We start from the raw sequence: 72,089 nt of genomic DNA on the forward strand, positions 1-72,089 counted from the left end.
GAAAGGTACTGCGGGATCTCGAAGGTGATAATAAAGTCACACTCCGCACCCTAACTGATGTACATGTAATGTACCAGTTATTAGGACCTACACGAAGACAAAGAGGTGTTAACTTCTATTTAGATAAAGGTTGTGGACACAGTGTGGAGAATAAATTATGAAACACTTACCGTGGTTGAATAAAAATACACCAAGGAACTGTTAAATTGACTTTGGTAAATACGTAATAAGACTTGCACTGCAGCTCGAGAGATGTTGATTGAAAAAGGCTTCGGACAAAGTGACTTGTCCTTTTATTCGAATAGTTTTACGGTTCTCGAATGTTCCGCCTATAGTGCTGTGCCAATCTCACCCTCGAATCACAGACAAGATAGCTCAATCACGCCATGCTGTGTCGAGTAAGAGCACTAAGCAGTGTTTCATAATTATATTATTTCCCCACACTGCGCCAAGCATACGCTAGATGGAGTTAATTAAAAAAAAAAAAAAATTAAATTTTCTAGCGTTACAAGTTAAAAGGTAAATTTTGAAGCGCTATCATTCCGCCAATGAGTTTGTTAATATTTTTTGTATTAAGATTGTTCGTATCCCACTTCTTTTCTTTTTGTAATATTTCCTGTGACGAAAGCTGTTTTTTGCTTGTTGCAACGGAGTCACAATTGTACCTGTAAAAAAATAGAATATAATATACACAAACCAATTTAATTAATTATCTAACTGTAACTATGTTTGTAAAATATGATTTTAAATCTGATATCCGATATTTTCGATACATTACAAACCAATTTTTTTTCGGGCCCGGGGGCCGTAACCATTTCTCCGTGCCTAGGCGCCGCCCGGGGTATGTGAGACTGGTCCGCGACTGTAAGACCGCGGGCCCAAGGATGTTTTTAGGGCCCTACCCACTAAACGACTCCCTTGCTCTCATCGCCCAAGCGTCCGATCCCCTCAGAGATCAGAACCCGGATGAAGTAAGGGGGTTGCCGCGGTCAACACTACAACAGACGGCGCAGCTCACCCCAAGGACGGCCAGCCGACGGAGTCATCTATAGGCGAATCTAAAGCTGAAACGTCGGCGGTCTCGGTACGGCAGCCCATCAGGCCGCCCAAACGGTGCTGCCGGTGTCCCGGAATACCCCGCTGGACCAGAACCAGCCTGTCCGGTCTGGACGCGATACACCGCCAACCGGTTGCTCTTTTATAATCTCGAAGATTTTTTTCCTTGGCAGCGCGCTAGAGTGCCGCGCGGCCTCGACCCCCTTAAGTCGCCCCGTGATCTTCACCGGAGGGAGGAAGCCGGCACCTACTGAAGGCGGGACGTACCTCTATGCGGGTTTCCCGGTTAAGTTTTTAAAAAAGGATTTTTGAATGAGATTTTGCTTTTATTAGTTCTATTTCTCAAACAATTGAATTTTAGAAATTGGCAGATAGGAGATATTGTTTTAGACCGCTCCCGATGGGTGACTGAATACGACTGACCTACTGTCGGTTGATAACTATTACCAAGAGATTTCTTACTCTGCTTATTCAGCCTCAGTGGTGATTATTAAAAGGGATGTATCATCAATTTAACTAACTTGGGGAGTTGTAACAGGCTCCCGATTTAGAGTAAACTAACTACACGATTGAATAAATGAGTTTAAGTTATGTTAACCTTAGAATCCAATCCTAAGGGATGGTGGTGGTGTAGCTTTACCCCCCTCTAGCTTAGGGTCTGAATTCTTAATATTTCTTATTAATTTCTGAATCTTATACAAAAATACTTTATTTTCAAAAACGAGTTAAAATAATACAATGATTTGAGTCTCCTTTTAAGCATGCAATAATGCGGAGTCTCCTTGTACAGGCGTACAAGGAGACTCCGCTCTTCCATAAAATCACGTTATATACTTTATATACCTCAATATTACAAGTTATATACCACAATATTACTAATTATATATAACAAACGTGTGCGTGCGATAATACAATGATTTGAGTCTCCTTTTAAGCGTGCAAGCCTGTACAAGGAGACTCTGCTCTTCCATAAAATCACGTTATTATACTTTATATACCACAATATTACAAGTTATATTCTACAATATTACTAATTATATATAAAAAACGTGTGCGTGCGTGCGTGTGTGCGCGCGCGTTTTTTTGTGTGTTTTACTTTAATATATTTAGAATAACCTCTTTTTCGTCATAATTTTTAGATCTGAGCTATTTAGAGATACTTCTTTTACACTCAGTGTATAATTTATGATGTATGTTAAGTTCTTTGTTTATTTTATTATACAGATCTTACTACCTCCCACGTGGAACCAGTAAAAACAATGGCGGTATCCGAAATAATTTTAGCATTTTTATATTCATGTTACAGAGTCATTGATGTGAGTTAGATATAAGGTTGTCCCAAAACGCTGCCCTGGGGCACACCATATGTAACTTCCTCGCAACCACTAATATAATTGTCAATTTTTACCATTTGCTGTCTATTACTCAGATAGTCCTTGAATAAGTCTAATGCTACAACTCTAATTCCCAACCGCTCAAGTTTCCGAGTAAGAATGACTTATGACGTTTCTCTTTTTGCCAATTTTACAGAATATATAGATTATAAAAAAACTAAGACTACAAATAAGGTAAACATAACAAAACTAAGATAATAATTTGGATTCAATACGAAATGTGGCTTCTCTATAATTTCATCGAGGCCTCTTAATATCTCAGGATTGTCATAGGCATAATTATATCTAAGTTTACGTTATTTAAATTCACAATAGGCAATTTAGGTACAATATTAATATAAGCGTTAGAATTATATCGAGAATCATTTAAGAAATATAGTTTAGGAACGACATGGAGTTGATAATATCTTCAATCTTTAAAGGTAATGTTAAGAGATTACTTTCTATCGTCGAAGTTAATTCAAGTATGCGAGATCTTAGGTTCAGTTCTATAGAAATATCAAATATTGGGCTATTTCTTTAATAGCGTTATCAGAACGAGCAGCGTCTTCCTCGTTCATTGTTCCAAATAGTTTCTTTGATGAGGTTCCCACAAAACCAAAAGTGTAGTGCTGAACGTTATTTATGAACGGTTTTGTGAGACATAATATGTGAAATGGATTCGTAATCATGAACTAAATGATTACAGCGAGTAAACAAAGCTTGATATTTTAGATTTTTACATTAATATACTGTGACATTCTATAACGTTAATGATTACACTTTTCTTGCACAATAGCATTGTACGGTTCTAGAACAATTGAATATTATTATTATGAGGATTTAAAAATGATATATCATATGGGATAATATAATAGTTATAGGTAAGACTTAAGGAACCTAAGTGATCGAAGTAAACACCAGGATTGTTTTTCAGAGACTGGATAAATTCTTGTCCCATAATTCCGGACGTGATAAGACTGTAATAAAGAATATTTCTAGAGTAAATCTAAGTATGCTAATCATGAAATTCAAGCTAAGTAGCGATTATATCTTCTTATCAGCTAATGGACGTCCACTGCTGGACATAGGCCTCCCCCAAGCCTCGCCACAAAGACCGGTCCTGCGCTGCCTGCATCCAGCTGATCCCCGCGAACCTCAATAGATCGTCGGCCCATCTTGTGGGAGGCCTACCCACGCTACGTCTTCCAGTACGCGGTTGCCACTCAAGAACTTTCTGGCCCCAACGGCCATCCGTTGTGCGAGCAAATTATAAAAAAATATATATACTATTATATAATAGGACTTGCTAATGAGTTAGTTATCGCTAGATCTAGAAGCTAATTTCACTTCATCAAAGTGATGAGTAACGTGACTTCTATTTGTTAGTAAAGTCGTATTAAAGACGTATTACGTCCATTGATTTTAATCACCTTATTATGGTCCTTTGCATATAGGAAAGAGCTTTGCGAAGACGGACGTGATTCTTCAAATAGACATAGTTACAAACTTGTTACTTCACTAACTGGGAATGAGTGTCATAGTATAATTTGGACCTTTCCTTGGAATTTTTGATGTTTTTAAGAACTTTATCTCTCGAAAGCTTCATTCGGTAACTCAGTGCTCTGATGTATTTTGGGTACGTGTATTCGGATCTTAATTCGTAAGCAGAATCGGGTATATAAGGCTTGTGCCCGAAAAGAAGTTCGTAGGGTTTGAAATTAGTGGTGCAATGTACTGAGCTGCCAACATTGCCGTATATACATGCCTGTGCCTATCGGTATGGTTACTATTTACGTATGATTTGAGATATTCTTTAAGTGACTCCGTTCCAGTGCCCCTTGTGTTTGGAGATGGTATGGCGATAACCCAGTTTGCTTATTTTTAAGAAACTCGCAAGTCTTCTGAAATTGCTCAGCGGTAAAGTTGGTTCCCTGATCTGTTAAAATCGACTTCGGTATCCCGAAGATGGATATGAAGTGCACCAGGCACTCACAAGTTTCGTCAGCCGTCGCGTTAGAGACCGGATAAGCAAATGAAAATTTAATGAGATCGTCTTGTAAGGTTACTTACTATAAATTTGAGTTTAGTTATTCCTGCTTCGGGCAAAGGATCTACAATATCTGTGCTAAGTCGTTCAGAAGGCTTAGTTGATGTAGTGGCTATCTGCATCGGGGATTTATTTGTTTGTCTGAGAGCTTTGTTAGTCTGGCATTCTTTTTATGTAATCTTCGACGTCAAAACGTATTCGTTTCCAAAAATATCTCTCTCTTGTTTTATTTAGCATACGTGCTGTACCAAAATGTGGATGTCGTAGTTTAAGTATTTTAGGGATTTCCGAAGGTGTAGGGTAAATGCTATTATTGTGAATTAGTAGTAATTTGCGTGTCATTGAAAACATAACTCAGCATGTTGTATAGTTTCATACTTGTGTTTTCTGAAAGGATTCCGGAAATCAGCGATGGTAATGCTGACATTAGGTTCTTTTAGGGTTTGTAACAATTCAGATTTTAGGTATTACAATACCTTTCAAAAATATTTTCGTATGAGCAGTCATCAAAATGATAGATTTTGTAAACAAGAAATATATATTTTTTCCTTTAAGATCGTGGGAAAGAGTTTTGTATAAGGTTCTTTCTTGATTTAGTAAAGACTTTTTCTAACTCGCTTAATATATCTTCGACGAATGGATTCGAGTCGTCGATTTGAGTCGTAGGTATGACGATATTTTTACAATTACTTTTGAGGATGCTATCGTTGTGTTCTATTATGACAGTGTTACTTTGGAATTATGTATTAGACGATATTTTTAAGAATTGACTGTAATTTTGATTTAAAGAACAAGATGGGGCCGATGTAGGAAAAGATTGGATAGGCGAGGTAGGAGGATTTGATAGAGTCAGTGGGTCCGGCGGGATCCTGAGCATATTTGATGTCATTATATGTTTCCCCTCCGCGAAGAGGACTGGGGGTTTGTAGCAAAGAATCGTTTCCTCCTAGCAAGTCTACGAAAAGCAGTTCATTGGAATGTAAAAAGAGAATGTGTACATCAAGATCTTCTAAGCTAATCGGGCTAAGCCCGGTAGATTAAATTAGGATTCGAGGTCGAAGGAATAGGCTCGTCGACAGGTTGAATTAGGTTTACGGGGAATCGAGATAGAGCATCGGCGTCTTCGAGTTTCAATCTCCATCGAACTAAACGCGATCCTGGGTCTTTACAGTTGAATAACCATTTCAATTGTTTGTGGCCTGTTACTATATATAGTAAATTTGTGACCATAGAGGTATGGAGAAAAGGTGTTTGTATCGAATATAATAGCTAGGCATTCTTTTTCTGTCGTAGAGTAGTTTGTTTCAGCTTTATTTAAAGTTCTAGATACATAAGCTATTGAACGATCTTTCCCGATATCGCCCTGGGATAGGATTGCGTAAATTGCGTATTGGAAGCGTCACAGGTAAGTATGAAAAGTTCGGAAAAGTCGGGGTAAATAAAGGTAGCTTCGTTCTCTTTCGGTCGAAATTCTCCCTTTTTAGGCTTCCTGTCGTAACGTCCTTAGGCCAATTTCTTTTGTTTATGCGCAACGTACCAACGAGGTGACTATGTTTTTCTAGGAGATTTTTGCCTAAATCTGCACAGGCGTACCGGTTGTCGGTATAGTGTGTGACCTCGTTTAAGATAGCTGGTCATAAGAGACATAAATCTTGTTTACCAGAGTAAACTTTAACCTTTGATGTATATCCTGGATTGGTACATATTTTAAACATTTTAATACCGTATTTGTGCCTTTTTAATCTAATATAATGTCGAACAATTACTCGCCTTTGCAAATGGCACTAAAGACTCATCAATGCAGAGATTTTCCTGAGGGTAGTAATGTGCAGCAAAGTTGAGATTTAAAGTATCAAGCAAACTACGAATTTTAAACAAACTGTCGCCAGGAGGTTGATCTTCGTTATTAGAAAAGTGCACCATTCGTAACATAATCTCAAACTGTTACGAGCCATAATTGTACGTGGGAAAGATTGAAAAATCAGGGGATTAGTTGACTAATAATCAGCTAGCTTTGATAACTTGACGATTCCCATCCACAAAATGAGAGCAAAGTCTTTTGATTTCGTCCGTATTTGTCCAGCCAAGTAATCGTCCTTCGTCGATTCATTTTTTATTTGTTTTTTTGAATTCAGCTTTATAATCGTTTCTTCGGCATAGCGATTAGTTTCTATAGCTATATTTTCAAAAAAGTGTCCGGGACTAACAAAGTATAAAATGATTCTAGTTTTGAATAAGTCAAGCCAAAAAGAAAACTTGTTCCTTGAGAACAAATTTGAGAGTGATGAATCAAATACACCAGCAACAAAAGGATCAACTGTTGACTATGAGTTATCTTCCTATATATTATCATCCACTCCATTAAAGATTTGCACTTCAGACTATAGCTCCCAGACTAAAAAAGTTGAATAAATGAATCTGTTAACAGCTTTATCTAAAGTGAAAAATAAACCACGTTTATATATTGGACTTCCACACGAATTATATTTCATAATAGGCTTGATTGAGAAACATACAAATGTTTCTTCACAAAATATATTATGTTTGATGAGGATAAAATTAAACAGCATTGTTGATGTTTAATTTTATCATTATCAAACATAATATATTTTGTTATTCCGGCATTCTCTCAGTTGGCTGATGATTTTGATTTATCTGTAAGTCAAGCAAGCAATATATTTTTCAATAAGCTCCCAGAAATTGGAAATGTAATATCACTCGTTGTTAGACAATTTTCAGCCAAAACTACCAAGATAAGCCTTCCTATGCCTTTTAGATATAAGCATAACCAATGACATGTACCATTGATTGTTTGGAAACCTGGTCAGAGTATAAAAAAAACCAATACAATAAAATATCTTGTTGCATGCACTCTAGATGGTCTGGTCAGTTTTATTTTCAATGAATATGCAGAAAACATAAGTGATGTCAACTTGGTGGATAATAGCAAGTTTTTAGACAGTTTGCCACCTAACCTAACGTTGTGTTTTAGCAGACAGAGGGTTTTAACACCTTAAGCATTATTTATCCTTCAAAGGATTTAGTTTGATGATGCCTCCTATTGCTTCCAGTGATTGTAAATTAAGTAAAGCTAAAGTTCGGCAAACTAAACAAATAGTCAGTCTTCGAATTCGTGTTGAAAGGGTCATTCGAAGACTTAGAGAGTTTGGCATGTTGAAGATGCATTCAGTTGTAAACTCTGTGGGGCAACTGTACGCCCTTTTTAGTAAATTGCTTTCAGTATAAAAGTTTTATTTGTATGAAAAACGTTTATTCTAACGTAATAAACGTGTGTCAGGGATAACAAAACATATTTTTAAAATTCGAATAATAATTGTTATTTTTATTGAAACTTTTAATAAATAATAATAATAATAATAAGCCCATTTTATTTCCAAAACACAAATAGAAAAAAAGAAAAAAAGAAAAAAAAACACCTTATCAAATAAAAATTACAAAATTAAATATAAACTTGTGCTTGGAACCCCATTCGGGTATAGGCCTCCTCCAGCTTTCTCCACTCTTCCCTATCCTTGGCTTTGTTTCTCCATTCTTTTCCAGTTGCTGCTATTATTTCGTCGATCCATCTGCTTCTTGGTCGTCCTCTTCTTCTTTTGCCCGCTGGTCCTTCCCATGTTGTAATTTCTAATGTCCATCTTTTATCCGTATATCTCGCAAGATGTCCTGCCCAGCGCCACTTTTGTGTCAGAGCGTACCTGAGAGCATCTATCAGCTTTGTTTTTTCTCTAATGTATTCGCTTCTTATCCTTTGTATTTTTCTTATATTCAATATGCTTCTTTCCATCGCTTTCTGACAGGTCGCTAATTTTGTTTTTATTTTTGTGTTGTAAGTCCATGTTTGGCACCCATATAAGAGAGTCGGAAGAATACAGGTATCCATCACAGTCTTTTTCAGGTGAAGAGGGAAGGACCCTTTTAGAATTTCCTTTAAGCTCCAGAATTTTCTCCAAGTTATATTGATTCGGCGTTCGACTTCTTCTTCATCGTTGTTGTCTTTAAATGAAATTAATTTTCCGAGATATATATAGCTGTTTACGTACTCTAACGGTTTTCCATACAAGCTGATTCTATCAGTACTACTGTTTGTCATTACTTTGGTTTTGTCTTGGTTCATTTTGAGACCGACTTTTTCGCTTTCCTCGCTTAAAATATTTATCATTTTTTCGAGTTTTTCGTTTGTTTCAGCGAAGAGAACGATATCATCAGCAAATCTCAAATGTGTAAGTCGCTTCCCATTTACTTTGATTCCGTTCGATGGCCAGTGTACATTTTCAAAGATAAGCTGTAGTACTGCTATAAACAGCTTAGGTGACAAAGGAGGAAAATTGAATTGAAATTGAAACTTTTAATAATCAAGGGAAATGGGACAATGGAAATTGGACAAAACATATCTGTAACTGAACATGTTGCAAAGTCTGTTCTGGGTATGGTTCTACAGGTCGCTTTTGAAGGGATATACATATTCCCGTGACCCTGAAAGCTGAAGCTACGTTACCTACAGTGGCAATATTTATAAAGGCTCTGTTGAAAATCGATATTACTTATAGATCTACCAGGATGCTGTGTCTTCCATTCATCAGCTTCAATTGCGTACTGGCTTTTAAGAGGACTGTAAACATCCCTATCCAAGGGTTGTAATTTGTGACTGCTGTGAGGTGGCAAAGTAAGTACTATCATGTTATGCTGTCTGCAATACAAGGTAGCTTGCAAGCTAATATGGTTTGAATGATTGTCGATAATCAGTAGCTCAGGATTATCGGCAGTTGGTGAAATATAGTCCTTGAAATGATGAAGCCATTGCAAATATAAATCCGTGTTGATGAATTCCGAATCAGATTTCATACCAATACTGCCAGTTGGAGCTCCATCCATCAGTTCACTCTTCATCTTTTTTCGAGGAAAAATAAATGCAGGCGGCACATAATTTCCAGTCGTACTGGCACAGCAAACAGTGGTTATAGTTTGACCACGTTCTCCAGAAACAATTTTATTAACATTTTTTTTTTCCTTTCAGTGATATAACTTTATGAGTCTGTTTTGGAACGGTGACGATGCCAGTCTCGTCCATATTATATATTCGACCTGAAGGGAAGTTATATTTTTCTTGACACTTTTTCAAGTTTGTATAAAATCTATTTACTTGCACTTGATTAAAACCAATGGCTCTTGCAATGCTCGTAGGTGTAGCTTGCTTTAAAGCTAAATCAGAATGTCGTTTTATAAACTCGTAGACCCAATCTTTTCCAGCCATTTTTGTTGTTTTATTAAATCTATTCTCTATTTCATTCGCTTCTGCAAATTCGTAAACCACTTTTCTCAGTGTTTGCAATGGTTGTAATTTTTTTCCTAAAAACAAAAAAAAAAGACAATTTTAATATTTTCAGATGGCCATCATAAATAATAAATAATAACATACCTAGCTTACCATACGATGACTTTCTACGCTGCCTAGCTCCCAATAAGAATTGAATATTTGTGTACAGGCCAGTGCTTTCAATTCTTTTGTAGCAATGTCAAAGATGCCTTCTAAGGCGCTAAACATCACAGTATAGTACATATACATATTGTATTTCGCTATCATTTCAATCATTCATTGCCCGCTGTTCAAGCACGTTGTACATCTCTCAATTTAAATTCTATAAGAATAATATCAAATGCTAGAGTTTTATTACATAAAATAGTGGCCCATGAAGAGAACGAACCCGGGACAAATTAAGGAAGATCACGGGACTCCCCTTGGTTGTCAAGAACATAGGAATTTTGAAGATTTTCGTTAGAGACTCAGAGGAGACTGAAAGAGCCAACTTATCAGGACTTCAGTGGTCAGTGGATCAGCTAAAGCTTCACACCGGGAGCTGCGGTCTGCGAAAAGATAAGTGCTCTTTCCTTGCCAACCTACCCTCAATAATATTATTAAATCCCCGATTAAAAGGCTTTCATTGCGTTTAGCAAGTATTCTTTTCATTATTTTGCCTTAAATTAACATATATTTTATCGAATTAACTTGATAAGTGCATATTTTTTATAATTTTACATAAAAAAAACACGTGGATAACTGGGTTTGTAGCTAATAGTAACTGTTTAACTAAACGGCTCAAGTTTTGTTTTTTGTATAAATCCGCGTTCTTTATTGTCAATTCGCTTTGTTCACGCCACTCACTGCCTGTGCGTTACACGTGCGATAAGATTGCGGCTTGAGCCTAGCGAGCTAGGTCTTATGTCATGCTATTTTGGCGCGGTCGGCGCGCGACAATACACCGTTTTGAGGAGCGTGAGATTTTATAACTCATTAATTAGTTTAACATTATTTCCATGATGACTTCCATAAAGGGTGTCGATGTCTCAACGTTGATTTATACCGCAGACGTAGCTTTGTAAAGGGCCAAGCAACCAAATTTAAAAACTATAGTAAATCAAATCCAAACACCTCAGTTGATTTCTATGGAGTTAACAGAGTTGAATTTAAAGCTACAAAGGTTTGAGACCTTATCGGCACACTTTGACGGCTTGCAGGAAGAGACTGAGGTTCTGAATCACATTAATTTATCTGGAAAACTAGAAGAGCGAGAGAATATTGAGCATGAGTTTATTTTCAATATTGCCACAGGTACAAATATTATTGACAAATATAATAAAGCTGAAGATGATCAGAGACGGGAATCCATCATTTACGTGCCTCAGTGTTCTCACGATCATAAGGATGTAGGTATTAAGTTGCCTCAAATAAACATCGCAAAGTTTGATGGTGCGTATTTCCTCTGGCTTGAATTTCACGACACGTTTAAGAGTCTAATCCATGATAATAATAAAATATCTCCTATTCAAAAATATCACTACTTAGTATTCTATTTAGAAGGGGCTGCTGCTAGAATTATTTCCAATTTAGAAATATCATGTGACACATATGAAGAGGCCTGGAAGTTGATTTGCGACCATTACAGCAACAAAAATTTGTTGACGAATTACGATTTGAGCGCTTTGTTTAATGTCGAGCCTGCTACAAGTGAAACTGAGAAGTCACTTCGGTTTCTAGTGGATACGGTAACTAAAAACTTACGCGCCTTACGGAGTCTCGGTGAGCCGACCGACAGACAAGTGGGACGCACTAACAATTTTTATGATGTCGTCAAAATTACACTTAAACGCTAGCCTAGTGGGAAGCTTACCTAAACACGGTTGAATGCCAGCCTACTCTAAACTTTTAACTTTTTCAAAACATTCACAGATCGTGCAGATGTTTTAGAATCTCTGAATCGTAACAATAACGGCAAAAATGCATCATCTACATCACGCAGTTCTGATGATTAACATTTATAAATATAACAACAATCGAAATAATATATATTATAATTCACACGGATGTTCCGTTATAAGTACTGAACCATGCATCCGATTGACTTGAAACTTGGTATCCATGTAGAAAATAAATGTACTTAATAGATAGGATAATGTTTATTAGTGTTGTTAGTGTAGTTTAGTAGTATTATTAGTGTTGGACTCCTTAATAATAATGAAAATAAATAATAATTTTAATAATAATGCGCCACCCAGCTTGAGATATTAGTTCTAAGGTCTCAGTATAGTTACAACTCAGTAAAGACTCATTTTCTCTTCATAATATTAATTGCAAGTCACGGTCTTCAGGAGCTACTTCAACTTGGCGATACATTTTTTCGATGTCACCGCATAAAATGTATTTGTACTGACGGACTCTGAAAAGGATAGAGAAAAGGGAGTCGTGCATATTAGGCCCAATCATTTGAATATCATTAAGAGAGAAGCCAAAAGTAGTGGGAGCAGAACCATCAAACACTATTCGGATCTTTGTTGATTCATTATCATTTTTAAATACTGCATGATGACAGAGAAAATATGATAAATTAGGAATCATCTGAGGTGACTTTGATAAATGGCCTAATTCCTTATACTCATTTATGAACTCAACATATTGTTTTTTTAGATCAAAATTTCGTCTAAATCTTTATTCTAGATTTAAGAAACGGTGCTTTGCCCACATATAGAAGTCTTTTAAACAATCAGAAGATTCAATTAGGGGTAGTTTTATACGAAACCTTCCTGTACTCAGACAAAAGGTGTGACATTTTAAATGCTGTTCGCATACCTTTTCTCTTGCACTTAAATTGTTATGTTGGGGAACACTCTCCAGTTCCCAGAATTAGGATACAGCTGTATCAAGGTCCGTGTAATCAGATGCACTCATATGAGCATTGTGACAGTAAATATTCTTGTATATTTTGCAGTTTAATAGGACCAGCTATAAGCCAGCCAAACTTAGAATTTCTTAGTTTAGGATGATATTGACAAAGAGATTTTGTCAGCTAATTGTACATTTGAAGAAATAGAAATGTTTTTTAAATTAACAGGAGATTGAGGAAGTTTTCCTGTTAACGCATTTAAAACATAGCAAAAAGTAATGATGTTGTAAGAATATTATTTGATTTTATTTGTGTAATACAAATCTCAACAACATTCTTTGATAATTGATTGCCCAATACCTATGACATTAAGTGAATCAATAGATTTAGAAGCTAAAGATAACTTTTCGTTGAGTGTATTTGAAATTGACTTCCACAATCTAAGAGTGCTCTAACATTCAATGATTCATGTGTAACAGGGCTGCAAACTCTAACAAGTGCAGTACATAGACGAACTTGGTTTGATGATTGTGTTGTAAAATTAACCACTGACTGTAATTGATTAGAAGTGAGATCAGTGACTAAATTGACTGAACTTTTAGGATCATGTTTTTTTTTTTTTTTTTGTCTGGAGGAAATCGCCGGACTCCCACCCTCCACTGGGGATGGAGGGTGGGGCATGTCGGAGTCGAACCGACTAAAACCTCCTGTCGCTCAACAACCAACGTCCAACCCTCGCATGAGACAGAACTCATGAAAAGGCAAGGGGAGGAGAGTGAAGCGTTTAGTGCGGAGCACATCTCTCCCATCACCCTCCCCCTCGGGACGCCGGGCCAGCGATCGTCGGCGCCACGACCACCAGCCCTCTCGGTCGGCAGGCTGTCCAAAGCCCGCCTAGATGGCGCCAGTTTGAATTGATTATCCTACGAAATACCCCGCTGGGTCAGAACCAGCGTGGGTCGAGGATAGCCGGCCTTCCATCACCCGGATGCTCTTGCGTAAAACGCGTGCAGAGCAGCTTGCACGTCGTCTTCTTAGGCCCCCTTCGCCGGACCCAGACCGACATATGAGGGGGACCCGAAACACTTAGAGGGCCAGGGCTAGGGCGAAATCCGCCTCCCTGGCCCCCGCTCGACGGCGGCAGGCTTGTGCGTCTCTCACGCGCTCCGCCGCCTCCTTCTGCGAGATGGTACACTCGCAGAAGTCGAGCATCGCCTTCCACGACTCGTCGCTGCCGAGCATCGATGCCACAATACTCGGCAACGACAAGTCCTTTCCTATTTTTGCGACGAGGACACGGCGCCACCCCTCCCATGCGGGGCAGGCAACGAGCGTGTGCTCCGCCGTGTTCAAGTCGCAACCACAATGGTAACACTCTGCCGTCGGCTCGGCTCCGATCCGGTGCAGGAACTCACCGAAGCAACCATGCCCAGTGAGCACCTGCGTGAGCCGGAAAGTGAGGCGTCCTCTGTCACGATTCACCCAATCCACAAGAATCGGGCGAATCGCCTCGACGGTCCTACAACCAGCCGAAGGATCGGCCAGCCGCCTGGACCATGACTCCAGCAGGATCATGTACTAGAGTTTTATGACGTTTCTTGCATTCACGACAAGGTCCTAAGCGACAGTTTGATGTCGTGTGTCCTTGTCTCAGATAGTTAGAGCAAAGTTCATGAATCTTTACTTCCTTGAAACGATCCTCAAAACCTTTAAATTTTAATATGGGACAATTATTATTTTTTATTACTATTAAATTCTTTATTTCAGACAGTAATCCATATAAATGTTAGTAATAGTTATTTCTTAAAAATAAGTTAGTAAGGACACAGTAATACATGGCAGAATAGAGGACAAGAGGGAGAATACCACACTATCTACAAAGAATTTCTGGATGATGAGACTCAATTTTGTCAGTATTTTCGAATGCCAAAAGAATGTTTTGCTTTATTGGAAAATAAGCTAAGCTCTTATTTAATTAAGAAAGACACTGTTATGAAAAGAGCTATCATACCTAGAGAACGTTTGGCTGTATGTATAAGGTAATCAGAGACATTTTTATATAGTAGTTATTTATTTTAAAATTGTAAATGGACTTGACCGCGGCTAGCGTTGTACCATCTTGCAGATCTATCGACCCACGTGGCCGCCACTTAGTTTATTTTTGATATATTAGTCATTAGCAGTATCATACTGCGAGAAATAAAGTTGTATTGACTCCGACGACCCTGGTTGTTCAGAAAGTTGTATTGAATCCGACGTCCCTGAATGTTCAGAAACTGGCAATGACGATGAAATATCCGGCACTGATGGCGATGAAGGCAAAGGAGAAGACAAAATAATGGGCGTAGATTGCGAATATCTGAGATTTTCAATTAATTGCTGAAGCTCCAAATTGTGTATTACTTGAAAAATTTGCCCTTTTGCCAAATGATGCAAATATAGAGAAAATGATTTTAAAGTAGGTGCAAGTCCCTGTAAAAATGCGTCGATAGGATGTCCTTCCTTTTTTTCAAGGTGTTCAGTATTTTTGTTTCTATTCATGAGCACATATTTCATTAGAGTAGCTGAAGCGGATTCAGGAACAGGGGCAGACATCTTCTTTTTTTTTTTTTCAGACGCGGATTCCTCTGAGGCTCTTGTATTGGCAGGTCGGATGGAGGCTCACCTTGCTCATTTGTAGCAGAAGATGAAGATGCAGCTTGTGGGACTGCGAATTTGACTCCTGATCAAAGATGTACAAAATGCTTTTAAAAAAGCAAATACAAAATGGAAGATACTTTTCAGATTCACTATTTCAAATGCAAAATACAAAATAGTTTTGCGTTTTGTATTTCAAATGCTAAATGCAAAATAGGTATTTTTAAAATACTTTTTCAAAATAAAATACCCCCTGACCAAATCACAGATATTTTTATTTATTATAGGTACATATTTATTTATCAAACATGAGCAATAGAGACACACAATGCCGAGCTGGAACTGAACTGGTATTGTTAAAAAGTGATAAAAATAAATGTAATTTTTTATTTATTACGCTTTTTAACAATACCAGTTGTTTGAATACATCATCACTCATTTTTCTTCTGTGAGGTCTCATTATCATCCCACCATACGAAAAAAGTCTTTCTACTGGTGCTGAACTTGGTAAGGATGTGTTGTATTTAAGAAATACTTTTTTTATAGTAGGATAAGCATTTAGCATCTCCAGACTTGTGCTCTCATCCTCAGGGTTTCCAGATCTATTGTAGTATTATTAGCACTACCACCCTCACTGGTTGCAGAGGAGTCTGAATCCTGGAACATGTAATGAGACTCGCTTTTTTCTTTCCGATGTCTGTGATGAGAGACAACTTTTTAAATTTTCATTTTTAAATTTCCTGACTTCTGTGAGAAACAGCTCCCTAACATACTTATTCTTATTTTTAGGCACCCACTTTAATTTGAAAAATGGATAAAATATGATACTGCTGCCAGAATGCTGTCCTTGGATCTTGGGTTATCTAAATCAAATTTTTCGAAACGCTTTTGAATATTTTCCTTTATTATTTCAATTAACGGTCCACAATAAAGTGGGTTGTCCATTTCTAATAAAGCTAATATTTTTTGCATTCTTATCAATTCAGGTTGTAGACATCCATAATATATTTCTTTGTCACCTTCCAAGCTCCTGATGGCCTCAGCTATGGGTTTAAAAGTTCTAACATATTCAACCAAGAACTGTATTTCAATTTCTTTTAGTACTGATAATCCCAATTTTCTTAGAGCTTCATTTATGGTTTCTTGAATTTGTAATATATCTGTTATACAATTACCTAGAGCATACATTCTAAACAGCCTGACATTTAGTCATAGCTGCATCATATAGTTTTCGGTATGAATTATTTTTATATCTGGCTTTATCAAAGTCCCGTGCAGGAATCAGATGTAAAGTATGGGTTGCACATCTCTCATGGCTGGGTAGTTGATATAAATCATTTTCTTGAGGTTCAGGAAACTCATTCAGGGCTAATATATCATCATTATTGTAGGTGTTTCTACTATATTTATGTATTTTTATTTTATTTTTATTTATTTATTTATGTACACACAGAAAACAAGACACAGTACAGAGTAATAGGAAAATTATGTACAAAGGCACTGCTTATTTCTTTGAGAAATCTCTTCCAGCAGACCTGCGAGAGGATAATGAGAATAATAATAAAAAGTGATAAGTGTGTGTAGAACAAATAACACATAACTAAAATAACAAACACAAAATGAGAATTATAGCACATACACATAGCAAATATTATAAGTAACACAGTAACACTCGTGTATGCGAAGAGTATAGAACCATGATCATTCGGTTGATGAGAGATAAAATTGTTTGACCTTGTATTTAAAAACAGAAACAGACTTGCAAACTCGGATGTCAGCCGGCAACGAATTCCACAGTCTGACCGCGTGCACAGTAAAGGAGTGAGAATAGAAATTGGTTTTGTGGGAAGGGAATAACAAAACAGAACGTTGGTTGGACCTGCAGGGAGCATCAGGAGAACGAATGAAAGAGAATCGCTCACGTAAATATAAGGGAGAAGTGGGCTTATGTAGGATATTGAATAGGAGACATAATATTCGAGTATTCCTACGAAGGCGTATAGGGAGCCATTTAAGTTCTTTGCGAAAATGAGAAACATGATCGAATTTTCTGAGATTGTATATAAAACGGATACATAGATTTTGCAACCTCTCAAGCTTGTTTGAGAGCTCCTCAGTGGCATCCAAGTAGCAGGCATCGGCGTAATCAATTATGGGTAGAATGAGAGCTTGGACGAGAGATATTTTTGTATGCTGAGGTAAGAAGCCCTGCAGACATCTCAACGAGTGCAAGGCAAAGTGCACCTTCCTACTAATCTCAGCAACGTGAGAACTCCACGAAAGATGTCGATCTACAATAACACCCAGGTTTTTAACTGAATCGGTTAGAGTTATTTGAGTCCCATCCAAATAAATTGGGGGGAGTATAGGATCGCTGAGTCTACTGCGCAATTGTTTACCCCCTATAATGATAGCCTGTGATTTACCCGGATTAATGTGCAGACCGTAGGCTTTTGCCCATTCACTGATAGACTTTAGATCACTGTTCATCGCAGCAATAGCCGATTCAACTTCAGGCTCCGAGAAGTGGCGATATAGCTGGAGATCGTCTGCGTAGAGGTGGAATTTAGAAGATATAAGCCTAGTGACAGAGTTTATAAACACAGAAAACAGAAGAGGAGAAAGAACACCACCTTGGGGAACGCCCGCACTGACGTTCTGCCAATCCGAGAAAGTCTCGTCAAGACGGACACACTGCGAGCGCCCCCGAAGGTAACTATCAAACCAGTTAATAGCAGACGAGGAGATATTGTTTGATTTGAGTATTTCGAGCAGAACATCGAAGTCAACAGAGTTAAAAGCGCTGCTGAAATCTAACAACACTAATAAAGTTAGTTGTTTGTTTTCCATGGCCCAGCGAATGTCATCGGTCACTTTTAGAAGAGCTGTAACCGTGCTGTGGCCCTTGCGAAAACCAGATTGGAAGGAGCTAAGAAGATTGTGGGAGAGGAGAAAAGACGACAGCTGACGGTGGACAATGTGCTCAAGGACTTTGGAAAGAAAAGGAAGTATAGATATAGGCCGGAACTGAGATGGCAAAATAGGATTGGGGCTTTTTGGGATAGGAACAACGTAGGCTTGTTTCCAAGAATCAGGAAAGTTGCTAGAGGTAAAGAAAAAATTGAAAATATGGGTAAGTATAGGTGCTACCGTTGGAAGAATTAGGGCAATCATTTTAGAGCATACGTTATCAATTCCAACAGCCGTGGATGAGATGGAGAAAAAGGAATTACGGACATCAGCAATCGAGACTGGACTTAAGTCAAAAATAGGGATCCGGGGTACGGATAGACTTGAAATCTTAAGCAACGTGGCCGTCTTTGACGAATCACTGAGTGACACAGGAGGGAGAGAAAAATGCTTATTGAGGGCGCACAAGTCAGTATCCTTGACAGAAGAGACGGGAGTTTTGCCAATGCCGACAGATTTAAGGAATCTCCAAGTATGAGCAGGGCTGCGATTTTCAAGTGATTTGTGAAAGTAAAGTCTTTTAGCATCTCTGCACAAACGGTTGCACCGGTTGCGCAGTGCTTTGTACATGGCCAGGTTGTGTTCAGTGGGGCAACGTTTGTATCTTCTTTTGGCTTTGTCCCTGCGAGCCATCAGAGTTTTAATATCCGGCGTTAACCACGGTGCAGGTTTATGTTTAATTCGAACTCGACGGACGGGGGCATGCTGATCAAACAAACTGATTACCTTATAATTAAAAGAATTGACCATGTCGTTAATGTTATGGTGTTCAAGAATACACGACCAGTCGGTACTATTTACATCCCGTCGCAACGCTCCCAGATCAATACCCTTGTAATTGCGAAGTAGGAGAAATTGTGAATTACGTTTAGGGGGTCGAACACGATAGGAGAGATAAATCAAGTCATGATAAGAAAAGGAAGCGGAGAGTTGACCATGAGTGATAACATTATCAGGAGAAGATACTATCATGAGATCAAGTAAAGAAGGAGTACAATTAGGAGAAAAATGAGTAGCAGAAGATGGTAAGACCTGAAGGTTAAAAGAAGACAGTAAAGATAGAAGTTGACGAGATCGGTAGTTGTTTTTGATGAGGCAAGTGTTGAAGTCTCCCATAATGATTACATGATTGTAATTTGAGCAGAGTTCGAGCAAGACAGAATCAAGAGAATTGAAATAATCAATATTGAGGTTAGGGCTATAGAAAACACCAAGTAGGAGTATAGAGTGAAATATGGAGATCTCAAGAAAAAGAAATTCAGCGGATTCGGAATAAGGAGAGGGTGACGCATTTATAACCTTAAATGGAATTTCAGCACGCAGGTAGATAGCCACGCCACCGCCCCCCTTCTCGGTTCGGTCATTTCTGATCAGTACGAATCCAGGGAGTGAAAAAAATGAAGAAGGAAGAGAGGGTTTTAAAAAAGATTCAGTAATAAGTATGACGTCAAGCGGAGAGTTGCTAAATGAGGACAGAAGGTCAGTATAATGACTAGGAACACTTTGAGCATTAATGTGGGCTATATTAAGATTATTGGAATAAGTAGAAAAACATTGGGCGATCCGATCATGTAGGGTCAGAACTGTGGAAGAGCTACTATTCACACTGACAAAACTATCAGATGAAGAGGTACACGAAAAGAAACTATCATTGAGATCAAGTAAATCATCAGTTTCATACATTGATATGTTAATAGATTTCAGACGTGCACAATTAAGACGTGTATGTGTATATGCAGAAGATCCAAAGTGGAACTTAAATAAAAATAAAAAAAAACCAAATTAATCAATTACCCAGTGGATTACCTTACCAACTCGCTGGTTTAGTGGCAGAGATTGAACAGAGAAAAATTAAAGACAACTTAAATTATATGCTTGCTAGACACAAAAGAAATTAGCATTTAAAAAAAAAAAAAAGTACATAAATTATAAAGTACATAGTAAAAGAACATGTTTTTAAAAAAAAAAAAAAAAATTTTATGACCACACAGCACCACACAGATTTTTTGGCAAAGAACACGAATAAAACGCAAATCACAAAGTATGTTTTGTCAACTAACAGCAAGAACAAAACGCAAAAGACAGTTTAGTTGAAAGCAAAATGTCAATGTCAAGTCGATGTCAAATAATGTAAACATATTATTCAGAAAACAATTTCTCTCGACATTAACTAGTATTTGATCCGTGATACATAAACCAACCAAACAGTAACTATATAATTACAATATAAATATAAGCATATAAAGAAAAATTTGAATACGTGAAACATATTATTATAACCGACTACCGACAATTTAAAACACATGCATGTATGACAATTCTTATTTTTATTTTTAATAAAACTTTGCACGTAATAAAGTAGATACCTCCATAGTGTTTCAAACTACCATTGCACACTACATATTAATTTATTTTAAGATGTGCTGTGTGGAAGTCCAGCAAAGCATTTTAAAAAGCGCCGATATATGTGCCTAAACGCGGCGCCGACTTGATTTGGTAACTTTTGGCTGAGATTTGGCAGTCTCGCGGTCATCATTGGTCCGTGGAGAATTATGGATGGCCACAGCAGCAGGGTATCGGGATGTTAAGGCGTCCAGTTCAGACTTACACTCAATTTTGTGACGAGTTTTGTCAGGTGTTAGAATGACAATTTTTCCTTCCACTGACCAGCAGTTACCGACGCTAAAATGTTGTCGGGCAGCAGTGAAGATTTTGTGTCTCGTTTTGGTGAGGAATTCAGAGACAGTGATTCCAGAGCCTTTCAGATTGGTTTTATTATCCCATACAACATTGCGATGCTCCATGCTGCAGAAACGCACTAGGACAGGTCTGACTTTGCCCTGAGAATTGCCGAGCCGATGACAATTGTTGATATGTTCTATGCAAATTTCAGGGAGTTTCATGTTTCTAGTGAAAACTTCAACAATAGATTTGTGCAATTTTTCATTTTTATTTTCAGGAATACCATGTAGAAGTAGAACTTTTCTTCTCATCATGGTCTCATGCCTATCCAACCCGAGGCTGAGAAGCTCAATTTGGGTCTTCATCTGAGAAAGTGTTTGCCACACAAAAGCTTTAAAATCATTAAACTCACGCGATAAAGTTGAAATATCAACATGTGCTGGAACACACACACACACACAATACAACAACATGTGTATATTAGTTCATATTATTTATTAATTTACATTGTACACCTACGCAATATTTAATATTATATCATATTTAATTACGTATTCTATAACACACTCTCATACAGTACACAAATACGCTAAACAATCATACATTCACAACACTACTCAAAATTATATTATTTACACAAGCATAGTCGGGCGCAACCGCTAGTATGCGGCAAAGACCCCGACTATGTATAACTGCGTACGTACTGGTCGTCGCCTGCGCCAAGACTCGGCCGCCGCTCGCGGCCAGTCGGGTTTGATCAACGCTACGCTAAGACTGTGTCACTCCTCGACTTACGCGTACTCTTTTACTTCGTTACGATTTATGGCTTTCGTCTATTTTGTATTATTGTGTTTGAACTTGATACCGCTTTATCTGTGCCTTCTGTACTCCGTAATTTCTCCTTCTTAATATTGTTATACCGTCTGTGATTGGAAATAAACTGTCCATCCAATTACGGACTCATTATTGTGCCGCCCGGCACTGGTGACCTTACCACCACCTACCAACGACAACCAAACTGGTGACCTACGACTACGAGCACCCCGGAGAAACAGATGTCGGAATCCAGCGGATCGGACACGGCGCGTTCGCAGGTAACTACACGATCACGTCGACACGTCAAGATGGCGTCGCCTGTCGAGCCAGCGTGCCCGAATAGAGAACTACCCTCAACACACATCAGGATACCACCGTTCTGGCCTGAAAAACCCGAAATATGGTTTGCGCAAGTGGAAGGACAATTTGCCATCATGCGAGTGACTGACGAGACGGCAAAATTTTATCATATATTGGCCAGCCTCGATCGCCAATATGCCGCCGAGGTAGAAGACGTGCTCACCGGTCCTCCCGATTACCAGCGGCTTAAAGAGGAGCTGATAAAAAGGTTGTCGGCGTCCCGCGGTAACAAGGTGAAGCAGCAAGGTGACGCACGAGCAGCTCGGTACCCGCAAACCGTCACAATTCTTGCGTCACCTACAACACCTCGCCGGACGGGAGATCCCGGAGGACTTCCTGCGGACTATATGGACCAGCCGGCTACCAACCACGTTGCAGCCGATCGTCGCTTCGCAGTCGACGCTTCCATTGGACGCACTCGCCGAGCTCGCCGACCGTGTCCACGAGATCGCAGCGCCAGTACACCACGTTGCGGCAGCTGTGACGTCATCATCATCGTCATCGCAAATCGACAGGCTATCCCAACAAGTAGCGGAGCTGACGCGGCAAGTCAGCGCCCTGACGACGCAGGTGCATCATCAACCGCGGCCACACGAGCGCGGGCGGGAACGTGAACGTCAACGACAACGCAGCTACTCATCATCACGCCGGTCGCAGTCACACTACCGCAGGTACCCCATTTGCTGGTACCACAGCAAACACGGCGCCGAGGCGCGGAAGTGCGTGCGACCCTGCGACTACAAGGCGGGAAACCCGACAAGCAGGCAAGTGATGGCGTCTGACGACTGCCACAACTCTACGGGTCGCCTCTTCATCAAGGATCGCAGCAATAATATAGACTTCCTCATAGACACTGGAAGTGACATTTGTGTTTACCCTATTTCTAAGTTGTGTGAACGCCGTTCTAAGACTAGTTATCAACTCAGTGCTGCCAATGGTACAGTTATAGACACTTATTGTTCAAGATTCAAATCTTCGCGCCACCGCTCCATATCGTTATGGCGTCTCATCGGCGTCTACTCTCTGTAATCTATGCCCACTATTGCGCACACGCCATATATTGCAATTTTTGTGAAAGTATTTTTTAATGCATTTTTTACTATTTAAAATAAAGTACACGTTATAAGTCGAATTATCGTCATTTAATTTAAAATCAATACCTGGCCCCTACATGGTCCTGGATCGAGCCGGATGGATATACTTACCAGCTCATACTTTGTTGAAAAAGAAGATTACATACAATACTGAAGCCGTGGAGTGCAAATTTAATGGAACGGGATTGCACGCCATCGAAGAGTGGTCGAGAGTTCAAAGTTCAAGTGTGGAAATCCTTTGTTAAATGATTATTTTGTATAATTTGAACCCAACACTCAATTAATCAGGTATTTTAGGCTTATTTCGACGTAATTGTAAGGTTAGTAAACCAATTCTTTGTTCAGTGAAACAGATAAGTACCAATGTCATCGATTGCTTGATGTTAGATAAACCCAGGTTAGTTAGTTAAATATTTTATGCGTATTTGTTTGTTCTATTATCTAAATAAGAAACGAACTTGTTTAATTAACATCAATTTTGACCGATTTATCATTAGTTTTGTAACATTTTGCATCGACTTAAATTTATTGATAAAATATTATGTACCCACATTGTTCTGTCTCAAAATGGTAATTTAATCCTTCATTGTTAATAACGTGTACAATTTATAATTTAATCACAAAATTCATTATTATTTACATGTTAATTTGTCATTATTTTACTGAGCTTCTCGTTTAACAGCTGTTTAACATTGTGTGATTATTATCAGGTATTTGATGTTAGGTAATTTCATCATTAGTTGTTTCTATGTATTTTATGTAATTGATAAAAGTACATAAGTAAAAATATGCTACCTGTATTGATTCTAGACCGATCATACCTGTCTCCCAAAAATGACTGAGCAAAAGGAACTAATAAAGAAACGTAGCAGCATCAAAGGTCGATTAACAGTGTTCGCGAGTCATCTGAAAACAATAGATGAATCAACGATCACTGCCACAGAGGTCAGGGAGTTACAATTGCGCATTGGTAAGATCGAAGCTTTATATACCTTATACGATGAGGTACAGTTGAAAATAGAGTGCAGCTCTGATAACATGGATATACAAATGGCTGAAAGAACAGAGTTTGAAACTCAGTATTATAAAACATGCGCTCATGCACATGAAATTCTAAATACATACCAAAGGCTACATGAGAAGATTGAAAACGCATCGAATGCTTCACATTCACGCGCTAATCATAGACTTGTTAAGTTACCTACCATCCAGCTGCCCAAATTTGGAGGCTCATATGATCGATGGTTGGAGTTTCACAACACATTCTCAAGTTTAATTCACAACAATGATGATATCGATGAAGTAAATAAATTTCATTACTTGAGGGCGTCGTTAGAGGGTTCGGCTGCTGTAGTAATTCAATCTGTTGATTTTTCCGCAACCAATTATTTAGTGGCATGGAAGCTCTTATGTGAACGGTTTGACAACAAACGTTTATTAATACAAAATCATGTCGCTGCTTTATTTAACATCGACCCGATCACAAAGGAGTCATCTGTCAATTTGAAACGTTTGATAGATCAAATCAATAAGAACTTGCGCGCACTTGAGTCGTTAGGAGAATCAGTAACGCATTGGGACACACTTTTAATTCACATCGTAACACAAAAATTAGATGCAAAAACTTACCGTGAGTGGGAAGAGTACAAGGGTAATTTAGGAAAAGGTAAAGATAAAACTATTAAATTTGATTCCTTTTTAGAATTTTTGCATAATCGAGCTGATTTAATTGAGACCATTGAAATGTCACAAAATGCTCAAAAAACTGGTAGTAGTAAATGTGCAACAAAAATTAAGACTATGGTTTCTGTTCAAGGTGGTTCTTATAATATCAATAATCCTTCGACCACTACTAACAACTATAAAAATCATTCGCCAATGAAACCATGCCCTAACTGTAATGGTGAACATTATTTAAATAATTGTCCGAACTTTCTCGCATTGAGTAGTGAAGCACGGTACAAGTTGTTACCCAATTATAAGATATGTTTTAATTGTTTTCGTAGTGGACACTATGCGAACTCGTGTAAGAAGTCAGGGTGTAAGTTTTGCAAACGTAAACACCACACACTCATACACGTAAACGAGTTTGGCGTGAGACAGTCGACAGCATCGGTGTCAGCTGATTGTGATAACGGCAACAATGCTAGTGAGTCGAGTCAATCGATCAAGTCTCAGCCTTCTGTGGTTCCGAGCAGATCTCACAATCCGAGCGTCGTACTTTCGGGAACCGTGATGACCACTAATGAGAATTCAGGTCAAGGTCAGTGTGATGTTCTATTATCTACTGCGTTAGTGAAATTATATGACAGCAATAACCGTGAGGTCATCGCCCGTGCGATACTCGACAGCGGTAGCACTTCGTGTCTCATGACTGAGCATTTGTATAAACAATTGAATTTACCAGTTAATTGCATAAATAAGTCTGTCATAGGCATAAATAATATAACATCACATATTAGTCAGATGTGTCGCGTACAAGTCAAATCTTTGAATGAGAACTTTTCAACTTGTCTAAGTTGTTTCATCCTGCCGTCCATCACTGATAACGTTCCTGGATGTCGGATAGATGTTAGAAGTTTAAGGGTTCCTTCAGATATTTGCCTAGCGGATCCCAAGTACTACTTACCTTCTGCCATCAATCTTATTATTGGTGCTGATGTTTTCTGGGACATTTTGGGTTCTCAAAGAATTAAATTAGGGGATGGCAAGCCGATTCTTTATGAGACTAGACTTGGTTGGATAGTCTCTGGTCCAGTAACCAGCGGCCATACATCGACTTGGCCATGTAAAATTAAATGTAATGTCACTCAAGCTGATTCTATGACTTCTTATAATTTTAATGATGACATCCAAAACCAACTCATGCGTTTTTGGCAGCTTGAAGAAGTCTGTCCTCAGTCAAATCATTATTTCCCTGAAGAGAAGTTATGTGAAGAACATTTTGTTAAAAATACAACTCGCCTCGCAGACGGACGGTTTTGCGTAAGAATCCCATTGAAACAAGCGCCTGACGTTTTGGGAAGTTCTTATCAGCGAGCTAAACATTGCTTATTATCTTTGGAGCGTCGACTCAAAGGTGATGATTCATTTAGTAAAATGTACAAGGAATTTATGCGCGAGTATAAAAATCTTGGTCACATGTCAGAGTGCAAACCGAATATTGAGTTGCCTCATTACTTCATCCCACATCATGGTGTCCTTCGTGAATGTAGTACGACCAGTAAGTTGCGCGTCGTATTTAATGCGAGCAGCCCTACTTCCTCAAGGGTTTCATTTAATGACATTCAAATGATAGGACCCACGGTGCAAGACGATCTTCTGTCAATTCTTTTACGTTTTCGGCAGCACAAGTATGTTCTTGTAGCTGACGTGGAGAAAATGTTTAGGCAGATCGTCGTGCATGAAGCGGACAGACCGTTACAACAGATTATTTGGCGCGAAAACGAGTCAGATTCACTCAAATCATATGCTTTAAACAGAGTCAGTTATGGGACTGCTAGCGCACCCTATCTCGCTAGTAGATGTTTGAAACAAATAGGTATAGAATGTAAGGACCCCACGATAGCGGACATCATTATCCATGATTTTTATGTCGACGATTTGTTGACTGGAAGTGACTTCATCAGCGAAGCATTGCGCATCCGTGAGCAAGTTTCTGCTGAATTAGCATCAGCTTGCATGCCTCTGAGAAAATGGAAGTCCAATGAACCTCAACTGTTATCACAAGCCAGTCATCAACCATCCCTTGAATTAAAACTCGGAGATGCTGAACCTAATAAGACTCTTGGCCTCGGATGGGATTCAGAGACAGACCAATTTCATTTTCCTGTCAATCCTGTCATTGTTAAGGGAAAAACAAAGCGTGACATCCTCTCTGTCATAGCTCAAATATTTGACCCACTTGGGATCTTATCACCTTTCATCATTTCGATGAAATTAATTTTACAAAGGTTGTGGCTTCAACGCTTATTTTGGGATGAGGAGTTGCCTTCAGAGATATACCAGGCGTGGATCGAAACTGTCCACAGCCTGCCTCATTTGAGCAGCTTGCGCATACCGCGACGTGTCATTTGTGACTCTCACTCCCAGTTGGAGTTACACATTTTTACTGACGCGTCTGAGCGTGCATATGGTGCTTGTGTTTATGTGCGTAGTATTGACTACGACGATGCAGTCTCAGTTCAGCTACTTACCGCTAAGAGCCGGGTTGCTCCCATAAAGCCAACGACTATACCCCGACTAGAACTCTGCGGCGCGTTGATTGGTGCTCGAATTTATGAGAAATGTGTAACTGCATTGCGTGCTAAAATCAACCGCGTTATATTTTGGTCAGATTCTACCATTGTTTTAGGCTGGCTAAAAATGTTGCCATCTAAATTACAGCCATTCGTGCGTAATCGTATTGCAGAGATTTTAGATAAAACTGGAAGCTGCACTTGGAGACATGTCCCGACTGACGAGAATCCCGCTGATTTGATATCGCGTGGTGTCAGTATTAATTCTCTTCAGTTTCACAAGTTATGGTGGCATGGTCCAGATTATTTAAAACGTAGTGACTCGCATTGGCCCACTAACCCATGTGCCAGTGACAAGTTACCTGAGATTAGAAACGAAGTTTCATTACTAACATTATCCAACGCCCCTCGCGAACTCATAGATTTTAGTCGCTTTTCAAGGTTTTCAAGGCTTTTGCGCACCGTTGCGTACGTGTTGCGATTTATAAACAATTTAAAAAAAGGGTCAAAACGTAATGATAAATATTTAAGTGCTGACGAATTGCAGAATGCTAAGGTTTTGATTATGAGACATTCGCAAATGAAATCGTTCCCTGAGTATGATTTATTGATAAGAAAACAGAAAATCCCTAATAAAAGCCCGCTGATTAAATTTAACGTTTATTTAGATAAAGATAACTTAATTCGCGTCGGAGGTCGATTGGATAATTCAAATTTTCCATTTGAGAAAAAACACCCTATCGTATTACAGTCCACACATCATGTCACTAAGTTGTTGTTTGAGTTTGAACACAGAAGATTAATGCATGCAGGCCCTCAACTCCTGTTAGCCACAATTGGAGAAAACTACTGGCCTATAGGCGGTCGTAATTTAGCGAAAAAATGTTACCGTCAGTGTGTGCGTTGCAATCGTATGAAAGGAAAGTCATTCGCTCCGTTAATGGGCAACTTACCGCAGCAGAGACTCGAACCTGGAGGTTACGCATTTGAAAGTGCAGCAGGCGTGGCCTATGCCGGTCCCGTTTCCTGCGCTAGTCGTACTGGTCGCGGTTGTAGACTCATCAAGTCGTACATTGCTATTTTTGTGTGCTTCACTACTAAGGCAGTTCATTTAGAGTTGGTGGGTAACTTAACGAGCAATAACTATCTATTAGCATTACGGAGATTTATATCGCGTAGAGGAAAGCCTAGAGACATATTTTCAGACAACGGTACCTCATTCGTTGGCGCATATAATGACCTATCGAAATTTCTCAAAGCCAATTGTGATTCCTTGGCCGCTGATTCGGCACAGGATAACATCAATTTTCATTTTATTCCCGCGTACAGCCCTAATTTCGGAGGTCTTTGGGAGGCAGGTGTTAAGTCAACTAAGCATCATTTAAATAGAGTGCTGGGAAATTGTAACCTAACCTTTGAGGAGCTCACCACAGCATTGGTTCAGATTGAGGCGATCCTTAACTCTCGACCAATCACTCCTTTGTCATCAGACCCAGAAGACTTAACGCCGCTCACGCCAGGTCATTTCCTTATCGGCCGGCCTCTCACTTCCCTGCCCGAAAGGAACTTTCAAGAACACCCTATTACCAGACTCACACGTTATCAGAGGATTGAACAGATACGCCAGCATTTTTGGACTCGATGGTGTAAGGAATACGTGGCCCAACTCCAGCAGCGTATAAAATGGCGATCATGTCAGTATTCCCTGAAAATTGGCACCCTAGTCCTTTTGAAGGAAGAAAACCTTCCACCCATGAAGTGGAAATTGGGACGCATTGTCGAGGTATATCCTGGTACTGACCAGATAACCAGAGTTGCTGATATTAAAACCAGAAATGGCGTTGTTCGAAGATCCTTTAGCAACATTGTTCCATTGCTGCCTGAAGATGACGTCTCCAGTTGAAAGTCGAGCTTTCAACGCGTGGGGGCATGTTCAAGATTCAAATCTTCGCGCCACCGCTCCATATCGTTATGGCGTCTCATCGGCGTCTACTCTCTGTAATCTATGCCCACTATTGCGCACACGCCATGTATTGCAATTTTTGTGAAAGTATTTTTTAATGCATTTTTTACTATTTAAAATAAAGTACACGTTATAAGTCGAATTATCGTCATTTAATTTAAAATCAATACCTGGCCTCTACACTTATGGTTATACGCAATTAAATGTTAATTTAGGCTTACGCCGCAACTTTCCATGGCGCTTTGTTGTTGCTGACGTCACAAAAGCCATTATAGGCGTCGATTTTTTGTCTCATTATCGACTCATAGTGGACGTCAGCCAACAAAGATTAATCGATAGTCTTACCAATATGAGCACTGTAGCCAGTCTAGATGTAAATAATAATCGTGTTACTAGTGTTAAGATAATGACAGGTGGCGACAGTAAGTACCACGCTATCTTGGCTGAATACCTGGAGCTAACACGCCCAGCTGGTACTCCAGGTATTGTCAAACACAACACGAAACACTACATACGCACTACACCAGGTCCACCCGTAGCATGCTCACCCCGTCGTCTCGCGCCGGACAAACTTAAAATTGCAAAACAAGAATTTAACATTATGATAGCCAACGGAACTGCACGTCCGTCTGACAGTCCATGGTCATCCCCGCTTCACCTTACTACCAAGAAGGACAACGGTTGGCGACCGTGTGGCGATTACAGACAGTTAAATTCACGCACAATACCCGATCACTATCCGATTCGTCATATACACGATTTTTCACAAAGTTTGTCTGGATGTAAAAAATTTTCAGTCATCGATTTGGTAAAGAAAGGCCTATAATCAGATACCAACAGCGGAGGAGGATATCCCGAAGACCGCGATCACCACGCCATTTGGTTTGTTTGAATTTCCTTTCATGAATTTTGGACATAGGAATGCCGGTCAAACCTTTCAGAGATTTGTCGATGAAATGACGCGTGGCTTTGACTTTTGCTACCCGTATTTAAACGATTTTCTTTGTTTTAGCAAAACACCACGTGACCACGAGGACCACTTGCGCCAACTTTTCAATCGTATGAAAGACTGCGGTGTTCTCATCAATCCGGCCAAGTGTGTTTTCGGTGTGCCTGAAGTAACATTTCTCGGGTACCAAATCTCTGAAAGGGGCACAAAACCACTGGATAGCAAGGTTGTAGCAATCAGCAATTTCCCCCCACCAAAAACAGTCCGAGAACTCAGACGATTTTTGGGGATGGTGAATTTTTACAGGCGATTTTTACCTAACGCCGCTCAGATTCAAGCCCCGCTGAACGCCTTGTTATCCGGTTCGGTTAAAGCTTCCCATCCGGTAGTCATGGAAGGAGATTCACACAGAGCTTTCAATGATTGCAAGAAAAGCCTTGCAGATGCAGCATTGCTGGCTCATCCTGACCCTCAAGCCAAATTAGGTCTAGTTACGGACGCCTCCGATACCGCAATAGGTGGAGTACTGCAGCAGCTCAAAGAGGAAGATTGGCAGCCATTAGGTTTCTTCTCCCGCAAGCTGAGCCCGTCACAGATGAAATACTCTCCGTACGACCGTGAGCTCCTTGCGATTTACGAGAGCATACGCTACTTTCGGCACATGCTGGAAGCCACCCACTTCACAGTCTATACTGACCATAAGCCGCTGTGTTACGCTTTCCACCAGCGGAAAAGTAACTGTTCACCACGTCAGTATAGACACCTCGACTTCATCTCGCAGTTCACCTCGGACATCGTCCACATCGCCGGTAAAGATAACGTGGTGGCGGATACCCTATCGCGCGTTGATGAACTGCAGACGCCTGTCGACCTAGAAGTGATGGCCAATCTACAAGCCTCAGATGCTGAACTCCAAGACCACCTCACAGGCGAGACTTCTCTTCGCCTAGTCCAGACGAGCATACCTGGGAGTCGTGCCATTTTGTACTGCGACGTCAGCACACCGACACCCAGACCCTTCGTCCCACATCAACTGCGCCAGCAAGTTTTTGACTGCCTCCACTCGCTCAGTCACCCAGGTCCCAATGCGACAGCTAAACTCGTTGCGCAACGCTTCGTTTGGCCACTGATGCGTAAGAACTGCCGTGAATGGGCCAAGGCATGTTTGACTTGTCAGCGTGCGAAGATAACTAGACACGTTGCCTCACCTTTAGGTACGCACGTTTTGCCTTCAGCGCGTTTCAGACATGTTCATTTAGGTCTGATCGGTCCACTACCGCCCGCTGGCGAATATCGGTATTGCCTCACAGCCGTCGATCGCTTCAGACGATGGCCGGAAGCAGTGCCTATTACTGACATCACCGCTGAAACAGTAGCCAAAGCGTTCATCTCCTGTTGGGTGGCGCGATATGGTTGTCCTACCGAGATCGTTACCGATCGAGGCGGGCAATTCCAGTCGGCGTTGTTTCAACAACTGTCCAGGTCCATCGGTTTCGATCACCGGAGGACCACTGCTTACCACCCACAATGCAACGGTTTGGTTGAGCGTTTTCACCGACAGCTGAAGGCAGCCATCACCTGTCATGCTGACGTCAACTGGGCCGAGTCTCTGCCGCTTGTACTCCTCGGCGTAAGGAGTGCCTTCAAAGAAGATCTTCAGTCTTCGTCGGCTGAGTTGGTTTACGGTGAGCCGCTTCGTCTACCGGGCGAATTTTTCGGCCACGATGTTGCCTACTACACCACCGACATAACTGAGTTCTCAGCACGGATGAAGTCTTTTACCGAGAAGGTACGTCCTGTTCCACCCCAGCACCACTCCAAGCAAAGAGCCTTCGTTTTCAAGGACCTGAAAACTTGTACTCACGTATTCCTTAAGGAAGAAGTGATACGTGGCGCATTACAGCCAGCTTACACGGGTCCACACGAAGTACTCAAGAGAGGCGCCAAAACATTTGTTGTTCGCGTCCTGAACAAAGATATGACAGTAAGCATAGACCGCCTTAAGCCAGCTTATATACTGTCGTCCGATGTTCCTGTACTCCGGCGCAACATACCAAAACTTCCCGATTCCGACCCGGATCCAAAACCAGATCCAGGGCCTCCACACCAGCAGACGACTCGATCGGGGAGGAAAGTACGCTTTCCCGATTATTATCGACCTAAGTAGGTCTCTGGAGGGGAGTGTTGTAGGTGTTTCTACTATATTTATGTATATTAGTTCATATTATTTATTAATTTACAATGTACACCTACGCAATATTTAATATTATATCATATTTAATTACGTATTCTGTAACACACTCTCATACAGTACACAAATACGCTAAACAATCATACATTCACAACACTACTCAAAATTATATTATTTATACAAGCATAGTCGGGCGCAACCGCTAGTATGCGGCAAAGACCCCGACTATGTATAACTGCGTACGTACTGGTCGTCGCCTGCGCCAAGACTCGGCCGCCGCTCGCGGCCAGTCGGGTTTGATCAACGCTACGCTAAGACTGTGTCACTCCTCGACTTACGCGTACTCTTTTACTTCGTTACGATTTATGGCTTTCGTCTATTTTGTATTATTGTGTTTGAACTTGATACCGCTTTATCTGTGCCTTCTGTACTCCGTAATTTCTCCTTCTTAATATTGTTCTACCGTCTGTGATTGGAAATAAACTGTCCATCCAATTACGGACTCGTTATTGTGCCGCCCGGCACTGGTGACCTTACCACCACCTACCAACGACAACCAAAATTATCATCATCATCATCTTGCTGATTGTTATTGTAAAGGTTTTCATTTAAGTTTACTTTTAAATTTTCTAAATCAATATTCATCAGGGGTCCACTACATTTATCAGTTTCTAAATCAGGTTTCCCAAATATTTTTAAAAGCTTTAACCATATTGGAGCCATTATCCGTTACTGTTTTAGTTATTTTGGACAATGTTAAGTCATATTCTTCATGTATTTCAATTATGAGTTCTGATATCTTATCGAATGAATGGGTACCCTTGAATCTTCTGCAGGCAAGAGCAGAACTATTTCTTGCAAATGTGTCTGAATCTATCCAATGAACAGTCATACCTAAGTAACTGCGTCTTGAAGATGACCAAATATCTCCTGTGGTACAGACATATTGAGCAGCCTTCAATTTATTTTTTAGATTACCTTTATATTCTGTGAATGCATCAGCAATGTTATTATTGCATGTGCGGCGGCACATAAATTTTGGTGGACGTGTAATTTGTTGAGCTGCTTCAGTTAAAGCTCTAAATGATTTATTCTCTATTATAGACATAGGGGACATTGTGTCAACAACAAAGTTTACTATTAATTTATCCAAGTTTACTGACTTTTGTAGAGAATTTAAAAGAATACTTTGTTTCATTTTTTTTATGTACTTGCGGTACTAATGTTATTAGATTCTGCAACACTGCACTTTCTTTTCTTTGTATGCTGGGGTTTCAATTGTTCATACTCTTTCAGAAGATCATCATGGCCTTTTCTCTAAAAAAAATAACAACCAGGTTAATTATTTAACAAAGAAAAAATTACATAATTACCTATTGTTAAATAATTAATAGTAACTAATAGGTATCCTATAGCTATGTACATATAATATCATACAAAAGTAAATTTTGCAGCACCACCTAACAGCGGATCTTTATTTTTTAATTATAAATCAACATTTTCTGTAGTTTTATTGGCCCTAGTGAATGCAAAATGCAATTTCATTTCCGTAAATGCTGGAGCTTAGGGAAGAAATCATGATGCCGGAATTTTTGCAACTTCTTCACTAGGGCAACGTTTAAATAATGGTACTCTAAACATACCTGAAGACAGAACTTTACCCGGTACAAACGTTATTGCACCTTTTGTCATTATTGGTGACTCTGCCTTTCCACTAAAAACATTTATTACGTCCGTATCCATACAACAGTGGGAACCGCGAATATGACACCTTCAACTATCGGTTAGGTCTTGCCCGTCGCTGCGTAGAAAATGCTTTTGGTATTCTTACTCAGAAATTCCGAATATATCAGGGAAGAATAAAAATGAATCCAGATTCGGTTGATAATATAATACTAACAACATGCATATTACACAACTTTAATTATAAGGAAAAATAGCGATAATGAGGTTAATCAAAGTAACATATTAGAGGATTCGAGTCTTAACAATTTAAGTCCTCAAGACGGTGGGCTTCTCGTCAAGCATTTGCGAACACGAAAAATTCAAAGAATTTTTCAATTCTTCTGTCGGTATTTCTAACACGTAATGCTAATACTTATTAGGACTAGGTTAATGTGTTGCGAAGCATCTCAATATTAGGTTTAAACATTATTATTATTACCTGCTTGTAATGATAAAATAATGATAATGATTAAATGGTTACCTATTTAGGTTAAATTTTATGGTTGTAGTATAAATGTGTGCGTGTTATTATTAAATGTATTTATTATATGTATATATTATATAAATGACAATATACATAGTAAGTGTGCTAGTGTGTGTCTGTGTGTGTTTGTGTGTGTAGGTGGATAGGTAGATGCCACATCACTCCCCCGCGGAGACCGTTACTACGGGCGGTAAAAGTCAGGGAAGTGTACTCTGCGACCTGATCTGGTACGCCTCTCTATGCTAATTTCCTTTTCAGGTTGGTGTTTTGGTGGTTGTTCATCAAGTAAGTAGGCTGGTTTCACTCGGTCTATCGTTACTTTGATGGATTTCCCTTTTATGAGCAGTGTCAATGTTTTATCATCTCTGTGCAGCACGGTGTGAGGTCCTGTGTATGCAGGTTGTAATGACCTGCGCTTTGCATCATCTCTCAAATAAACGTGGCTGCATGTCTTGAGATCTTTAAATATAAAGGTTGGTTTATGTCCGTGTCGTGATGCTGGTTGTGGTTTTAATTGCTGGGCGAATAAACGTAACCGAGCAATAAAGTCAGACACATCATTGGTTGGTGTCACACTAGGACTGTCAAAAAATTGTCCCGGTAGTCTCAACGTTTCGCCATAGACCAATTCTGCTGAGGAAGATTTCAGGTCTTCCTTGTAAGCGCACCGTATGCCAAGTAAAACTAACGGTAGTATCTCCGTCCAGTTCTCTTTGGCGTGGCATACAATAGCGGCTTTTAGATGGCGGTGAAATCTCTCCACTAATCCATTACAGGAAGGATGGTACGCAGTAGTCCTTTTATGAAGAAAACCTGTCAGCTCCGAGAGATGTTTGAACAGTGATGATTCAAATTGAGTTCCTCGGTCTGTGACTATTTCTGTAGGACAGCCAAATCTTGACACCCAGCACGTTAGTAGAGCCTTGGCTACTGTTTCAGCTGTTATGTCGGTTATTGGTGCTACTTCAGGCCATCTTGTAATGCGATCTACGACGGTCAGACAGTAGCGGTAACCTTGTGATATCGGTAGAGGACCAATCAGATCAATATGGATTTGTTGGAATCTGGCTTGAGGTAGCTGGTAAGTGCCTAGAGGTGCTGATACATGGCGTGTTACTTTGGCACGTTGACATGCATAGCACGATCGAGTCCAGTCTCTACAATCCTTGTTTATACCGGGCCATACGAAGCGCTGTGAGATTAGCTTGATTGTAGCATTGGCCCCGGGGTGACTGAGGCCATGGATATTATCAAAAACTTGACGTCTAAACTGTCTTGTTATGAACGGTCTAGTGTGTTCAGTGCTGATATCACAGTATACGCTGGTTGTTGTTGCAGGAATTTGGATTTTTGTAAGACGCAGCGACGATCCCTCTATTAACAGATCTTGGAGCTCTGCATCAACGGCTTGATCTTTAGCTAGCTGTGCATAGTCCAGTGGTGCTATTACTTCTTCTATTCTAGATAGCGTGTCAGCAACTACGTTGTCCTTTCCCGAAATGTGACGGATATCAGTGGTGAACTGAGATATGAATTCCAGGTGACGATGTTGTCTGGGTGAGCCTTTTTCTTTACGTGCGTGGAATGCGAACGTTATAGGTTTGTGGTCCGTGTAAATTGTGAAATTTCGAGCTTCCAGCATGTGACGGAAATACCGGACTGATTCATATATCGCAAGCAACTCGCGATCGTAAGGTGAGTATTTGCACTGACTGGGACTTAGCTTGCGGGAAAAGAATGCCAATGGTTGCCATCCTCGATTCTTGTATTGTTGGAGTACAGCGCCGATGGCGTTCTCAGACGCATCTGTGACCAATGCCAGTGGTGCTTCGCAGTCTGGATGTGCCAATAATGTGGCACGGCACAGACTATCTTTACAGTCTCGAAATGCTTTTAGTTCCTGTTCGTTAAAGTTGACAGGATGTGAGCCCTTCACTGAGCCTGTAAGGAGGTTGTTCAATGCAGTTTGAGTTTGTGCAGCTGATGGTATAAATCTTCTGTAAAAATTAAGCATCCCTAGGAACCTTCTAAGCTGTTTTATGGTTTTCGGCTCAGGAAAGTTTTGGATGGCTTCTACTTTGGCTTCGAGAGGTGTTGTTCCTTCAGCCGAGATCGTGTATCCCAGAAACTGCACCTTTTCAACTCCGAAAACACACTTGGAACTATTTATGACCATGCCATAATTTTGAAGACGCTTGAATATTTCGCGTAGATGCGATTGGTGCTCATGCTCGTTATGCGAAAAAATTAAAAAATCGTCTAAGAAAGTGTAGCAAAAGTCAAGTCCTCTAGTTATTTCATCGACGAATCTTTGGAACGTTTGGCCAGCATTACGCAGACCAAACGTCATGAAGGGGAACTCGTACAGGCCAAAAGGTGTGGTAATAGCTGTCTTTGGTACGTCCTCTGGAACAACAGGAATTTGCTGGTAAGCCTTTTCTAGGTCTATTTTGGAGAATATGGTACAACCATTGATGCAGTGGGCGAAGTCTTGGATGTGGCGTATCGGATAGCAATCAGGTATTGTACGCGCGTTTAGCATGCGGTAATCGCCACATGGTCTCCATCCCTTGTCCTTTTTTGGAGCAAGGTGTAACGGTGATGCCCATGGACTCTCTGACGGCCTAGCGATGCCATTTCGTATCATTGACTCGAACTCTTGTTTAGCGATTTTTAGCTTGTCAGGAGCCAGACGTCGAGGGTTGCAGGAAACTGGTGGTCCAGGTGTTGTCCGTATATGGTGCACGGTGTTATGATTAACTGTACGCGGAGCTCCAGAAGGTCGAGTTATATCTGGATATTCCTTTAAGATTTCGTGATAGTTCGTCTTCACCAATATCGTGCGAATCGAAGAAATGACGTCAGACCGGGCTGGTGTTGCAGATGTTTGTAATGTGGTTGTATTGTCCACAAGACGTTTGTGTCGGCAGTTAACAGATAAGTTGTAGAAACTTAGAAAGTCAACGCCTATTATGGCTTTGGAAACATCGGCTACTACAAATTTCCATGTATAGTTGCGGCGAAGTCCAAGGTCCAATTCCAAATGTTTATATCCGTAAGTATTGATTAGTGTCCCGTTTGCAGCGTAGAGTTGATAATTGGTTCTTTGTCTTCGTTCTTTAATTGCAGTCCGTGGAAAAACACAGAGGTCGCTTCCTGTATCTACGAGAAACTGTGTTTTGGTTTTTCGGTCCGTGATGAACAGGCGACCAGAACCAGGGCAATCGTGAGTCGCCATTACCGACTGCCCGGGGCGTTTCCCGAATAGAAATCGCAGGGTTTCACGCATTTCTTCGCTTTTGTGCCGAATTTTGCATGGTACCAACAGTTGGGATATTTCTTGTGAGAAGAATGTGATCTGCTAGTGCTACGGCTTCTTTTTTCTCTTCTATATGTGGGCCTTGATCGTATTGTGTCTCGAGTTGATAAAGCGTGGACTTGCTTGGTGAGTTGTGCTATCATTTTGGCCATTTGGTCGATAGTATTCTGTGTGGTAGCAGAAGTACTAGCGACTACAGGTGTTGCTGGTACTATATCATTCACCCTGTCTGCCACCTCGGCGAGTGTCTGAAGCGGAGTTAAAGGCTGAGCAGCCAGGACTGCCTGTATGCTGCTGGGCAAACGGCTGGTCCATATCGTCTTCAAAAAATCCTCTGGAATGTTCGGTCCTGCCAGGTGTTGCAGATGACGTAAAAACTGGGAAGGCTTACGATCACCGAGCTCTTCGTGCATGAGAAGCTGTTGCACTTCCTTTTCACGTGATGCGGATAGTCGCTTAGTTAATTCCGTTTTTAATTTCTCGTATTTGTTTGTTTCAGGTGGAGCGATAATTATGTCTTTTACCTCGGCAGCATAGATGTGGTCAAGTTGGGCGGTGACGTAATAAAATTTTGTTGCGTCACTTGTGATGTTCGCCAACGCGAACTGTCCTTCCACTTGTGCAAACCACAATGCCGGTTCCTGCGGCCAAAACGGTGGGATCCGTACTCCGACACGACATGATTCACCAGATGAGTCAATGGAAACGTGCGCTTGGTTTTTCGAATCACCGGCGATATTTTTTGTTGTATTCATTTTATTTTATGTTTAAAATGTTCTTGAACCGGGGTCACCACTTTAGGTTAAATTTTATGGTTGTAGTATAAATGTGTGCGTGTTATTATTAAATGTATTTATTATATGTATATATTATATAAATGACAATATACATAGTAAGTGTGCTAGTGTGTGTCTGTGTGTGTTTGTGTGTGTAGGTGGATAGGTAGATGCCACACCTATATATTCATGATGAAATTATTAATGGCAATAGCATGCAGATAATGTAGTGTAATTATTAAAGAGTTTGAAACTTATTAAAGAGTTTAATATCATTTGACACCTACAAAACTGTTTCCATCCCATCCCTCACAGACTTTATGTTTAGAATGTTGTTAAGGTTACCATGAAACTAGTTATTTTAATGTTGGCATTATTGCCAACTGCTAACTGTTACAGAAACTTTTACAGAGGATTTATATCATGAGAGTGGATGAAAAGTAACAATTGGTAAATTGTGAATGTAAATGAATTAAAATAAAATAACACTTACCGTTTTCATTGAGTGATAATTCGACTGCAATTTTTCGCCACAGATAATTCTTGTACTTAGTGTCTAAATACCTTGAGTTAGCTAAATTATATAATGCTGGATTTGACCGTACACACTCGATTAGTTTTTCGTCATTTATTTTCGACACTTGCGTATCAAGACGTCACTAGTTCTCTCTCCGAAACGAACGGAGTGACTGTGCATACGTAGCGGAAACACGGACGGGACGGAGCACGTGAGTGCCACGTACCCGTCCCGTCCGTGTCTCCGTGAAATATGCTCTTTCATATACATTTTGTATGAAACGATGTTTGCAAAACTTCCCGTCCCGTTCGTATAAAAACCCGTCACGTATGCAGCGGCCTTTACTCTCAGCACCAGTTGTTCGCTTGCTCATATAATGTACTGGATGTAGTTCACTGTTGTCATCTTTTTGTAATAATATAGCCGCATATGCTATACTTGAGGCATCTGTATGAATTTCTGTTTCTGCTTTTGGTTCATAAATTTTCAATACAGGTTTACTGGTCAACTTTTCCATAAGCATATTGAAAACTAATCTATGTTCATTGTGAAATTCAAACTTCTTATCTTTTCTTAACATATCAGTAAGAGGTCGTGCTATCACTGCATAATTTTGTATGTATTTTCTGAAATAGGAACAAAGTCCTAAGAAACTTTGCAGTTGCTTCTCGTTTCTGGCTCAGGAAATTTAATGACAGCATCTGTCTTTCCCGATGATGGCATAACTGCTCCACCTTCAATAACATGTCCTAAATATTTCACGTTTCTTACTAATAATTGAGATTTCTTCCAATTTATTTGTAATCCGTATTCCATAGCCAATTGTAATACTTCTCGCAATCGTGCAACAGCTTGAGCTTCATTTATAGCCGGAATCAACAAATCATCGATAAATACTATGACAATACCCCTCGTTATCAAGTCTCTAAATATTATGCTTTTAAAATTTTATATTGGCTGTTCATTGTTACAAAAGATGTATACTTAATAGAATCCTTGCTGACCCTTAAATGAAAAAATCAATTTTTAAGATCAAGTGCACTAAATATTCTCGCAGGTGCCAGTCTGTCAATAAGTTCATCGATAATGGGTAGCGGGTATTCATCCTTGAGCATTTTCCTATTAATTAATCTATAATCAACACATATTCTTCTGTTTCCGTTTTTTTTTTGACAAGAACAATTGGGCTAGTATATTCAGAAAAACTTACCCGAATAACTCCTTGTTACAGCCACTCCTTAACCTGTTTATCCACCTCATCCTGTTCTTTTGGTGAGATGCACGTGGTCGTTGAGCCACTGAGATGTCGTCTTTAAGTGTGATTTTCAACTCAATGGGAGCCTCTTTAGTTTGACATGGCCGATATTCATCTACTAACCTAGTCACTTAATTCCTCACATTTTCATGTCATAACATGACCTACAATGTCAACATCATCATCATCATCAGCCTTTATCTGCCCACGGCTGGACATAGGCCTTCCACATAATGCGGTCCTCCGTCTTCCGCATCCAACGACTTCCCACCGTGCGCACTAAGTCGTCAGTCCACCTGGTTGGAGCCCGCCCTCCTGCTTCGTAGCGATATACGTGCGTTTCGGTTGCTGCTCTGTTCGCGCGCTGCTAGCTGTAGTCGATGACGCTCCTGCCTTTGCCGGACATTGTGAAGAAATATGGCCGAACACGTTGCAATCTTCACTTTTATGACTCTTCTCTCCACAGCTATAGCATCGAGATTTTGATGGCCATTCTCTTGTATTAGTAATTTTCTGCTCTTTTCCGTGAATAGGTTCTTTCTTCATTTTTTCTTTTAAAATCTCGTATATTTTTAATTTCTCCTTTAATTCCGCGTACGTCGTGATTCCATATAGCATTATTTTATTTATTTCCTGATCTTGTATACCATCTACAATATATTTTGTAGCAACGTCCATAGTCCGCCATTTTGCCTCGGCGTCCCAGCTCTTTCATGGCAAACATGTAGTCAATGCATGATTCATTTGACTTTTTCTTTTTAGAACTCATCATTTCGTGAATAGTCTTGGTGATGGCTAGCTTTAGTGTCCCAGCATGAAAATGTTTCTTCAGAATTTAATCATAAAGCTGCCGTGCCAGTTAATGACTGTCGAGCCACTAGTAACCGTTGCTTTGGTGTCCACTCGAAAATGTCACCATTTTCCTCTATGTCTTGTATCCACTTTGTGACAGCATAAGTTTTGTCTTTGCCGTCAAACTAACTGATGATGTTCTCCATTAAATGAAACATTCCACCACGCGTTGGTCGATCGAACATACTGTCGTCGTCATCGAAGGACTGGCTTTTGTTCGTCGTCTTGCCATCCTCGTGTATCAAATTAAATACGTCGTGTGTATATTCGTACAATTGACGCGTTGTTTGTTTCTTGTAATGGCGTCGAAACAATTATTATTACTTGCCTTCTCTTTTGGCCGATCCCGGACGAGCCCCCAAACTGTGGGATGCAGGCTTCGGACAAACAAAAGATTCGCGTTTACTTTCACGTTTTATTAAAATACTATTAATTAAAATAATAATCGTTAATCGTTTCGTGTTCTTCGTGCCTCGTTCGTCGTCGTTCATCTGTCATCTCACACGTCATCCCCTTCCTTTCTCTATGTATCGCTGCGTTGACAGACATCGACTTGCATCCATCATATCATGCGTTCAAGAAAACATCATTCCCACAAATATATTATATTATCATCGGCTACGAAAACTTAAATTGCACGTGTTTTGCGATGCTTCAAGTAAAGCAATGTGTGCGGTCGCATATTGGCGCTGGAATAACAACGGTATTTTATACGTTTCATTTATAGCGAGCAAATGTCGTATCTTACCTATTAAACCAATAACTGTCCCGAAGGCTGAACTTGAAGCAGCTCGTTTGGCAGCAAAATTGGCAGATAACATACATAAAGAACATAGATTGACGCCGATTGCAAGATATTTTTGGTGTGATGCAACTACAGTTATTCACTGGATTCGGAACAATACGCGCAAGTATAAAACGTTTGAAGCTAATCGCTTAGGCGAGATAGACGACTTGACGCGTATACCTGAATGGAAGTATGTTCCTACAAAACTAAATGTCGCTGACTTAGGCACTCGAGAGTTTTATGATTATTCTGTCTTCAACGGCGAGTGCTTTTCAAGACCAACCTTTTTATTCGATGACATGTCTTTGTGGCCTCAAGATGTGCTGAACGAAGACGTGGTTGAAGATAATCAGGAGCTAGTAGCAGTCATACACACGGAACCATTGCCGTGGTAGCAACTGTAGTTGAGCTGGTCCATCTGTGGTACTTCCTCGAACGTAGTCTGATGTTTCTCGACCCATTTTTCTGCTTGATGATGAGACATTTGAACATCTTCTCCGGTTTGTATTCCATCAGGTCGGTCTCTTCCTCAAGTTCCGCTAATTTTAGTTTTGTTTCTCGATCTATGAGTGCCATTTGGATTTGTGCTTTTTGTTTCTCTGCTTCTTTCTCATTATTTCTTTACAATAAGACGATTTGGATGATGCTTGGCTTCTATGTGAGGTTGTTGCTTTTGGAAGTGGCTTATCGGAGACGATGCGAGTTGGTTCCGATTTTATTTGGCTACCTTCCATAGTAAATGTGTGGCTAAAAAAAGGTTCTGGAATTTTCGTTTTCATTTGTACACCAGGTTGCATACTCACACTTTTATCAGATGGCCCATACTTCAACACACAGTCTATAAGCACTTCTGTGTCGTGATCACCATTTTGCGATGAACGTTCCTGCTTGCGGAGTTGCTTCCGTGTGTTGACCATTTTTCGCGGCGGCGTGTGGTACATAATATAACTATTAATCCGGTTCGAAGACCACTTTGTTAGTTATTGAGATGGTTCAGCAATAATAAATCGAGGAAATAAGAAAAAGGCGTATATTTTAACGAGAAATCACAATGAATAAATTGAATAGCGCGTTGCGTGCGGTGGGTCAGTACACGTACGTGTCCTTCATTTGACCGTTAGGCGATTACAGACATTATCAGACATTACAAACATAGACAAAGTACATTTTATTTAAGCGCGTTAGCGAACAACCTTATCAGACCGCTTCAATTTTATTTCGTGAAATTGAAAACCAGTGATTTTACTCATATATTCTAATCCAATTGCATGAGCTCTGTGACAATTAATTTGTGTTTAGAGCAATTCTAAACATGAAGTTTGTATAACTATTTTTTGAATTTTGAAACAGAATAATAATTTTGACAACACAGTCATTGTAAGTCAATCAAAAATTCAGGTCGTACGTACACGTGTTGTAACTACATTAAAATAAAATAAAAATAACCTTCTCTCTGAATATATCGAATTATTGAAGCGACCAGCACAAATTACAGCCCACGCTCTACACAATTTGCTCATTTCCAACTTTTCCAGGACTTCATGATGTCAACTGTGTTGTATTTGGAAAAGGTTGATGAAGTTTAAACCATTCAACTAGCACCTTTACGTCTTTATCATGCTTTTTTACTCTTGAATCTCTAGAATCTACTATGTTCAGTTTCTTCACCACCAATAACTTTTTGTATAAGAAACATATTTATGTTATTCCTGAAAAGTTTTAATTAATGGACTTGCGTCCTTTTCGAAACGACGTTTTCATTTAGTTTATAGTATATTTTGTAGTAGTTTAGTATATAGTTTAAAAGTTATATTAAATTGATTTTTTCATAGACAATGGCGGGTAAAACGATTGAGATATGGACGCATTTTGATAAAAAAGACAATGCTGTTGGTTTATCTGTATGTAAATACTGTAATCAAAAAATTTAATACAAACTGACCACCGGGAAATTGAATTCTCATTTAAAACGCTCATATACTTCTATTTGTTTGGCGAAAAAAAAACAATTAATGTCAGATGTGAGCAATACGTGCTGTGCGCGAGCAATACGCGACAACGCTGTGCCCAGTACTTCCAAAAAAGCAAATGTAGTGGATGTAGCAGCTGTTTCTTCCAGAACCGGGGTCGTTACAAATCAGATGAACCCAAACCAGCCATTAACGGAGCCGCCACGCAAACGACAAAGGACAATGCAGGCCTATGTTAAAAAATGTCTTCTGATGAACAGAAACGTGTAAATCGAGATTTTCTAGAATTATTTATAAGTGATTATCAACCGTTCCGAATAGTTGAAGATAAAGGATTTCAAATATTTGTAAAGAACAGACCGGGGTATACACTGCTTAAAAGAAAAACTATATCTACAACAATGATTCCGGCTTTTTATACCGACACTTTTAATAAAACGAAGGAAATAGTATCTCGAGATGGTATTTCAGTATGCATAACCACCGATTGCTGGACATCATCTCAATTAGAAAATTACATTGACGGACAACTCTTTATTATATTGATGCAAATTTTGAGCCGAAACAAGTTCTATTAGAGTGCAAAGGGCTCAACGAAAGTTATACCAGTTCGAATTTAGCCAATGAATTAAAGAGAGTAACAGACGAGTGGAGTTTAACATAAAAGATTAATTTTGCAATATCGGATAATACTCGTAATATTGTAAAGGCGATAGAATCCGAATTAGAATGAATGCAAGCACTATGGCTGCTCTCTGCACTCTGAATTTAATAGTCACTGCTGCTTCAAAACCAATAGAAGAATTTATAGATAAAATAACAAACATTTTAGCGTATTGTACAAAAAATCATAAGTGCCACTGATATGCTCCTCAGCTATCAACTTAAAAATATGCCAGAGTGTGGTGAGCCTAAAAGCCTAGTACAACAAATGCCTACACGTTCGAATACCACGGTTTATACGTTGCGTCGATTTGGTTTATTAAAAGAAGGTATTAAACAGTGTATAGCGCTATTTGATAGAGATTGGCCAGTATGCTTAGCGCGAGTTTTAAATATCGAATCGAATTACTCGAATCGAGTGTACGTTCTTCACGGTGAAACGTGCGGAGCTCTGAGTGCGAGTTGACACAAGTTACTCGACTTGCAGGACGCTTATTCATCTTGAGAAGCGATAATTTTTTCTCTTATATTGGTAGTACGCAAGGTATTTTTTAAGGCGTTTAATTGAAATACCAAGCTTTCTAACCATATTTATAATTGGTCGGGTAATGGGTAATGTCACTGTGCTTAGTGCGAGTTTTTTTAATTACTCAGTCGATGTTAATCTTATGTTTAATTTGTGTGAGGTTGTATCAGTGCCACCTAGTGGCAAACTTATGAATCTCATTTTGTGAGAGAGAGAAAAGGTTTGTTTAAGTTCCTGTCTTATGTATCGAGTAGCTTTACCGAAGTGAGTCTCTCGATTATTGTATGCGCGAGTGCGAGTTACAAATTAATGGATTTTGAGAGTATTTCTTCACTTTCAAGCAAGTTAAGTAGTCACTAAAAAATGTTCCGTGAAACCACTACAACACCAAGTTTTTTTTTTAGTTTTTTTATAATAATGTTGTTTTATATGGTTTTATCTATTCTAATGGTTTATACACATATATTTTTTCGGTTACAAAATTTTATCAACATCTAGCTAGTTGTAAATATTAATCATTGCTTTTTTTTTAAAGAGTTGTTTGATGAGAGAGGGAATAAGAACTAAATAAGGATGCATGCTTGTAATAATTTTAGTATATTTGGGCCACCTAATGAAGATTATCAACACTATTACCGTAAATAATACAATCATTTTATAAAAGTTTAAATGGGTAAATGATTAATCTTATTTCTCTTTAAAAAAAAAACAATTTCTTTAAGTAACTATTTAAAAAAAGCTGACATAATTATTCCAAGATAATTAAAAGTGTGTCTAAATAATTACACTTAAATCAAATTCTTAAATCTCTAATTCTAATACTTCTATTAAAGTTACTAAAAAAATCAAATTTATGACTTGTTTTCGTGTTTTCGTGTATTTTAAAGGTTTGGAAAAACACGCAATTACAGCTAAGTTTGTTTACGAAATAGCATGCTTAAAATTTTTTTTTTTTAATAAATAAATAAATAAATTGGAGTGGCATAACTAAAAATTTTAAGATAATTAGTTTTATGCTTCAAAACACTTATGTATTATTATTAAGAATCTATATATTAATACCTGGGGGAGTAAGACAAGGCGATCCGCTGTCTCCAATAATATTTATAGCTGTCCTCGAGGCGATCATAAACAAGTTAGACTGGAGCAAACGAGGAATATACATAAATGGCACCTACCTAAGCCATCTGAGATTCGCGGATGACCTAGTACTGCTGTCCGAGTCATCCTCCCAACTACAGAATATGGTAGAAACCCTACACCTAGCTAGTGTAAAGGTGGGATTAGAGATGAATATTACAAAGACTAAAAAAATGACTAATAGCTTGAAAATACTAATAACAGCCAATAGCAGACCATTGGAATATGTGGAAAAATATGTCTACCTAGGAAAAACTATAAGCTTCGATAAGAAAAATAAAAACATAGAAATAGAGAAAAGAATAAAATCAACATGCAACAAGTACTGGGGTCTCAAGGATATTTTTAAAAGTAATCTACCATAAGCCATTAAAACAAAAGTCATGAACTCGAGCCTTTTGCTATGTTTGACATCTGGTTGTCAAACGTGGAAATTCACTGCTGAAACAAGAAAAAAGATAAGCGTCTGTCAGAGAGGACTCGAACGAAGCATGCTAAAGATAAGGAAACCGGACAAAATACGACACACTAAAATAAGAAAAATAATTAAGGCAACAAACGTTCTGAGTTACGCTCAAAAATTGAAATGGAAGTGGGCGGGACATGTCGCACGACTAACTGATCATAGATGGACCAAAAAAGTTACATTCTGGAACGGTCCTCTAGGCAAAAGAACAAGAGGTAGACCTATAACAAGATGGGAAGACGACATTAAAGCAATAGCTGGTCCAAGCTGGAAAAAAGTAGCTGAAGACAGAATCAAATGGGCATCACTGGAGGAGGCCTTCACTCAATCTGGGGTTCCGGTAGATTAAAAACTACATATTATTAAGTAAACATAATTATATAATATAATGTAAACATACTAATTATATTAAGTAAGCGATAAAAACTGTATTAAAAATTATACTAAAATCAAACATAGATTTAAGTTATGTAAATTTACTGGAAATAAAAAGGCTTTAATTCTTATTATTATAATTATTATTATATTAATACCTGAAGCAAAAACTTCGTATCCCTTTTTACGAAAATTGTGCGGGCATAAAAGTTTGAAATATCCCACACTTATCGAGAATATAGAGAAGTAGTGCAGAATGCTAATATATTGTTTTAAATTATGCATAAAAAAAAAAAAAACTAAATAAATAAATAAAAACCTTACATACACTACCATGTATTTGACAAACACACACACACACACACACGCATTTATACTCTTTTTGTTTATTGATTATCAATCTGTGGTCAAATTGAGAATAGATTAATATTTTTTTGTCTTTAATACAATTATTCGTCTATAGTGTCGTCTTGGCGACGTCTGTGATTATAGAGCAATGATTATTATAGAAACGATGATAATAGAAAGGTGACAATAGAGCTTTAATAATGGTCAAACTTAAAATTTCAAATAATTATGGTCGAATTTCGACCGCTGAACTACCATTAGTAGGTAATATTTAATAGTAAATAATTTATTGCCTTTCACACAGAATTAGATTATTACAGGCAGGCTAAAAGAAAACAACAAAAAAAGCACCATTCTACCATTACTGGCAAGCAGCTCAACATTTGCACTTGTACATTATTAATAAGAATTTCATTAAGAATAATGATAATTTAGGAGGATTTTGACAAGTACGGATTAAATATTGTAAATTAAATTAGTTTTATGAGTGCAATAAGAAATAATTTAAATGATAAATATAGCCATGCCTTGTTCAGTGACGACTAGGGGGTATCCTATTATTCTTTTCTATATTATTATTCTATTCTATCAGCTAATAAGTATTAGTTTAGTCTCTTTTAGTCTAGAAAAGAACAAAGTACTCGTTCTGTCCTTTTCAAATAAAATGCGAGTTAAATTCGAAAAAAAAAATAACAATTCTTGAAGTACTTTATTGAAGTTTACCAGAAAATAAGAATTTTGGGTTGAGCCACTTTAATTCTAAAGTAACAAAATAGTATTGAACACGTGACATTACCCGACTAATTTTGAAAGTAGTATGTTCCCATTAAAATACTGTTAAAAAACATTGTATTTCATTTAGACGGTCTAAACTTTAGACCGTCTAAATGAAATACAATGTTTTTTATTGGACTGGTATATTAAACAGGATAATTATTGGTCCTTTGGAACTGCCGGGAAATTTATCTTCTCATAGTTATTTAAATTTTTTGCAAAATGATCTCCTAAACTTAATGGAAAAAGTGCCTGAGAAGGTAAGGGAATCAATCCCATTGGCTACAGAATGATGGCTGCCCTGACATTATGGTACAAACGTCCCTTCTTATTTAAATGCCACGTAAATGGATTGGTCGTTTGGGTCCCATTTTGACCGTCCAAAATGAACGACGCTATGGACGTTATCTTAGTAGAGCCTCTAATAGAAGATGTCGAGCGTGTATTAGAGTCGGTGGGAGACAACTTGAACACCTGTTGTGAATAAAGCTTGATTTATGTACACCCGATTTTATTTATTTATTATTAAAATTTATTAAGACTTATCTTTTATTTTTTAGTCTTTTTGCATCTCAATAGCAATAACTTCGTAGTGGTATTAGATAAAAAGATGTTTTATACCATTTTGTAAGCTGTATGAGTTGCGCATTTTTTTAAAATAGCTGGCCACTTACGTTTTCATACTTCTTTTTTACATGAAACACTCTCAAACTACGCCAAAATTATGTTAGTATCAAATTTCAGGTTAAAGATTAAAGTTCTTATTTTGTTTTTGAAAAAAGTATCATAGATATATTATATTATTTAATGTATTGCTAGTAGTGTAATCTATTAGGAATAAGATGACACCAAAAACGCCACAAATTTCATTACTTTGTGGCCGTTGTGCACATGAATGTGAAGTAAAGTAAAAAATCATATTTTGGGTATCACTTGGAATTCTTTTTTTTAGATATTTTTTTCTGAGCGCTGGAGAGCTGTCCCGTGCGGGGTTCAAGGATTATCCATTCTTTCTGGGACACCCTGTATACGAGTTCTTTTTAAGATTTTCCTATTTTAAACGCAATTGCTGTGGTGTCCGGTAGGATGTGGTCACCACAGCATGGTGACCACATCCTACCGGACTCCACAGCATTGAACTGGTCGCTTATGCGTTTCCACTCCTCATTTTTCAATTTGTTAGTAGTCGCATTTGTTCTTTTATTATAAATAATTTTACTACTTTCAATAAACGAAAGCAGTATTTTTGTCTCGTCCTTTGTGAGAGGCTTGCTTGATGCCTGGAAATAATAAGAAATTACTACCTATGTAAAGTATTTACACAAATTAGGCGAAGCGTCTTCACAGCGCGGGTTTGTTGAATAAAAATATAGAAAGTAAGAACACGCTAAATATTTAATAATAGTATACATACCATTGCACTTACACTTTCCATGGTGAGTATTTCACTTCACTTCACTAACTTAATAATTCAATATATTGATAATTATTTACTTGTTTAGCAACAAACCACGAACAAAAGCTCCTTCAATTTCAAACTGACTGAATCTGATGTCAAATGACACCGAGAGACTATTCGTTTCTCAGATTATTTTTTATAGGGCCGTAATATCAATCGTAGTTTAAACTTCTTCTTCTTTTCAGTCGTTCACTCCTGGCGGAGTGGTCGTGGTTACGTAAGTCTTAATATTTGGTTGCGGCTTTTGAGAGGCTTCTCCATCTCTCTCTATTTGTGGCGGTACGTGTACACTCAGTAAGGGAACACTTCGTAGAAAACTTAACCAAGTCTGTCCACCTTGTGGGTGATCGGCCGCGAGAGCGTTGACCGTCTACTCTTCCTTGAACCACTAAACGTTCCAATGACCTTTCATTACGAATGATATGTCCAAACATATTAAGGATTCGCAATTGCACAATCGACGAAAGCCTTTGTTTGATTTGGAGCTCTTTGAGGATGGATACATTAGTGCGGTGAGCAGTCCATTTTACCCTCAGCAAGCGTCTCCAGCACCACATCTCAAGGGCGTCAATCTTTTTACGACATTTTTGATGGATCGTCCATGTTTCTGCTCCATATAGGAAAATAGGAAATATTAAGCACCTCATTAAGCGAACTTTGGTGTTTTTAGTTATACGGCGATCTTTCCATATTTTTGTGAGCTTTTCCACGGCTGATCGTGTCACGGCACAACGTCTTTTAATCTCTTCTTCGCAACTTCCAGTATTTGTGATTGTGGATCCCAGGTAGATGTAACTCTGGACAACTTCGCAGTTTGCTATTTCGTGTAAATCAGATCGATTGTTATTCTTACGATCCACCACCATCACTTTAGTTTTATCGCGGTTTATGGCAAGGCCAAAGTCGGAACTAGTTATTTCCAGAAGCGAAAGAAACCGTTCTACGTCGGCTTCGGCTACGTAATTTAAACTATGGAGTTCGTAATCTACGGAAAAAGTTGATCGATGGTTTAAACATGTGTCGTAATATCAATTCGAAAATGTGGAGAGATTAACTAAACTTCGATCAGTGCTTTTTTCATGGCAATATTATCAGTTTCGTTCACTACTCATTCATTCTTTTAATCATTTTTAATAATAAGGCAATAATTATACGTGACAGTGACGTTAAAAAAGAATTATTCCAATTTTATACATAGGTACTGATCGGGATTTTTTTTAATTTTGTTATAATGTATTTAATAATAATAAGCAATACAATGAGTGAAAATAAGAAAAGAGTTGCGAATTTTACGACTGCCGAAACGGAACTTTTAATGACGTTAGTAAAAAGATATTCGAATGTGTTAGAAAATAAAACAACAAACGTTGTAAACAATCATTTAAAAGAAGAAACATGGAAAAAGCTCGCAGAAGATTTCAATAGCTCTTCTGGAATGTGCCTAAGAGACGCGAAATCTCTGCGGGCTAAATACGAAAATTTTAAAAAGACCTTAAAACGAAAATATAGTAGCCATAAAATAAGCCTCTATTGCACTGGAGGTGGCCCTGGACCATCGCAGGATTTAAATTTAATTCAGGAAGAGGAAATAATAATGGAGCTATAGTCGGATTTTTTCTTCTTCTTCTTCTTCTTAATTTTGGCTCGGCACCATTCGTGCATTTGGCCAGTGTCAAGTATTTTACATTTTGTCAACAAAGCGAGGGAAACGTATAACGCGAATTAAAATAATTAAACCGTACCGGGAATTATACAAAAACAAATCAGAATAATTTCATATCTAAAAAATATATATAACAAAAGAAAACAAATAATATTAAATTACAGTTCAATCTTATTATTTTTAATAAATTTATTTAATGCACTATATACACAGGGTCTATTATCTCTAAGAAGTAAGTAAATATTAGAAGGAAGAGGAATAGAGAGAGATATTAGAGATTCGTATAGGGAAGAGTGGTCATATAAAGGACAGGAAAAGAAAACATGATTCATATCGCAGTAACTCAACACATTCACAGGCAGCACTAGATACTATGCCAAGTTTATGCAGATGTACCGGAAGGCAAATATGTCCAATACGCATGCGGATTAAAGACGAAGTGGCAGTTTTATTAAGATACAGTTTGGCAAACCATGGTTTTCTTGGGATTAAAGGTTGTATAGCGTAGAGGCAGCGACCCTTGACCTGACCGCTCTCTCTCCAGCTCAAATCCCATGTATCACGGAGATATATGCTAGGTAAAGCATTCAGGTCGTGTCCGAAAATCGTGTATGGGTATAAATCGCCACTCACAGTTACCTCGTTTGCCAAACTGTCAGCTCTCACATTTCCTATGATGCCACAGTGGCTAGGTATCCAGCAGAATTTGACTGTGTAGTTGTTTAATTGGCAATGCAACAACTTTCTCTTACATTCAAATGTTATGTGGAAGAAAGGATTCAGTTTTAAGGAAAAAAATTCTAAGCTTTGTAAAGAACTAAGTGAATCTGTAAATATAACACTTTTATTGAGTTTAAACCTTATAACATATTCTATTGCTTTCAGAAGACCGAAGCATTCTCCCGTAAATATAGATGTTTCTGGTGGTAATTTTATTTTTTGGACTATATTATATTGGTTATGAAATACACCTACTCCAACACACCCTGTGGGATGTTTCGATGCATCAGTATATATGTAATGCCAATTTGGCCATTTAGTATTTACAATATGGTTAAAAGTAGTGTTTACATTACAATCGGACCTATCTATGTTGAGAGAAAAACAAATAGTAGGAGAGAAAAGAAGAGAATCATATGAAGTTTTAAATAAAGGAAGGACTCTAAATGAATGTGTAGGAGCTTGTAACGAATTATATTTCTGAAAACTTTTTACTAGGCATGGAAAGGGCTTATTACTAGAAGACAATTTCTCTGACAATAATTCAAATTTGGAAGGTAAAGGATGATTATGAAATTGAACAATCCGGAAAATAATTCTGTCAGAGAGATACTGGCGTCTAAATCTTAAAGGGGGATCGCAACATTCTGTTTGAAGTGCATTAATGGGAGTGGATTTCATTGCACTTGTAATGAGTCTTAATGCCTTAGAATGAATCAGGTCCAATTTCTTAAAACCTGTCACATTCCCAGGATCTAAAAAGAAAGAACCAAAATCTAAAATACTTCTAATAGCGGCGTTGTAAACCAACTTCATAGTAGCTGGATGAGCACCCCACCAAACACCACGTAGACATCTGAGCATATTCAAATTCCGTTCACATTTTGAAACTACAAGCTCACAATGTACTCAAGTACAACCCCTAAAAACTTTACTTGATTTTTGCTTGGTAAAGGTGTATTATCATAAGTAATAGTAGGTGTGGGAGGATTTCGAGATTTGGTAAAAATAACGCAGCTACTCTTTGACGGAGATAGATCTAGGCCATTAGTATCCATCCAAGTTTTTAAAGAAGATAAAGATGAAGAAATATGCTCACACGCATTTGCGACAGATTTATCAGAGGCGTATATGACCAAGTCGTCCGCATATAGGATACTAACATTATCACCAACAGACCTTTCTAAGTCGTGTGTATATATGTTGTACAGTAAAGGGCTTAGTACAGAACCTTGCGGCAACCCCTTCCAGACCAATCTACTTGGTGTATACGGGACTCCAACGTCCAGAATAATTTGTCTCTCGGAAAGAAGATTAAAAATAAAGTTAGTTAAAAGGTGTCGGACATTTAAATTATTCAGCTTTTGTTTGTTCAACTACTACCTGTTCATAGATTTAAGAAAACTGTCAAGGAACGTTTGTGCAACAAGGCATATTATAAAGTTAAGGATTTTTTACTAGATGGCACTACGTGGGAATGAGGCGTTCGCTCCTGGCCTTTTCATTTTTCATTATTATTATTATTTATTTGAATTGTATTTTTTTGACTTGTTTTTTCGTATACAGTAAATATGTTTTCTTATTTAAAAAAAAAAAGAAAATATTTGAGAAAATCCAAAAAAAAGAAAGCCCGCTGTTTGTTTCGCCGGTTCTTCTCAAGACTGTGGCTTTTTTTGGAACCGGTGGTAGAGTTAACATTTTCTTTTACATTTTGACATTCAACAAGTGTGTTTTTGATGACATCCAAGTTGAAATAAATGATTTTAAATTTGAATTTGAATTTTGTTTAAGAATGGGGAGTAAAACGTTATCGTATGCAGAATTAATATCCAGAAAGCAGCGACTGTGGATTTTTTGTCTAAAAATGCATTACGTATATCAGTAGTAAAAATCTCCAAGCTATCTGCCACACCTTTCCCCTTTCTAAAACCAAACTGTGTCTGAGAGAGATGCTCACTATTCTCAATGAACCATTCAAGACGATTTTTAATAACATGTTCAACTACTTTAGTAATTACCGATGATAAAACTATTGGGCGAAAAGACTCAACATTAGACTGTGTTTTATTTGGTTTCAAAAAGGGCAGCACTATTTGCCTTCGCCAAGATATAGGAATGTCACCTAACAAAACTACTTTGTTTATTAAATTTAAAAAGTGATTTAAGCCATTTTCACCAATGTGATAAAAAGGAATATGGTATCCCGTCTTCCCCAGGAGCACTGTCCTTTACGTGGTTTAGCACTCCTTTCAGCTCGACCATAGTAATAGGAATATTTAAAGAAGAAAAGCTATTGGTTTTAACAGGTAGGGAACGGATAATTAAATCTTGGTGTGGTACAGAAGTAGGAGCCAAACCGTCGAGAAATTGATCGGCTAATACAATAGTGTAGCAAACCTACATTAATGTCATTCATTCTAAATCATTCACTAGGTCTTAAACCAGTCAGCCTGTAGGGTCGCCCCCACGGGTCACAGTTGAGCGAAGCTAGTAGGTCGTTCCAAGCAGCCTCCTTCGCCTCCCCGATAGCCACGCGCAGGGCCCTTATGGCCATCCTGTACACCTCGTACAGTCGGTCCTCCTCATCGGGGTCCCGGTGCGTTCTTCGACGTCGATACCGTTGGTATGCGCGACGACTGACGTCGCACAACCGGCGCTGGCTAGCGATCTCCTCAGTCCACCAGTGGACTCTGCGCTTAGGAGCGAGAACTCTAATGCGAGGCATAGCGGCGTCGCACACCCGCGACATCGCCTCGCGCAGATGCTCCACCCCCTCACACACGTCCGCTGGCTCACCAAGCGAGTCAAGACGCCATGCCTGGACTACAGCTGCCTCACGCAACCCCTCGACGTTGAGGCGCTTCTGGGCCTAACGAGGATCCCCCGCGCCGCCACCGCAGAGCAAGGAATAGCCCTGGATAGACTCCGCCGGAGGCACTGCGACACCGAAACGAATGTAGCGGTGGTCGGAGAGCGTCTCCTCGCCAATCATCACAGCCCAACCGCGTACGCGATTCGCCACGTCGGGCGTGGCAAATGTAACGTCAACCACGGACCCGCCCAAACGTCGCACGCACGTGAGCTCCGCGCCACGATTGAGGACGAGAAGACCGCTTCCGACCAGCCACTCCTCCACCGCCCTACCTCTGGGGCACGTCCTCGAGGATCCCCAAGCCAATGACTTGGCGTTGAGGTCCCCGAGAACGAGTATCCGTCGGGAGTGCGACCTCCCAACGAGCCCTAGAGCGCCCCTACGGGTGACCGTTGACCAGCTTTCGATCAAGGAAGCTGGAGCCGGGAGGAGGGTGGGCGTTCCAGGTAGAGCCACTTGCACAGTGGCTTTTCTTCTGGGGCCTCGCATCCTCTTTTTCGCCGATGTTGTAGGTGGCACTGGTTTCGATAATGGTGCCGAATTCAGTGCAGCGTCTACGACCATAGGAGGGTCCGGTGATTTTTCGCGGCTCTTTCGCTTGTCCGCCGCTAGCGGTGGTCGCATTCGCGGCTCCGGTAGAAGCCGTCCCTCCAGCCCCGTCGAGCATCGTGCCGACAGCTCGCATAATGCGCTGGAGGCGCAACTCCTCCTCTTCTTCCTTGGTGTTTGGGGCCGGGGCTGCGGCTGGTGCATTGCCTAGCACCTGCGAGACCGTAGCCAGCTCCCTCCTAATTTCATCAAGCTCCTTGCGAAGCTGTAGGATCTCCTGCTCCTGCTTGGCGTTGATCGCACGCAGTCTTTCAGCCTCTTCAGTTGCGGTGCGACCCACAAGGTCCTCCGTGGCCTCCTTGACGGTGACCGCCAACTCCTTCAATGCACGCACATACGTGCCCTTCGGGCTACTAGATTTGGCGGCCACCGTCAGAGCCACCTCAGCACTTTGATGGAGCCTACGCTCGGCATCAGGCTTAGGGACAGATCCCTCAACCGCTCTCTTCTTCTGGCGCGTGGTGCGCGCGCTCTCAGTGAGCTCCCTCTCCTCTCTTTGGGCCCTAAGGCACGCCTTCCTGGCAGCAGCCATGCCAACGCACTGCCTCGTGGTCGGAGGGCGTCCCCGTCCACGCTTTGATGGCGTCACGGCTCTGGGCTTCGCAACTGATGGGCACTGAGCCTCCGAACCGGAGCTGCTGCTCAACCCGTCTGAGCTTATATTAAGGACCCTTTTCCGCTGTCGGCGACGAGCGGGTCGACGATTGGGCCGAACCGACTGTGGCCATGTCATCGTCCGACACGACATTGGCTCTAAAGGAGCTTACTTCAAGGTCCTTCTCGGACATCTTCCTCTGAACTCCGTCCTTCCCGGACCTGACGTCTAGGCAGTTTTTGCCCCCCCCAGAGTACGTGGGGCAGCGTGCGTCCGACGAGTCAGCCGCACGGAGGGATTCTCCCCCCGCAGAGCGGGAGGTACCCTCCTGGGGTAGTATCTTTTTAAAACTAGCCATTACATTTATTTATTTTTTATATGTATTTTTTATTTAACCCAGGGTTCGGTTCCCTGGGACACCCTAGCGACTGGTCGCCCACCAGCCATTCATTCTCTCGCCGGGTGTCAGAGCTTAGAATTGGGTATAAAAGGAAAGAAGATAAAAAAAAAAACCAAATAAAATCAAAATTAAACCACAGGAGAAGAAAAATAGAAAAGCGTGTAAAATAAAACAATAAACGGAAATAAAAGAAGAGAAAGAGACAGATTAAAACTTAAACTAAATTAATTAATAAATAAAAAATAACCAAAGGACAGTGTAAACAAAACAATAAAACAACAAGGAAAAGAGGGAAAAAGTGGAGGCCCTCGCATCTCCAGGAGAACCACCCTTCAGCAAGTGAAGGGGGAGGAGAGCGTGTAACCCCCGATGCTGGTTTTGGTCCGCGTCGCTCAATCTCTCCCGCCGTAACACAACGAGAGAGAAGGAGCGATGCCCCTGTGACTATTGCCCAGAGGCCCGTGATCCGCCACCTACGGACGCGCCCGGTCGAAGTCCAGCAACTCCCCCGCAGACGAAACCCACAGCACGCAGAGTCGAACATGATTAATTGTTTTCTTATCCGGCTCGAAGGACCATGTTCGACTTTCCGAGGGATGATTATGAAAATAAACTTGGATTAGAAAAACTTGTATATTCAATAAAAATCAATAATCTACCGATACTGTGTCACTTATGACAAGGGTATCATGACAACGGATTTGCGTATTACAGCGCTCTCTAGTGACGGTTTTAGGAGTTGGAAAAAACAGGGTGAACAATGCATGTACATTCCCTATTTGAATGGCAAAATTAATGCTATTTTGTATACGTATTATTTTCTATGAATTAATATACTGATATCCCATAAATATCTCACTGCTGGCTTTGAGCTTCCCATTCATGAGAATGGACAATATACCCATAACCTGTCCCAAGTCAAAATTATAATGACATTTGGACATTTGCTTAATTTTAGATGGACAAATTTAAGTTACACATCCAAGACACACCTCCAGTTTCTACCAGTTATTCAGAACGTACCCCCAATCGCTTTATTGTGAAAAAGAAACGGTCAACACCGTTACGAAGAAATCTAGAGAGTTTCAAGAACACAATGGAAAATTATGGTGACTTGTCACAAAAGAAAAAGCAAAACAAGACAAAATAGAACATGAATTGAGATGTGACTTGCTAATGTTGGAAATATTGTTGAAGAAAAAGGAATTAAATAGATAAAAAATAAACACTATGTAAAAGTTGTTTTATTTGTAAAACTATTACAATAATTAAACTATTTTAGTTTTTATAATGCAAGATCTGTTTATTTGATGTAACATACTAAAATGACTATTTATTAACAATTGTGTTTTTAAATGATTGTTGTTATCCCTATTTCCGTTATCAATATTTATTGGGTGGCTAGACAAATCTATTGAATTTTCTATTTCTATGTCCAAGCTTGGAATTCCATCTCCGTTATTTATGCATATATTATGCAAAATGTACAGGCAACAATAATGTCTTGTACTAACTCTAGATTTACTCTCATACCAATTGATAACACAGGAAAGCGTCTTTTCCATATTCCAAAGCACCTTTCTATACAACTTCTAGTGCGAATATGAGACTCATTATAAAGTTTTTCAGTTCATATCCAGCATCACCAAGAAGAATATTTTGTCCCATTTGTCCTGATTCGAAAAAAGCACACAAACAACTGTTACTAAAAATAGTACTGTCATGACTAGCACCAGGCCAGGCCACCTAGCATGCAACATCCAAAAAATTTAAGTTGGATGTACATTCTGCTTGGACATTTGATGAAAAGTATCCCGTCCTAATTCTATAATTTTGCCCTCCTGGGGATTGTAAACGAATATGTGTGCACAGTCTAGAGCACCATATACACAAAGAAATCGAGCAATAGAATAAAAGCCAGTTTGATTTTGTTGTTGTTTAATTGGAGAAAGATGAAGTTTAAGAAGGTTAAATATGTTGGCTGCAATAACTTTTGTTGCTCTTTTAATTGTTTTTCCTGTTATTTGCATACTTCCAGTTGCATAGAATCTTAGTGTAAGCAGGAGTTGGTTCATTGGGGACAATGCATTGTTCCTGAAATAATATAGTCTGTCAGTTTAGTCTGTAATATAATGAGTTAATTATGACATGTAATTAAAAACATGCAATGAAATACAGAAATATACAACAAAATTATATAGCCTGTGTGTTACCTACTGTACTTCTACATGTCCAAAATGTGGTACAGTAGGTACACATAGGTTATATAATTTTTTTGGTAATTTACCTTTTCATTTGGAAAGCAATTTATTAAGTATTCAATTTTGATGTAATTAAAATAATATTTGCCGTGAAGTACGATGACGAATTAGGTTTTCAATCTCACATAAAATAACTTGTGCTGATGTTTTGGAAACACGAAAAAACCGTATGAATTTTATAACGTCTCACTCATACCATTGATTGTTTTTTGTACGAATAACGTACTATAATATATATATATATTTATATTATTATAAACCATTTAAATCATCGATATCTGAATCTGAATCACTATTGTAATATTCCACGTTACTGGTTAATATCAAAAACACTCAAATACAAAATCTTTAACGTTATTGACAATGACATATTTACATCTAATCCATGAAAGAAGGTTTAAACGCCCCTCTGGGAAGGTTTAAACTTATTGGTAGTTTAAACTGTGTTGGGTCGATGATCTGTCATTGATATTACAAAAGAAACGAAAAGGACAAATTAAACTGTGTTCTCTAGTTTAAGCTACGATTGATATTACGGCCCTTCGGGCCTGTCCGCACAGCGATATTTCACCGGTTTTTATTCGTACACACTGCGAATAAAATTTCGTACTATTTTCGTCAGTTTTATTCAGTTCTCGGCTGAGACGCACGTGTAAAATGGACAACCGAACAAAAAATTTAATTTATCTAAAGCTAAGGCGGCGTAACAGACGTATCAAAAGATTTCATGAGTATTGGATTCACCCAATTACGGCATTAAGACCCATGAAAAGATTTTTCTACATAAAATATCAAGAGTTGCGAAAATACAGCAAAAAGTTTTTTGGCTATTGCAGAATAACAAAAAAATCATTCGATAATTTACTACAACTAGTTGGTCCAGCGATAACCTATCAAGATACGAATTGGAGAAAAGCAATTTCACCTAAATAAACACTCGATAACTCTAAGGTGAGATGTTAGTTACGTACCTACCTACTTAAGCCTACTTACAGGCGCGTTATTATCGGTTAATATTAAATCGACCGATAATAACGCGCCTCTGTTGGGGCGAAGCTTTACAGTACAGTACCGTCAAGAGCAAAATGTTGTAGGTAACATTCCAGTGAATATTTAATAACTGACAAAGGTAAATAAAAACACGGATTAATCTTACATCATCATTTATTAAACAAAAATTAACTTTTTTTTTATTGCTTAGATGGGTGGACGAGCTCTCAGTCCACCTGGTGTTAAATGGTTACTGGAGCCCAGAGACATCTGCAACGTAAATGCGCCACCCACCTTGAGATATAAGTTCTAAGGTCTCAAGTATAGTTACAACGGTTGACCCGCCCTTCAAACCGAGACGCATTACTACTTCACAGCAGAAATAGGCAGGGTCAAGAGGTCCTACCGAGACGGCCGACGTTTCAGAGCCTTCGATTCGCCTCGAAGGCTCCGTCGGCTGGGCGTCCTTGGGGTGAGCCGCGCCGTCTGGTTGTAGTGTTGACCGCGGTAGCCCCCCTACCTCATCCGGGTTCTGACCTCGGAGGGGATCGGACGTCGGGTGTAAGAGTGCAGGGGAGTCGTTTAGTGGGTGGGCTCTAAAATCCTTGGGCCCGCGGTCTGCTCACAACACCATGCAGATCGTTGAGTCTCACATACCCCGCGCGCCCCTTTTGCGCGGGGACCTCGTAGGAGGTTCGGCCCTCTACCCGAAAAAAAAAAAAAAAAAAAAAAAGGGTCAAGAGGTCCTACCATCAGTTATTACGCAAATTATAATTTTGCGGGTTTGATTTTTATTACACGATGATATTCCTTCACCGTGGAAGTCAACCGTGAACAATTGTTGAATACGTATTTTATTAGAAAAATTGGTACCCGCCTGCGGGATTCGAACACCGGTGCATTGCTCAACACGAATGCAACGAACGTCTTATCCACGGCGACTTCATTTAAATAAAACATAATCTTTCATATCAATAGCCCTCCCCTCTACTACATATGAAGATTGGCTAAATGAAGTATTTGGAAAATTTGAATTGTGAGAGAGCGAATGCTGGGTTTGAGATGGATCAGGCTGAGATTGAGAAATGAAAGTAGTATTACGAGATAGAATTTGGGGAGAAGGAGTTTGACGGATAGTATTTGGACAGGGTGACGGCGTATTTGGGTTGTAAGATGAATACGATGAAGATGATGGTCGATACTGCGACAAAGTGGAACTGGCTCTAGGCGACATGAAATTTTCTGGTGAATATTTATTTGCTCTGTTAAGTGCATTGAGAATTTCAATTTTAGCGTAATGTTTTTGCTCCGTTGAAAGTTTTCTGAGCATTGGTATGATCATTTCACAAAATGAAACATCCTCATCATATTTTTTGTCCTTCAATAATTTCAATATTTCATCATCGCAATTATTTTGAATTTTACCCTTTTTACGCATGCTCGTTTTAAGTTTTCTATTTCGTATAGCTTCTGTCAGTATCTTCGTCGTCGGTTTGATTAGTAAGGTCTTCGGCATTGCTGTTGGTGTTTTCTGTATCTCTAATATTGTTTGTTGTATCTCTTAATGATTTTTGAGTTTTAAAAATGAAAGTGCTCTCATGTGTATGTATTGTATCTTTTTTTTCTTTGTGGCTTGACCAGAAACTACATTTTTATCCGCTGCTACCTCTCTGAAGTATGTATCTTTAAGATTTTTCCATTTTTTTTGCACATCAGCTCCTGTGAAAGAAAATAAATGATTGTTTTAAAGTAATTTAATTGTTACGTAAACTTATGTAGGTGCTGACTTGTCTGTTTGTAATTTATATTATTGGTATTAAATATATTTTTTATGATTATTGCAGGTATTTGGCTTCAGGAAATAGCTACTATTCGCTGTATTACGAATATCTTATTGGTATCTCTACTATTGGCGAAATTATAGAAGACACGTGTGAAAAACTATGGTCATGTCTACAACCTTCACACATGACAGAACTAGATGAAACTGGTCCCATTACTGCTGAAATTATCCATAAAATAACCCATTTTCGACACTGCTTAGGAACGGTGGATGGAAAGCATATAAGGTGCGAAAAGCCTGATTCCGCGGGTTCCGAGTTTTATAATTATAAACGATATCACTCCTTGGTTTTAATAGCGGTTGCTGATGCAAATTATTATTTCATCAGCGTTGACATAGGTGCTTAGGGCAGCAATAGTGACTCTACAATTTTTAAAAATTCTACTTTTTTTTTTATTGCCTTTGTACACAATTGATATTCAACATGCCGCCATTGAAAAACTGCGTGGTGCAGAAAACTACTCCACGTGGAAGTTCTCCATGCGGATGTTATTAATCCATGAAGAGTTATGGGATTCCGTCACGGATAAATGGGAATTGACGGAAGCCATGAAGAAAAGAGCGAAAAGGCATTGGCACGTATAGCGTTGTCGGTGCAGCCAGCGGTCATCCCATGCATCCGCACCACCACAAGCGCACACGAGGCGTGTAATAACCTAAGTAAGGCGTTCGAAGGGCGCGGCTTGTATAGGAGGCTTGGCATACTGAGAAGTCTCTTCGGTGTCAAGTTATCGGAAAGCAGTTCCATGGAAGCCTACATCAATAAAATTAAAGAGTTGGCGTGTCAACTGAGTGAAATGGAATCCGCATTGGATGATGAGTTTATTGCCGTTATAATGCTAAGTGGGCTCACAGAAGATTTTGACCCCCTCATCATGGCAATTGAAAACTCAAATGTAAAACTCACCACGGAACTTGTCTCAGGAAAACTTTTGGCAGAAAACCAGAGGCGTGAGGAGAAACAAGAAGTCACTGCGTTGGTAACCAAGAAGCCACCGAGATGCTTCAAGTGCAAAAATGTGGGTCACATTTCTAAGAATTGTTCCAACAAAGGAAGCTTCAAGGAGTCAGCGGACGTAGGAGGCAACAAAGGCCAAAATAAATCCAGATACCAGACGAGGAACAATCCGAAGCAGAATATCCCAAAGGACAAAGCGCTCTTTGCAGCTCTGTCTGTAAAAATAAGTAGTGATGTGTGGTACATTGACTCCGGTGCTACTAATCATATGTGCAATGATAAAAAGTACATGATGGACTTCCGACCTAATAGTGTAGATGTGAGCATCGTGAATGGTGAAAAGCTACGAACAGGTGGCATTGGACATGTAAAAGTATTTGAACTTTTACATGTCCAATGCCACCTGTTTGAAAGACTGTATAAGAACAATAAGTGATGTGTATTATGTTTCTAATCTTAGTACGAACTTATTGTCAGTAAGTGCCATAACAAAGAAAGGGTATACTGTTGAATTTAATAATAAATTATGTAGGGTCTATGACAAACATGAATGTCTAGTAACAGGTACACAGACAAATGGTGTCTATCAGCTGGATACTATGTCAGACAACGGCTGTGTCGTCGCTTCGGCTGTGATGGCTTCGGCAAAGACTCACACTGCTAATGCGGCAACGATGTTATCTCAGGAGGTATGGGTCAGAAGACTCGGGCACCTAAACTCGAGGAGTATGCAATTGCTACAAAAAGGTATGTCTAGTGGCATTTCATATAGTTTGTCTGATTTTAAACAGTGTATTCCTTGTATAGAAAGTAAACAAAGTAGACTCCCTTTTCCCAAAAAGTCACACACTAGAGCTAAGGAAAAATTAGGTCTTGTACATAGTGAGTGACCTTTGTGATCCCCTTCAGGTCCCTTCATTCAGTGGTGCTAGGTATTTTCTAAGTTTCATTGATGACTTCTCCAGGAAGCAATATGTTTATTTTTTGAAATACAAAAATGAAACTTTTGGGTATTTCCAACAATTCAAAACTCTTGTTGAGAAAGAAACGGGAAAGGAATTAAAAATACTTAGGACTGCTAGGGGCGGTGAGTATATGGGTGAGTTTCAGGAATTTCTCAAGAAGAATGGCATCCAACACCAGAAAACTATTGCGGATAGTCCGCAACAGAATGGTGTTGCTGAACGGGCCAATAGGTCCGTCATAGAGAAGGCACGGAGTATGCTGCGGGATCCTAGGCTGGGAATGAAATTTTGGGCTGAGGCTGTGAACACTGCCGTATACCTTAAGAACCGAAGTCCAACCAAAGCTGTGATAGGAGCTACTCCGGAGGACAAATGGTCCAACAAAGGTAAATCTGCACCATTTATGAATCTTTGGATGCAATGCCTATGCAATGATAAAGAATAGGAAGAAATTAGAATCAAAAAGTAAACCATACATATTTGTGGGCTACAGTTAGAAGTCAAAAGGCTATAGACTCATAGACCCACATGATCCCACGTTGTGTTTTTGCCCGTAACATAGTTTTTGTTGAAACAAAATTCTATGACCAAAAAAGTGTGTCACATGATGAAAATTCAGACCAACACATGTTTGTTGACATGAGTTTAAATATAGATGGTCCTCATGAGTTGGAGCTACCCACTGTGAGTTCTGATGTTTCTGATGACACAATATTATCACAGAGCGGACACAGAAAACAGAGGCATTGGACGGTTCTGATAGCGGAGAAACGGATTATGATGCAAATGACTGCTTGGATGAAACTTATGTTCCAGGGGACGATTCACTAGTTGAAGCAGAGGAGACAGATTATTCATATTTGCATTCACATATTCATATATGAAGATTTTTATTTATTTTTTTATTTATTTAATACAAGGAGAACCAACAGCCAACTAACAAAGTATAATAATATAACAAATAATAGAAACAAAAAGCCAATTAAAGGTTCTCACCAATATAAACAAATTAAAAACACTAGAGAAACAAAACCATAGAAACAAAAGAAAATTAAAGACAATCAGCAAGCAAGAAACAACATAAGGAATGGAGGAAAACACCAGACTAATTTAAATGTACACTTATGTATAAATGTCACAAATTAATTAAAAACTGTTGTGCTACACATCACCGGCACATGGCCCCGCACCCTCTGCCCCCTCATCGCTTACGAAAAATCGGGCACTAAGCTGACGTCTTAGTCCTGTGATAGAGGAATAAAATGGGTCTAAATCTAAGAACCTGCCAAGTCTGTTGAGGTCACCACCAACACGTAAAAAGAATGAGTTTTGCCTATAGTTAGTGGAAGCTAGTGGCAAAGAAATTAGATTTCGATGCCTTAAAGATATTCTCTGTGCATTGAAGTCAACTTTGGATAAGAGCTCCGGGCAATCCATCAAACCTTTAACGATCTTTAAATAATATATAATGTCGGAAACCTCACGCCGCAAGTAAAGAGGAAGTAGATGATGTTTTTTACAAAGGTTAGCATAATTATTAGAGTTATAGGCAATATTTAATTTAAAACAAAGGTACTTTATAAATTTACGCTGAATTCTTTCAATTCGTTCTATATAGATATTATATCGAGGATTCCAAACTTGTGAAGCGTATTCTAAGTGACTGCGAACAAAAGTACAGTATAGTATTTTAATAGTTTTAGCTTTACGAAAATGTTGAGAGTTACGCATAACAAATCCTAGCATTTTAGAGGCTTTAGTCACTATAGAGTTAACGTGTTCGTCGAATGTGAGTTTGCTGTCATGAACAATACCTAAGTCACGTGTACTATTAAGTTTAATTAGTTCATGTTCATTTAGTTTATACTTGTAGGCTATTTGGTTGATTTTTCGAGTGTAAGTAACAACATGACATTTAGTTGGATTAAGATCAAGTTTGTTTAGTAAACAATAATGACAAAGACGATCTAAATCAGATTGCATTAACTTGGCAACATTGATGGAAGCAACCTTCATAAAAAATTTCATGTCATCAGCGAAGCAGAGAAGGCGTGAGAATTGAAAGCACTTATTGATGTCGTTAATGAAAATAATAAAAAGCAAGGGCCCCAGTAACGAACCCTGAGGCACGCCACTGGGAATAGGTACCCAAGCAGAAATATAATTGTTGATCACGACTGCTTGCGACCTCTTCTCAAGATATGATATAAACCAACGTAATAAGTCGCCACAGATTCCTACGTTCTGTAGCTTTGAAATCAGAATAGAATGGTTAATTTTGTCAAACGCCTTGCTATAATCTGTATAAATTACATCAACCTGTTTACCACTATGCATGGCATCAGTAAGATAATCATTTAAGATAACTAAATTAGAAACAGTCGATTTATTTTTTAGAAATCCATGCTGAGTTGAATTAAATACATTTTGCAATGCCGCGTATACTTGAGTATAAATAACACTTTCAAATATTTTTGAAATAATACAAAGTTTGGAAATTGGTCTGTAATTGGTAACCTCGAACTTAGAGCCTTTCTTATGTACTGGGGTAATAAAGGCCGATTTCCATATTGCTGGAACAGTGCACTCATGTAAAGAACGCTTAAAAAGAAGGTATATTGGCAAAACTATGCCATCAGAGCAACCAACGATAAAGCTGGCAGGCAACTGGTCTGGACCAGCTGATTTAGATAGATCAAGATTAAGAATTAACTTATGTATTTCGGCTTGGTCCAAGTAGATGTTGTTTAAGTGAGAAGTTGCGGTAAAATGCTCATCGGCTACTCTAGGTGTCAGATTAACAGAGATATCACAGTCAAGAAAAGTAGATTGGAAATAGTTAGAAAATGCACTGCAGACTCCCTCAGCCGAACTTGAGATCACATTGTTATACGAGACAGATCCTGGCATTGAATTACACTTAGACTTTGATTTAACGTAAGACCAGAACTTTTTAGGATCATTTCCTATTGAAATTTCAAGAGAGTCAATATAATCATTGTAACAATTAGTTTCCAGTACTCTAACCCTGTCCCGAAGCACACTAAAAGAGTTTAGATCAGATTTATTTCCATAGTTTGAATATTTACGTTTATATTTATATTTTTCTTTGATAGCTTTTTTAAGAGCAGCTGAATACCAGACTGGGTAATGATCAGAGCCAGTCACGCGAGATGGTACATATCTCTCTTTAAGGTCGTTAACTGTCTCATAAAAATAATCAGTACAGCCCTCCAAAGATCTTGACTGAAACTCAACACACCAGTCAATATTATTAAGCTCTCTATTAATTGACAAATAATCACCTTTATTGAATCGATAGTTAGTGCGCGGTGCAGTTCTTAGAGTTACAAGTTCAATACATTTGAACGTAATACCAAGAGCCTCATGATACGGATCAATCGGGACCATTGGATCAACACTCACAACCAATGATTCATTTGAAAATACTAGATCCAGAATCCTATCATCCTTATTAGTTATTGTACTGAGCAAAGTCGTGAATATGCATTTCATCCACAAGCAATAATTCATCACTACTACGAGCATTATAAGGTGTAAAGTAACCAAGATTAGACGGCAGCCACGTAATGCCGCTCAGATTAAAATCACCAACAAGTAGGAATTTATCAAGTGAATTATCCAAAACAATGTTGGTGAGTTTCGTAAGATAATTAGTTAATTTTCAGAGAAAGAAAACCTAGAACCCTGTTTGCATAAGTATAATACACATATATGCAGTTTAATAGTTTCACGTTTCAACTTAACGATGAGTGTAACCCATAAATCTTCAACCGATGAGTTAAATGACGGCTGCAAACTAACTTTTAAATCTTTACGAGTCGCAATCAAAACACCGCCACCCCGAGATTGACCCGTAAGGTCGCTGTTCCTATCCCTACGCCAAACTGTATAATGTTCATTAAATAATTCGCTATCTAAGATGCCATCAGTCAACCAAGTCTCAGTTAAAATAATCACATCATAAGAACACAATAGCAGGTTACGGCTAAACTCAAGAATTTTCGTCCGAAGTCCACGAACATTTTGGTAGTAGATATGAATACTATTCAGGACTGGTTCATTGTCCATTGTAAGAAAATCGTTAATAACATAGTAAGTAAAATTAATATTACGCTGTGGTAATTTCTAGACATTAAACAGTAAAAGTGAAAATAGTAAATTAAATTAAATTGTAGGTAGTATAAAAATAGTCGAAGAATATAACAAGTACCAATAAACCCCTGACATAGTGTGTCAGGGGTTTATTGGTACTTGTTATATCAGCGTTAATAAGTAGTAGATATGCAATACATTCGTGAAAGCAAGACAAATATATGTCAGTAATGACAACCTCAAACAGACAAGCAACGAGATATGAGAACAATAGCGGCAAAAGGCGAGGCGCCGGCCAGTGAATAACAACATGTGTTGTAAACATTTGGACCACGATTATAATTAATAAGTGTACATAACCTACGTTCAGTGACACGTGAATTTGCAACAAAAAGTTACTATAGAAACTAATACAGAATACAAAAAGTAATAATAAGACACAAGCTAAGTCAATTTGTTTAAATCTGCCTCTGTATGTACTATAATAACCGGAGACGAGTCAGATCTTCGCACATGGATCTTACAGAACTTAACCCAAATGTACTTAAAATTCTTGTTTTTGGCCCATGTTTTCACTTTTGTGAGAAGTTGCTTTGAATCACGAGTCAGGTGGTCATTCACGAAGATACGATTAGAAACAGTAAAACCAATGTCCTGGGCATTAAGAAATTTTAGTGCACGAGCAGCGGCGACAAAATCTTCCTTTGTGTACCTATTGTGGAAGTTTAGTATGATGAGTTTGTCAGCCGATCCAAATGTAGGTACCCTCGTAACATGGTTGATGTCAGCCCTGGAAAAGGACACGCCCAGCCTCTGGGAGATGTTCTCGACGATTGTAAAAAGGTTTTCGTTCTTCCTTACAGGAACGCCCTTGATCTCGACATTATTAAGCCTAGCTCTCTGCTCCAAAGCATCGATCTTTCCCTGCATTTTCCGCATCGCTGATTCGAGACATTCAACAGACGACTGAGTACGCTCAATCACTGGGAGCTTGCTTTCAATCTCAATAAACCTAGCGTCACACTCAGATACCTTTTCTATGTTTTGAGTGACGGACTCACGCAGCAATGACAGTTCTTCACGTATATTTATTACTTCCTGATGCAGCAGAGATAAACTATTTAGTTTCGTTTTGACGCCGCATAATTCAGCGTGGATCATTTCTAGCATCACTAAGCCCTGAACTGGAGAGACTGGGCTGGCCTGTGAAGCAACCGCTTGCGAAGGGTTTCTGCAAGCAGAACACTTCCATGCCGCCCTTCTTTCGGGGCCCAGTTTTCTATATCCAGCTTCTGTAATATTAGCGCATCCGAAGTCAAAATGCTTCTTGCACGTACCGCATTGAACACCATCACTGAATTGGATTTTGCACAGGTTACAATTCTTCATTGTCTGATAAATAATAAATTAAAGGCGACCAAATGTTCTCAATATCTAAGAAAAAGATCGACACACTCTTCACAAACAGCACGTCTTGCCTCGCTAAATAACTGTTCCTAACTGACAAGACTCTCCGCTGAGGGCAAGCTTCGTGAGATTAGTCGACAACCCCTGATGATCCCCAGACTGCAGCCGAGGCCTTAAACGGGCCTGAATCGAACAGTTGGAGAAAGGCAATGGCAGATGAGTATCATTCCTTTGTTAAGAACAAGTGTTGGACCCTGACTGAGCATGAACCCAGCCACAAACCAGTCAAATGTAAATGGATTTTCAAAAGAAAATATGGAGCAGATGGAGAGTTACTAAACTATAAAGCTCGTTTAGTTGCCAAGGGTTACACACAGAAGTACGGTATTGATTACCAAGAGACTTTTTCACCAGTGGTAAGGTACTCCACAATTAGGATTTTACTTGCTTTAGCAGCTGAACATGGCCTGTCCATTGAGCACCTGGATGTCAAAACGGCGTTCCTTAATGGCGACCTCGAGGAAACTGTATACATGGAGCAGCCAGAGTTCTTTCAAAAAAAAGGAAAAGAGAACATGGTGTACAGGCTAAATAAAGCTGTGTACGGCGTAAAACCGGCATCCAAGACATGGTATGACAAAATTTCAAAGATTTTGTGTCACAAACTACTATTCAAGCAATTAAGCACTGAGCCATGTGTCTACTTTAAAAGTGAAAATAAGTCTATGATGATAATAGTTCTCTATGTCGATGACCCATTGTTTTCACATCCCCCAACTTTCAAGGAAAACAGAAAATAAAGAAAGCACTGGAGGAAGAATTTGATATCACTGATTTAGGGCCAGCACAACATGCGTGTATATTGGGCATGCAGCTGAAAGAAATAGGTGATAAAATTTGTCTTAATCAAACTAATTATATAAATAAGTTGTTACAGAAGTTTCGAATAGACGAGTGTAAGCCTGCACGCACACCTATGGAGACTGGTCTAAAGCTAGCCAAGGAAAAACAGGCGGATCAGACCTATGACTACAGGGGCTTGATTGGCTTTCTGATGTATGTTGCTGTTTGTACTAGACCGGACATCAGTCACGCAGTAAGCTATCTCAGTCAATTTAATAATTGTTATGGTGAAACCCATTGGAAAGCCGCTAAACGAGTGTTACGGTATTTAAAAGTTACAATTGATTTAAACCTTATTTTTCTAAAAATGGTATGGATATTTCTGCATATGCTGACGCTGACTGGGCATCTGACAGCATGGATCGTAAGTTATTCACAGGCTTTGTATTTCTTATTGGTAGATCTGTTGTTACTTGGGAAAGTCGCAAGCAACGTACTGTATAGCTTAGAGTGACTATTCGTGACAGGGAAGATCGAGGGAAAGAGACCGCGCGGGCGCAGTCCGACAAGGTGGTTCGACCAAATCCGCACCACACTGGAGATCCTATTCCACGACGCCCTTCATGCGGCCAATGATCGGAGGCGCTGGCGGGACATTACAAGGAGCAAGATCCTGTCGACATATAATGGTCACGACTCTCAGCAGTGAGGAAACGACGCGAGGAGGAGGAGTTCTGCGGCGGATGAATCCCTAAAAAAGAAGAACTCTGCTGTCAAGAAAATCCCTTCTCCTCCATGGTGAGTAGTCTGGCAGTATTGCCATAGATTACATTATTTACCTAACATCTCCCCTTTTAAGTTAAAGACTACACTTTCCTTTTTCAGGTATCACGGTGTCTTTGGAGACAGGTTTTAGTATGTGCTCCCGATTTCTCCTGAATGTTCCTTCTGGGGACTGAATAGTATATATAACTACGACGTTCGTTTTCTGCTTGTTTTATACGACCTGGAACCCATGAACTATTGGGCTTGTGTTTGAAATATATTTTATCACCAACTTGTAAATGTGACAACTGTTTTGTGTGTTTATTATAATAAAATGTTGAATATTCTTTCTGCTTTTCAATATTTTTAGATAATGTTTTAGGTGGTAATTGAGTGTGTGACTGGTATTTTAGATGTGCTGGAGAATAACCACTTTGTTTTGGTGTATTCCTGTACATAAGCATTGCAATTAAAGATGGCGTTAACGGTTGAATTTATTTATACAGTAACTGGTAATTGATAAAAATTTTTACCGATATTTTTATTGGTTGAAAATACCGGTAAATCTTTTCGTTGAAAAATTAATTTTGCTAATGTTAAACTTGAATGGTAGAGTTTCTTACATTTATTTTCGATTCAGTGAACTTTCCTTCATACTTCTACACTGTAGAAGTAAGAAGTAGAAGCTACAGGCTTAGAGCTGACTAGCTTAACTAATTAGTACGAAATGATAATATCTAATAATAATATTTATTTATACGCTACAGTTTTTTTCCTATTTTTCTGTTATTGTTATTTAGAACGTAATTACTTATTTACATTTTTATTTATATCAACGTAGTTGTTTTTTTATGAACTTATTTAAATATTTCACAGTAAATTAAATTTTATTACAGCTTAGGAACATAATTTGCGCCACTTTTGATGTTGTGAGACGAGTTCTCCGATCGTTTATAATATATCCTGCCTTAGAAAAGGCCCGTTCACAAGAAACTCATGTCACCATAATGTTGCATTTGGTTTTAATTTTTTTATATAAAATTAGATATATACATTTGTGTATTAGCCACCAATCTAATGGACAGGCTTT

At 39.1% G+C, this 72,089-nt stretch overlaps 6 protein-coding genes across 9 annotated transcripts; 3 read left to right on the forward strand and 3 right to left on the reverse strand.

Annotated features, from left to right (window-relative positions):
- Nucleotides 1-15,692: 15,692 nt before the first annotated feature.
- LOC114252182 (uncharacterized) lies at nt 15,693-21,426 on the reverse strand. The gene has a single exon (XM_089735927.1). It carries the CDS (start codon nt 21,416-21,418, stop codon nt 20,735-20,737), a length of 684 nt encoding a protein of 227 aa, XP_089592053.1. The 5' UTR covers nt 21,419-21,426; the 3' UTR covers nt 15,693-20,734.
- A 643-nt stretch (nt 21,427-22,069) lies between these two features.
- On the forward strand, nt 22,070-23,150 carry LOC114241588 (uncharacterized). The gene is made up of 2 exons (XM_089735748.1): nt 22,070-22,354; nt 22,500-23,150. The coding sequence occupies exons 1-2, from the start codon at nt 22,070-22,072 to the stop codon at nt 23,148-23,150; spliced, it is 936 nt and encodes a 311-aa protein (XP_089591874.1).
- Nucleotides 23,151-23,361: 211 nt separating this feature from the next.
- On the forward strand, nt 23,362-29,558 carry LOC149500688 (uncharacterized). Of its 3 annotated transcripts, none has more exons than XM_089735918.1 (2): nt 23,362-23,503; nt 24,026-29,558. In XM_089735918.1, the coding sequence occupies exon 2, from the start codon at nt 24,050-24,052 to the stop codon at nt 29,354-29,356; it is 5,307 nt and encodes a 1,768-aa protein (XP_089592044.1). In that variant the 5' UTR covers nt 23,362-23,503; nt 24,026-24,049; the 3' UTR covers nt 29,357-29,558. The 3 variants fall into 3 exon arrangements, with proteins under 3 accessions (XP_089592044.1, XP_089592042.1, XP_089592043.1); XM_089735916.1 differs by having other exon boundaries at nt 23,397-23,612; XM_089735917.1 differs by having other exon boundaries at nt 23,397-23,535.
- An 8,444-nt stretch (nt 29,559-38,002) lies between these two features.
- On the reverse strand, nt 38,003-38,839 carry LOC149500689 (uncharacterized). Its single transcript, XM_089735750.1, has one exon. The coding sequence runs from the start codon at nt 38,837-38,839 to the stop codon at nt 38,003-38,005; it is 837 nt and encodes a 278-aa protein (XP_089591876.1).
- A 22,843-nt stretch (nt 38,840-61,682) lies between these two features.
- LOC114247864 (uncharacterized) lies at nt 61,683-71,346 on the forward strand. Of its 2 annotated transcripts, none has more exons than XM_089735942.1 (2): nt 61,683-63,650; nt 71,120-71,346. In XM_089735942.1, exon 1 carries the CDS (start codon nt 62,476-62,478, stop codon nt 63,337-63,339), a length of 864 nt encoding a protein of 287 aa, XP_089592068.1. In that variant the 5' UTR covers nt 61,683-62,475; the 3' UTR covers nt 63,340-63,650; nt 71,120-71,346. The 2 variants fall into 2 exon arrangements, with proteins under 2 accessions (XP_089592068.1, XP_089592067.1); XM_089735941.1 differs by lacking the exon at nt 71,120-71,346 and adding an exon at nt 64,014-66,932.
- Nucleotides 68,214-71,019, reverse strand: LOC114252357 (uncharacterized). Its single transcript, XM_028186844.2, has one exon. The coding sequence runs from the start codon at nt 69,371-69,373 to the stop codon at nt 68,429-68,431; it is 945 nt and encodes a 314-aa protein (XP_028042645.2). The 5' UTR covers nt 69,374-71,019; the 3' UTR covers nt 68,214-68,428.
- Nucleotides 71,347-72,089: the final 743 nt, after the last annotated feature.

This window comes from Bombyx mandarina, chromosome 20 (genome assembly GCF_030267445.1).
Source record: "Bombyx mandarina strain Sakado chromosome 20, ASM3026744v2".
Classification (NCBI taxonomy): Eukaryota; Metazoa; Arthropoda; class Insecta; order Lepidoptera; family Bombycidae; genus Bombyx; species Bombyx mandarina.

What these genes read in the sequence shown, in the direction of transcription:
- LOC114252182 (XM_089735927.1), bottom strand. Translation starts at nt 21,418, where the DNA reads ATGTTGTTGTATTGTGTGTGTGTGTGTGTTCCAGCACATGTTGATATT.
- LOC114241588 (XM_089735748.1), top strand. Translation starts at nt 22,070, where the DNA reads ATGGCGTCGCCTGTCGAGCCAGCGTGCCCGAATAGAGAACTACCCTCA. An exon ending in CGGCGTCCCGCGGTAACAAG is followed by an intron (nt 22,355 to 22,499) that starts GTGAAGCAGCAA and finishes ACCACGTTGCAG; the next exon opens with CCGATCGTCGCTTCGCAGTC.
- LOC149500688 (XM_089735918.1), top strand. Translation starts at nt 24,050, where the DNA reads ATGACTGAGCAAAAGGAACTAATAAAGAAACGTAGCAGCATCAAAGGT.
- LOC149500689 (XM_089735750.1), bottom strand. Translation starts at nt 38,839, where the DNA reads ATGAATACAACAAAAAATATCGCCGGTGATTCGAAAAACCAAGCGCAC.
- LOC114247864 (XM_089735942.1), top strand. Translation starts at nt 62,476, where the DNA reads ATGGGAATTGACGGAAGCCATGAAGAAAAGAGCGAAAAGGCATTGGCA.
- LOC114252357 (XM_028186844.2), bottom strand. Translation starts at nt 69,373, where the DNA reads ATGAAGAATTGTAACCTGTGCAAAATCCAATTCAGTGATGGTGTTCAA.